This window comes from Salmo trutta, chromosome 2 (genome assembly GCF_901001165.1).
Source record: "Salmo trutta chromosome 2, fSalTru1.1, whole genome shotgun sequence".
Lineage (NCBI taxonomy): Eukaryota > Metazoa > Chordata > Actinopteri > Salmoniformes > Salmonidae > Salmo > Salmo trutta.
Window position 1 is genome coordinate 15817420 of NC_042958.1, and position 72089 is coordinate 15889508.

The following is a 72089-nucleotide window of genomic DNA, read 5'->3' on the forward strand; positions in this document are numbered from 1 at the left end:
TGCTCATGGATTATTTAATATGGTATTACCATGACGAGGAGTCGTAATTGTAAATAGTTGCACATACATGTGGCACCAGCTAATAGAGTAAACACCTCGCATCTACATCTTTGCTAGGCATTTGTGTCGTTGATAACCAAGAGAACAAAGGAAACTTCTCCACATGTCCCCCATTCCAGGGCCCCGTTGTAGCGCGGCCTATCATTGGCCAGCTCCCTGATACAATCCGACCCATCGCAATGCACCGTAGTGAGAATCTTGAATATCGGCCGCGGTGATTGGCCCATATGTTTGGCGCTCGTTGAAGCTGCAGTGGCCCGAGTGGGCGGCGAATGTGAGTGAAAGAGACGGAGAGAGACGTTTGAATAGTTGCTGAGGCGGAAATATCGAAATGTAGAAACTGTTCAGTAAAACAGTATATTTTACAAGACGTTATTTCCATTGGGAAATACATATCAGAAAGAAGCGTAGCGAGCCGGTGTTGTTCGCTAGCTAGCTAGAGGACGCGCGAGGTGAATTGACTCCCCCTTTCTCTCGCTGCTAACGAGCTAGCCAACAAAACATAGTAACGTTAGTAATCCAATCCCGATCAACGAAAGATTCTCGCTTGGTGCGTGTCGGATAGATCCCGAGTCACTTCATTGAATGAGGACTGACCCCCCTCTGCAGGTAGGAAATGCTGTCAAAATATACAATTCTTCTTTCCTCGGAAATAAAAAATTAGCTACATATGTAACGTTAGCTAGCTATCTCTGTCTTGGTCGCTGGTTAGCTTGCTAGCTAACAGGTTAGCTAGGTATGGAAGGTTAATGTTAGAGTTGACACATTTATTCACTTGTTTGATCTGGCAGTTATCTATGTAAATTATGCCAATAAGTTAGCCAGCCAATGAATGTGGCAAGATGACAGTTGTGTAGCGTTACTTCACTTTGTAAATTAACTGGAGTGTTTGTCTGCGGAGAAGGCGCGGAAGGGTTTTCCTTTCACTTCAAATCGTACCAGGTTTACACGTTGACTCCCAATATTGAACTTTATTGAACTGTGTAGAGGTGTCATTAAACCTTTTAGCATTAGTTAGCTAGCTAAATCGAATTATTTGGCAGGATGGTTTGAAATTGACATTTTAGCTAGCTAACATCTGAATTGGGAAATGTGCATGATACTAGCTACCTCGAGAACCGCTAGCTAGTGTTCGCTACAATTCTATCAGAAAAAGTGTCACATTTGACATGACAGCAATTTATTTGGCGACGGCAATGACATCAAAGCGGAGTGATCAGAATTAGGTTCCAATGTGTGTCACTCGAGGCAGTTGAGAGCGAAAGGTGAAAGCCTTCCCGACTCTGATATACTTGTTTTTCACATTTCCAATAGGGGCGCTATTCAGCCACTTGCCACCACATACCAGTAATATGGCACTAGTCTTGAACAGAATAGAACTCGCCAGTTTGTAGTCCCAAAACCGGAAATGATTTACCTCTGGTTCGTTTAGACATTTCTATGGGGAAGGAATAGTTTTTTTTGAATAAACGCCGATAATAAGGTCTGACGTTAACACAGGCTTATGATATCTTATACGTTTTGTTCTATAATGGTAATATCAATCAGTTACCTTTATGAAGTCTTTTTATTTGCGTTATATTTTTTAAGTATTACATAAATGCTTCAAAATTCGCAAAGTGATGTTAGCTGATGAAGATTGTCTCATAGAACAAAACGTATAAGATCTCCTAACCTGTGTTTACCACAGACGCAGGCCTTATTTTGGGCGTTTATCCAAAAACCTTGTTTTAAAAAAAATAGCTGAAAGACTTTGTTCAACGAACCATGGAGGAGTTAGTACCTACAAAAAGAGACGCCATTACTATTGCTCTCTATTACCGTTTAATTATAAGATTGTTAATTGTCCCCTCCATCTTTGAGTATTGAGCCCTTCAGTCTACCATATGAACATGTTTACATTTACATTTTTTACATTTTAGTCATTTAGCAGACGCTCTTATCCAGAGCGACTTACAGTAGTGAATGCATACATTTCAATTCATTTCATACATTTTTTTTTTCTCGTACTGGCCCCCCGTGGGAATCGAACCCACAACCCTGGCGTTGCAAACACCATGCTCTACCAACTGAGCCACAGGGAGGCTATTTGTATTGAACTGTTGAACACAAAGATTTGACAAATCATTTTCAGTGATGTGTAATTCTACAGTAAGTCATCCTCCTTTCCTCTATGCGTGGTGAAGCCCTAAACATGAGCATCCAGTGTGGTGACTGGTGTGATAAGATAACAGATATTTATGGCAGCACTGGATACTGTATTTCCTCAAGGAAGGGGTTCCATTGAGTTAGACCCACCCAAGCAGGACAGAGTAAGAAAATAATACATTCTAGTTCCTCAAGCCAGAGCTATAGGCAGTGTTCTTTCTAGCAGTATGTGATCAGTAAGTTGTTTTGACCAATCACAGACAATGCAATGTATTTATTATGTTTAGTCTGCAGGGTTTTTCTGGGTGAAAGTGGGGGTGGGGCCATGGGCTTGGCCAATGGTGCAGTCACTGACCTAAAATGTTAGAGGCCCTCCTGTTGGCCACAGTGACAAAATGTAGCTGTTTTAAAGCTCATGTCCTGCAATTCTACACATTTTGCAATGAGGCTAAGAGAAAAATGTGCAGTTTAAAGCTAATTTCGTGCCATGGGGCTGAGATAACATGTTGCCGTTTTAAAGCTGATTTCCTTCAATTCTACACATTTCACCATGGCTTATGCTATCTGAGTGACTCAAACATTGTAACAAATCAATGGGTGCCCCATGCCATGACATACTCCTGAATGCAGAATTTTTGGAATTTGACTGACTAGTGTTTATTTTGGTGATTGTTAGTTCTCAAATATTATCTTAGAAAAGATAATGACTTATATATTTTTTATATGTACTTTATATCTGGTTTTAGTCATTTTACACAATTTTTTTCCCATCCCCCAAATTATAAAATATATAATTGTACTGTTTGGACATAAGAGGCTGGAAAAAACACTATGCAGAAAAAAACCAGAGTGTGTAATGTAATCTATTTTGTATACAGCAGTACTGTGTTGGTAAGACAATTTTCCCTTGGGGACATTAAAGTTCATCCTATTCTAGACAGCAGTCACGTAGCAGACGCACAACTCTAATTTGATTTCTGTTGCCAATGACTTCGAACTAGGGCCCTCTCCAGCATCCGTTTCTCCAGGCCTTATCGAGCAGAGAGACGCAGATGTTATTATGGAGGCTTCAATACTGTGTTTAGTTGGGACTGAGCATGTGTAATGGAAGCCAGCAAAGACTGATTTGTGATTTATGTTTTACCCCAAGTAAATGGACAATGAGTTTGAAACATGCAACCAGAAATTAGTTTGGGGGTGTTTCCCCTTATTTGCATGACTATGAACTGGCCTGGCATGACTGTCTCAGTGCAGCTGTAGAAAGGGAGTAGAGGTGGGAATAGAAACTGAAACAGCCGTTGACTCTGAAGAGACTGTGGGTGCGCCCTTATCAACATGTTCAATAACCAGCTATGCGGTCCAAAGCTCACTTGTGTGTTTTCATGTCAACTCTTAGCCGTTAGTCCAGAACCATAGCTCTTTGCCTTTACTCTTGTACTGTGCATGGTTCCAAAGCTGTGTGTGTTCCAGGTTGATCATGGTGCTGACAGGGAAGCGGTCTGAGAAGGGACCAGTGTGTTGGAGGAGAAGGGTGAAGTCTGAGTACATGAGGCTACGCCAACTCAAACGCTTCAGACGGGCTGATGAGGTCAAGGTACATATACACAAACAAACATTATATATCTCTCTCTCTCTCGTCATTCACACACACACACACACACACACACACACACACACACACACACACACACACAGGTTTCTGACAGTGTCTCTCCCTCCCAGAGTATGTTTAACTCTAACCGTCAGAGGATCTTGGAGCGGACAGACATCCTGAACGCTGAGTGGAAGACAAGAAGGATCCAGCCCGTTCACATCATGACATCTGTTAGCTCCTTACGAGGGACCAGAGAGGTCAGCGCGTGTTTCACACACAACACACACCTATCCAGAGATATTGAATATCTACGTTACCAGTTTACTGTTCTTCACCATTTAGGACTTTTAGGCTTGTCTGAGTCTTCTAGTGTGTGTGGTCTTGTCTCCTACAGTGTACGGTGGACAGTGGTTTCTCTGAGTTCTCCAAACAGGTGATACCTCTGAAGACGCTCAACGCTGTAGCCTCTGTCCCTGTCATGTACTCCTGGTCCCCGCTACAGCAGAACTTCATGGTAAACACACACACTGCTACAGCAGAACTTCATGGTAAACACACACACTGCTACAGCAGAACTCCATGGTAAACACACACACACTGCTACAGCAGAACTTCATGGTAAATACACACACACACACTGCTACAGCAGAACTCCATGGTAAACACACACACACACACACACACACACACACACACACACACTGCTACAGCAGAACTCCATGGTAAACACACACACTGCTACAGCAGAACTCCATGGTAAACACACACACTGCTACAGCAGAACTCCATGGTAAACGCACACACACACACACACACACACTGCTACAGCAGAACTCCATGGTAAACACACACACACACACACACACACACACACACACACTGCTACAGCAGAACTCCATGGTAAACACACACACACACACTGCTACAGCAGAACTCCATGGTAAACACACACACACACACTGCTACAGCAGAACTCCATGGTAAACACACACACACTGCTACAGCAGAACTTCATGGTACACACACACTGCTACAGCAGAACTCCATGGTAAACACACACACACTGCTACAGCAGAACTCCATGGTAAACACACACACACTGCTACAGCAGAACTCCATGGTAAACACGCACACACACTGCTATAGCTGAACTTCATGGTAAACACGCACACACACTGCTACAGCTGAACTTCATGGTAAACACGCACACACACTGCTACAGCTGAACTTCATGGTAAACACACACATACTGCTACAGCTGAACTTCATGGTAAACACGCACACACACTGCTACAGCTGAACTTCATGGTAAACACGCACACACTGCTACAGCTGAACTTCATGGTAAACACGCACACACACTGCTACAGCTGAACTTCGTGGTAAACACGCACACACACTGCTACAGCTGAACTTCATGGTAAACACACACATACTGCTACAGCTGAACTTCATGGTAAACACACACACACTGCTACAGCTGAACTTCATGGTAAACACACACACACACTGCTACAGCTGAACTTCATTGTAAACACACACACACACTGCTACAGCTGAACTTCATGGTAAACACACACACACTGCTACAGCTGAACTTCATGGTAAACACGCACACACACACACTGCTACAGCTGAACTTCATGGTAAACACGCACACTGCGCAATACTAAGCTTGTTCTGACACGTGCACTAGAACCGCAGTTATCCAACCCGATTCCGTAGTCTAGTTCCGACTTGATGATAGTGACGTCACAGACTATAATGGAGTTGTCCTGACACACCTGGTCTGCCTTGTAGGTAGAAGACGAAACGGTTCTCCACAACATCCCCTACATGGGAGACGAGATTCTAGATCAAGACGGAACCTTCATTGAAGAACTCATCAAGAACTACGATGGCAAAGTTCACGGAGACAGGGGTAAGACATGCACGTGCGTGCATGCGCACAAATATTTGATATCAAATCTTGTGTTTTTGGATGTGTGGTGTGTATTCATGTTAAATGACTGTGTTTCCAGAGTGCGGCTTCATCAACGATGAGATCTTTGTGGAGCTGGTGGGTGCCCTGACCCAGTACAGTGACAACGATGATGAGGATGATGATGAAGAAGAGCAGGAGTTTAAGCTTGAGAAGATGGAGCTCTGTGAGGGGAAGGACCACCTGGCCGAGGACCCCCGAAAGGAACCCCTGATCAACACTGACAGTAAGACAGACGGCCACTGCTATCATCCAACCGAGAATAGATATGGGCCCTATCCCAAAACCATTCCCTTAAACCTTTATCTCTCAGATCTCTCCCCTAGTTCCCTTCCCTAGGTCCTTGACCTTTCAGATCTTTATCTCTCCTTACGCTCTTCTGTGTGGGCTGACGCAGTGACTGTTGGCAGAAATTGTGTGTGTAACCCCTTTGTCCTCTGCTTGCAGGCCAAGGCAGCAGTGACAGCTCTAAGAAGTTTCCGTCTGATAAGATCTTTGAAGCCATCTCCTCAATGTTCCCTGATAAGGGCTCAACAGAGGAACTTCGAGAAAAGTAACTACCCCTCTGTGTGTGTCTGTGATGATAGCTTTTGGAGTATATTAATTGTCATGCAAATGGACACAGTTATTGTAATGATTGTGATTTTTATTTCTGAGCTTGTACTGTACATAATGCATATTTGCAAATGAGGTTTATCATACCTAATGAATACAACACAGCTTTGATGGCACCCTGTCTCTCAAACTAATGTTTGGAGGTTTTGGAAATGAACCTTCTCTCAACTGTGCCGTTCTGGTTGTTAAACCATTACCAACTTTACCCTCTTGATGTAAAAAATAAATACTGCTATTGGGTAAACTATATCTACTTGAAAATATAGTTGAATTCCCCCCATAAAATGAATCTATGAAAATTATTATGACACTTTCTTTTAGCTCAGTTATTGTCCATAATTGTTGGTTACACGATAATACGGTTATTGTGTCAGTAGTGCATATTCCCGTCCTGCCTCAGATCTAATGGTGTGTGTGAGTGATCAGGTACAAGGAGCTGACAGAGCCCCAGTTGCCCGGTGCGTTGCCTCCAGAGTGTACTCCTAACATGGACGGCCCCAACGCTCGCTCCGTTCAGAGGGAACAGAGTCTACACTCCTTCCACACACTCTTCTGCCGACGCTGCTTCAAATACGACTGCTTCCTGCACCGTGAGTGTACGGACACACACTCTCTCTCACCACATTTGGACTGTTATGCACCAACACTCTGACTTCACTATGACCACTCATCTCTCTCGTCTCTCTCTCTCCAGCCTTCCATGCGACTCCTAACACCTATAAGCGTAAGAACATGGAGAATCTGGTGGACAGTAAACCCTGTGGTGACGAGTGCTACATGTACCTGGTGCAGGCAAGTACACTCAGACGTACACTCAGACACACACTCAGACACCTTCAGTTCTGACTGTTGTTCTTTGGTGGTTGTCTAGGATGGTTTGGTGAGGGAGTATCCTGACGGCATGGCACCCGAGAGGTCCAAGACCCCTTCCAAACGCCCAGTGAGTCGTCGCCGGGGACGACCCAGCGGCAACAGCCGGCCCAGTACACCAACAGTCTCCACGGATACCAAAGACACGGACAGCGAGCGGGAGGGGAAAGACGACGATAACGACAAAGAAGAAGATGATGATGATGATGACGATGATGACAAGAAGGACGAGACCACCAGCAGTTCAGGTACATACACACGTGCGCCAGCCAAACACCATACCCAGTCCTATGCACGCATCCACAGACTAACCATTGCCTTTTGTGTAATCCAGAGGGTAACTCACGGTGCCAGACTCCAGTGAAGTTGAAGCTGACGTGTGATCCTCAGGTTGTTGATTGGAGCGGAGCCGAAGCTTCACTCTTTAGGGTTCTCATCGGAACCTACTACGACAACTACTGCGCTATAGCACGGCTCATAGGAACCAAGACCTGCAGACAGGTCTGTTTCTATCACCACAGCACCTATGCATTTCTCTAGCTTTCTCTCCCATGACTTCCTCTTTACTTGGCAGGTTTTATGGAAAGACATTTTGTATATTGTCTGGTAATGGGTGTGTCTCTAGGTATATGAGTTCAGAGTGAAGGAGTCTAGTATCATCGCTCGCGCTCCGGCTGAGGACGAAGACACGCCCCCTCGGAAGAAGAAGAGGAAACACAGGTACGCCATGCCCAAATATGGACAGACTACTTTAGGGTGCAGTAATGGGCTTACTTCAGGGTGCAGTAATGGGCTTGACTGCAGGACATAATCAGAAGCTCTGGTTGTTAGCTTCCATGGAAAAGACTACTCACAATCTCCTTTTTTAGGTTGTGGGCCACTCACTGCAGGAAGATCCAACTGAAGAAAGGTGACGATTGTCTCTAGAACTCTCCTGACATTACAGCCTCGCTCAATCTTAGAATGTGATTGAATGTGTTCTTTTGATCATTGTGATTAATTTATCAGTTTTTATCTTTGTTGTGTGACAGTGCTGACCTGTGCTTGACCCCTCCCCCTGTAGATGGTTCATCCAACCACGTGTATAACTACCAGCCATGTGACCACCCCCGCCAGCCCTGTGACTCCTCCTGTCCCTGTGTCACTGCTCAGAACTTCTGTGAGAAGTTCTGCCAGTGCAGCTCAGAGTGTGAGGAAATGTTTTAATACTTTATTTGGATCCATAATTACAGTGCAAACCAGTCCACACTCTCGAACCGTCTCTCTCTCTCTGTGTGTGTGTGTGTGTGTGTGTGTGTGTGTGTGTGTGTGTGTAGGTCAGAACCGTTTCCCAGGCTGCAGGTGTAAGGCCCAGTGTAATACTAAACAGTGTCCGTGTTACCTGGCCGTCAGAGAGTGTGACCCTGACCTGTGTCTGACCTGCGGAGCCGCTGAACACTGGGACAGCAAGAACGTCTCCTGTAAAAACTGCTCCATACAGAGGGGAGCCAAGAAGGTAACACACACACACACACACACACACACACACACACACACACACACACTTGATATCAGTAGCTCACTCTTGTGGTTCCCCCCCCCTCTCAGCACCTGCTCCTAGCTCCGTCTGACGTAGCAGGCTGGGGCATCTTCATCAAAGAGCCAGTTCAGAAGAATGAGTTCATCTCTGAGTACTGTGGGGAGGTGAGACTCGGCCCTGTGTCTTTCAGGGTGATGGTTTTGTTTGACTTGTGTGTAATGTACAAGCCTGTGGAAAATAATTGTTTTGTTCTCCGTGTTGATTGTTTTTCTCTCCACTCCTTGTAGATAATCTCCCAAGATGAGGCGGATCGCAGAGGAAAGGTCTACGACAAATACATGTGTAGCTTCCTCTTCAACCTCAACAACGGTAACACACGCATACAAAAGTATTGAAATACTGTTTTTGATAAGCTAAGTGGGAGGGAAAGCTAATTCTTTCTCTCTCTCCACCCCAGACTTTGTAGTGGATGCTACTAGGAAAGGAAACAAGATTCGTTTCGCCAACCATTCCGTCCACCCCAACTGCTATGCAAAAGGTCAGACAATGCCATAATCCCTTTCATTAGTTGATTTTGGGTGACTGTTTCCAGAGAGGATCAGACCGAGGTGTGCTACGGTACTGTTTAAACCACCAGATGTATAGTATGTCAGCTGATCCCGTCTGTTGTGTATAACCTAATATACCAGCAGATGGGACCAACAGACGTTACACTCTGATGTAGAGTTTCACTGATAAGACCTCTGTGTTGTGCTAACAGTCTTTCTCCTCCTCTCTCTGCAGTGATGATGGTGAATGGGGACCACAGGATAGGGATCTTCGCTAAGAGAACCATCCAGACTGGAGAAGAGCTCTTCTTTGACTACCGGTCAGTATATAAGGGTTGCTAACCAGCCTGTCTGCAGACATTTCAATCTGAATACCCCGTGAGGAGGGTGTCTAAAACTTGCTCCTTGTTTGGTCTCATTGACACACTTTGTGGTTGATTTGACATCTGTAGCTAACTTGTCTTATCTCTCTCAGGTACAGTCAAGCTGATGCTCTGAAGTACGTCGGCATCGAGCGGGAATCAGAGATGCCATGATCCCCTTTTCTACCTCTAGATCAAAGGCCTTACACACGCACGCACACTCTTCTCTTCAGGAAACACAAACGGCTCATTGTCGGAATCCTGGGATGCTTCAAGAATTCTTGGAAGTTTTGACCTTTTTTTTCCCCACTTTCAATAGTTTTTCTACCAACAAATCTTCCTGTTCTGAGTTATGTAGGACTCATTGCTATGGTCACTAGAATGGTCTTTCCTCCAATTACAGCTAACAAACACAAACAGGTCTTAATAAATCCACTGCGGGGATCTCTTTAGCTCTGTTACGCTTTTTATACTTGATCCAAATCCATGGACACATTGACTCAACCATAACAAGTGGTTGTTGAACATTTTACTTAGCCCCTGACCACCAGCTAGACTAAATGCAGGTTAAAAACATCTGTGACTGACTTTATCCCCCTCCCCTAGCCAGTGTCCAAACCTTAGTCTCAGACCCCACAGACGCACTCTTGAATGCCGGAACGTTGTTTTGAGACTATATAGCCTGATATGAGGTGACAGTGTACGATGCATGTTGACCAGCAGCACTACCTGTTTTTTTTTTTTTTCTCTGACTTCTGGTTTATTCCTAAAACTATATTCTGTCTTTCATTTCTTCAAGTTTTGAACATTTGATGACCTTTGACCACCTGAGGCATGCTTTGATACAATCTCTATTCTAGATGGTGCTAACTAAGACGGTGTGATGTTTTCTCACATTTTAAACCTTGATGTTTTGTAAACGGCCCCAGGTATCCACTTCTGCTGTGCCTTGAATCTCGTCGTTAGAACACTGAATAGTCACTTGATTAGAGCCCTTAAGTGTTGATTTATTGATAAAGATGTATCCTCAATCTGGTTAATGCATGATGACGAACGCTTCCATGTTTGTAGTCCCGGGAAGACCTCACTGCTACTATAATCTAGTGATGCCTGGTGCTTGTGAATACTGCAGACTTGAACCAATACAACCAGCCTTGAATAATGTTAAGTAATGTTCACGTCTTCACCTGCAGTGGGACGAACTGCTCCGATTTTATCTCCTGTTTTTACAACTGTAACTTTGTCAACTTTTACCAGCAACTGAGAGAGCTCTGTAAAGACCTACAGACAGATCTAGATGACTGACGGTTGTGTTTAGATGGAAGTCAGGAGCCTATCTCCTTTGTTTTAAGTAGTTTGTTGCTCATGTTAGTACAGGGGTGGGGAACTCTGGTTCTTGGGAGATCCAATGTCACAGCTCACACCAGGTCTAAATCGGTCTGACTGGAAAACCAGCAGATACAGCAGCTCCTGAGGACTAGTATCTCACCCATCTGTTAGGATGTATACTTCCTGAGTTGTAGAGCCAGCTGGCGTGCAGTGGGATTGAACATTACAGAATGTTCATCGAAATATAGGCCTACTACATAGAACAATGGTGCTTCTGTCATATGGAATAGGGAAACTGCTCTATACAAATTATATATTGAATGTTGTCTAACGTTTCCTCCAGTTGTCTAGCCGGGACCACTACTGTCTGATTTCCAAGGTGCTGATTTTTACTGTCTTTACAGGGAGTATTGTTCAAAGTGATCCAGAATAAAAGAAAATGAAGGTGTCAAATTGTTTTTTGAACCACTGACAACCAAAGCCTTCTCATATGCATTTTAAAACCACTTCAGTAATGAGTAATTTTGCACAAACAATTATTTTCAAAGAGTTGTTAAACGAGCGGTATAGACTATACAGTGCTATAATTAAGCAATAAGCCACGAGGGAGTGTGGTACATAGGCCATATACCACAAACTCCCGACGTGCCTCATTGCTATTATAAACTGGTTACCAATGTAATTAGAGCAGTAAAAATAAATGTTTTGTCATACCTGTGGTATACGGCTGCCAGCCAATCAGCATTGAGAGCTCGAACCACCCAGTTTATAATAAATTCACACCACATCTTGGTGTAAGTAACAACCCAGCCAGTGACAAGACCACTAGAGAAACCTTGACTTTATTTAGCACACATTTGTAAAATTAACCATACTATACAAATGGTTTCCTCATTGCAGTAACGATACAGGGGTTACAGGTCCAATACCCTATGAAACCTTAACCCCTTACCAGGGATTTTACAAGACCCAGTGGGGGAAGAGGCTGGGTTTGGGATGGGGCACCAGTTCAGTGGATCCAACACTTTAGCAGTGCTGATTCAGTGCTCTACGCGATAGAACTTAAAAGGTAGTTTGAGGCAATATGTAGCGTTTACCGTGAATGCAGTCTCCGCTGAACTTCAGCGATACAGATTGAATAGAGCCCTCCGACTCAGATCTAAATTGCAGGGGCGTCTCCATTTTATCCAGACAACTGATTTCCTTCATCCGGACCGGTGCTAAAACCAGTCATCTCTCTACTCTGGCTATATGGAGGTAGCGTACTGGTCCAGTGCTTCAGCCAACTCCTCCTAGTGCATGTGTTGTCATGTTTGTCTGGGATGATAACGATAGTTGGCTGCTACAACACCTGAGTATCCTACGAAGAACGCTAGATCTACTCTGGGTTTTCTAAAACAAACCAGCTCAGGCTTTATCCGTACACTACAACGGTCAAAATGTCTAACTCTGGCAGGCTTGTAACTGCGCGTGCATGTCGCACGGCCAACTCATGAGACAAATCAATCCATGGGCGACTCAGTTTAACATTTTAATTTGTGCCGAAATCAAAATGCATCTTGCAGACTGCGGTGTGAGATGCTGTCTTTATTTGTAATTAATGCCTGCTTTGGTGTGCTTATCAATGCACAAGCTCCCCCCTCTCTTATACACACACTTGTTTGTATTAAGTCATACAAAAGTTACATTGCGTTAAGTTTAAAATGCATTCTGACATTACTAAAATATGTAATGTGATTTTAACATAACATTTGATTCGTCAAATATCAGTCATCTTTCTGAAATGAAGGGGTTGATGAGGGAATCTGATTTCATTGGTCCTCATCTCAAGGCCCAGTCATTTCACTCAAGGTAAGTGGAGTTAGCAATGAGTTAGCCTGCCTCAGCAGGGTAGTTCTGAAGGATTCATTGCCATATAAATGTACCTGGCTAAAAGGTGAGCCACTTTCGTATGACCGCTTATCTTGAGTTGAACTCAGTTGACCAAAGTTACCTCGCTAATTTCTCAAACCTGCTTCGTAGGATATCAATCAGACCAGGCTAGCAGGGAGGCAGTTGCATGCAGTAACTATGGACACAGCTCTCTGGTTGGACTTCGCACTATGCCATGGGGTGAGGGTTTGGGGGGGGGTGATCATATTTGCATATCAAAACAAGATCGTGTGTCCATGTGTATATGTCCCACTGAGAGCACACACGTCTGCCAGTCAGAAGAACCACACTTTATTACTCGGACATAAAAAAAAAAAGACAAAAATAAGAGGGAAGGGGCGGGTTAAGCCAGGTAGCTGTACGTGTCTTTCTCTCCATCCACTCTCTCCAGATACTCCTTCTCTATCAGGATGTCTATACACTTCTACAGAGGAGAGACAAGGGTAGCAGAGAAAAAAGGGGGCAGAGAGGGAAGGGGGTGAAAAAGATGTACTTAAAGACAAAAATATTACAGTTGTTGCAACAGGTAGGAGTGTGTGTTACCTTAATGACAGGGACTCTGGGACAGGTAAGAGTGTGTGTTACCTTAATGACAGGGACTCTGGGACAGGTAAGAGTGTGTGTTACCTTAATGACAGGGACCCTGGGACAGGTAAGAGTGTGTGTTACCTTAATGACGGACTCTGGGACAGGTAAGAGTGTGTGTTACCTTAATGACAGGGACTCTGGGACAGGTAAGAGTGTGTGTTACCTTAATGACAGGGACTCTGGGACAGGTAAGAGTGTGTGTTACCTTAATGACAGGGACTCTGGGACAGGTAAGAGTGTGTGTTACCTTAATGACAGGGACTCTGGGACAGGTAAGAGTGTGTGTTACCTTAATGACAGGGACTCTGGGACAGGTAAGAGTGTGTGTTACCTTAATGACAGGGACTCTGGGACAGGTAAGAGTGTGTGTTACCTTAATGACAGGGACTCTGGGACAGGTAGGAGTGTGTGTTACCTTAATGACAGGGACTCTGGGACAGGTTAGAGTGTGTGTTACCTTAACGACAGGGACTCTGGGACAGGTAAGAGTGTGTGTTACCTTAATGACAGGGACTCTGGGACAGGTAAGAGTGTGTGTTACCTTAATGACAGGGACTCTGGGACAGGTAGGAGTGTGTGTTACCTTAATGACAGGGACTCTGGGTTTGAAGCGGGACGAGAGCTGGTTTAGGACTTCAGCCAGGAGCTGCTGGTGTTTCAGAACCTTCCTCATCTTCATTATCCTCACTATGGCAGCCTACACAGTTCATAATACTTAGTGATACACGCTGAAAGAGAAATTCAGTACATGAGTTTCAACAAGCATGTATTTGCGGTCGGGAACACACCTGTATGAGGAGCTTGCGGTCCTCCTCTATGTTCTTGTGTGTGGTCTCCTGCTCCTGTTTCTGTTCAGTCTTCATTGGAACGTTAATGTTCACACGCAGCTTCTTACTGGTGACATGAACAACCATTTCTTTTTTTAAGGATTAAATCTATGCTTAGACAGAAAACGCACAAGAACCAGACAACACAAAAGGAGAAACAGAGAGCGGACTTACTTCTTGTATCCCAGGAAGAGTTTGATCAGGGTTTCTGGTTTGAACTCCACCTCGTCTATGTTAGCGTTCTCATCCTCCAGGACCTGACACACAGACCGCATTACAGTGCATCAAAGCTGGGACCGAGACTGAAAAACTGCTTCTCTCTCTCTCTCTCAACACTGTTAAACAGCCATCACTAACAGAGAGGCTGCTGCCAACAGACTCAAATCACTGGCCACTTTAATAATGGTATCACTAGTCACTTTAATAATGTTGACATATCCTACGCCGCACGTACATATTGTTATTCCATCCCCTTATACACAAATGTAAGGTAGTCATTCTAAATTTGTTAGATATTACTGCACTGTCGGAACGAGAAGCACAAGCATTTCACTACACTTGCATTAACATCTGCTAACCATGTGTATGTGACCAACAAAATTTGATTTGAGTCACTACTTTCCATCAGCGTGTAGGATTTTATACTCCAGAGCCCTCTAGTGAACGGACTAGCATTACACAACACATTCTACTTGACTTGCACTTACCAGCAATTTGGATTTCAACAAGATCTGCAACACTTGAACCAGAATGTCCTAAAAACAACAAAATGGTAAAAACAATATTCACAGCCAGTGAAATACAAATGTGCTAATCTCATCAGGGGTAATTTAAAAGCATTTATTCACATTTAATACATCTCTATTTAGAGCACAGTATGAGCATAACTCACGGTTTTGATCTGTGTGCTGTCAGTGAGTTGTTGTACAGAGTACAGGTCCTCTGTGTTGTACTGCAGCAGGATAGCCATCTGGAAGGTAGAGGCCTGCAGAGTGTACCTGGAACATACATTGAATTAAATCTGTGATGACGTACATTTCCAGATTCTAGTGAGAAGTGACCTTGTACCAACTTTGTACCTGTTTTTAAAGCAGTTGGTGACCAGCTCTCCTTTAGACAGGTGGTAGAGCCAGGTGAGTTTCCGACCGCTGTGTCTGCTGCCGTAGAATGCGGTGAACCGCTGGTAGCTACGCTCCAGCTGGAGGACGAGAGGTTGATGCATTATGTCTCCTCTCCCCTACGTATTTGGTCAGTGAAGCTAAAACTTTTAATTGGTTTCTATATACTCTATCATTTGGATATGAGATCAAGTGTTTCATATGAGGTGACGGTACAGAATGTCACATTTTATTTATGGACATTTCTTTTTTATACATACGTTTTACCGTTTTGAAATGAAAGCACTTTATGCATCTAGTTCATCCATTTGAAGGGGTCATAAGCATTTGGAGTGAGAAAGCTAGAGGCATAAATATCATACCCCCCAAAAACATTTACTTCCCTTTTATTGGTTATGGTGAGAGGTTAGCATGTTTTAAGGACATGATCTTTGTGCATTTCTAACTTTCTCACTCATCATTATTCACGATTCATTCATGATTATCCATAATCATGGTAGCATCCATATTAATTTAGAAGTGTTCAGAAACATTCTATTCTTATTTACAATAAAAGTGATTGTGCTAGGACTATGGGAGCAAATACCAAACTTTAGACTAAATGTAATACAAGTGAATTTGTCCAAATAAATTCAGCAAAAAAAGAAAAGGTCCCTTTTTCAGGACCCTGTCTTTCAAAGATAATTCGTAAAAATCCAAATAACTTCACAGATCTTCATTGTAAAGGGTTTAAACACTGTTTCCCATGCTTGTTCAATGAACCATAAACAATTCATTAACATGCACCTCGGACAGTCGTTAAGACACTAACAGCTTACAGACGGTAGACAATTAAGGTCACAGTTATGAAAACTTAGGAAACTAAGAGGCCTTTCTACTGACTCTGAAAAACACCAAAAGAAAGATGCCCAGGGTCCCTGCTCATCTGTGTGAACGTGCCTTAGGCATGCTGCAAGGAGGCATGAGGACTGCAGATGTGGCCAGGGCAATAAATTGCAATGTCTGTACTGTGAGACGCCTAAGACAGCGCTACAGGGAGACAGGACGGACAGCTGATCATCCTCCCAGTGGCAGACCACGTGTAACAACACCTGCACAGGATCAGTACATCCGAACATCACACCTGCGGGACAGGTACAGGATGGCAACAACTGACCGAGTTACACCAGGAACGCACAATCCCGCCAACAGTGCTCAGACTGTCAGCAATAGGCTGAGAGAGGCTGGACTGAGTGTTTGTAAGCCTGTTGTAAGGCAGGTCCTCACCAAACATCACCGGCAACAACGTCGTCTATGGGCACAAACCCACCGTCGCTGGACCAGACAGGACTGGCAAAAAGTGCTCTTCACTGACGAGTCGCGGTTTTGTCTCACCAGGGGTGATGGTCGGATTCGCGTTTATCGTCGAAGGAATGAGCGTTACACCAAGGCCTGTACTCTGGAGCAGGATCGATTTGGAGGTGGAGGGTCCGTCTCGGTCTGGGGCGGTGTGTCACAGCATCATCGGACTGAGCTTGTTGTCATTGCAGGCAATCTCAACGCTGTGGGTTACAGGGAAGACATCCTCCTCCCTCATGTGGTACCCTTCCTGCAGGCTCATCCTGACATGACAATGACACCAGCCATAGTGCTCGTTCTGTGCATGATTTCCTGCAAGACATGAATGTCAGTGTTCTGCCATGGCCAGCGAAGAGCCCGGATCTCAACCCCATTGAGCACGTCTGAGACCTGTTGGATCGGAGGGTGAGGACTAGGGCCATTCCCCAAAGAAATGTCCGGGAACTTGCAGGTGCCTTGGTGGAAGAGTGGGGTAACATCTCACAGCAAGAACTGGCAAATCCGGTGCAGTTCATAAGGAGGAGATGCACTGCAGTACTTAATGCAGCTGGTGGCCACACCAGATACTGACTGTTACTTACTGACACATTTAATTTCTGTTAGTCACGTCTGTGTAACTTGTTCAGTTCATGTCTCAGTTGTTGAATCTTATGTTCATAGAAATATTTACACATGTTAAGTTTGCTGAAAATAAACAGTTGACAGTGAGAGGACGTTTCTTTTTTTTGCTGAGTTGACTGATGTCACCTTCAAATGGTGGGACTAGATACATGACGTCCTTTTATTTCTAAAACAGATAAGTATGGAAATACCCTCAGAATAAAAGACGACATTCTGTACTATCGCCTCATAAAACATTTGATCTCAAATCCAAAATGCTGGAGTATAGAGCCAAATTAAAAGTTAACGTCACTGTCCAAATAAATGTGTTGGGGAGTGTATTTTCTGTTGTATTAAGTTGTGTTGGAGTTACAGGAGTGATGTGTGTATCGTTACAAGGTTGAATTGGTATTGAGTTGAGCCTCACCTCGGAGGGCAGAGCGAAGGTGCATGATTGCTGGAACGGCCAGGACCCGGAACTCAACACCTGGATACTGAAGTCCACTGTAACACACCTCATTATTTAGCATTGGAAACACATTTACAACAAATACCAGTAAACAGAAGTATTAGGTTTATTAGACAAACCAACAGGTGCTTACAGTCGAGAGGTTCAGAGTTGGTCAGGTGTTTCTTGAACTGTTCGTTGAGGTCTTTGCTGACTCCGATGTCCTGGAACATCCTCTGTAGTTTAGATGTGTACTCAAAGCCACACGCTTGCTAAGGGAGAGAGAGTCACAATACTTTCAAAATTACATATTTTCTTTTACATTCCTTGGGGTGATCGGTCTGTGTGAGATTGGATAAATGCTTGTATGTATGTATGTATGTATAGTATCACAAAGGTGAGTACACCCCTCACATTTTTGTAAATATTTGAGTATATCTTTTCATGTGACAACACTGAAGAAATGACACTTTGCTACAATGTAAAGTAGTGAGTGTACAGCTTGTGTAACAGTGTAAATTTGCTGTCCCCTCAAAATAACACAACACAGCCATTAATGTCTAAACCGCTGGCAACAAAAGGTGAGTACACCCCTAAGTGAAAATATCCAAATTGGGCCCAAAGTGTCAATATTTTGTGTGGCCACCATCATTTTCCAGCACTGCCTTAACCCTCTTGGGCATGGAGTTCACCAGAGCTTCACAGGTTGCCACTGGAGTCCTCTTCCACTCCTCCATGACGACATCACGGAGCTGGTGGATGTTAAGAGACCTTGCACTCCTCCACCTTCCGTTTGAGGATGCCCCACAGATGCTCAATAGGGTTTAGGTCTGGAGACATACTTGGCCAGTCCATCCCCTTTACCCTCAGCTTCTTTAGCAAGGCAGTGGTCGTCTTGGAGGTGTGTTTGGGGTCGTTATCATGTTGGAATACTGCCCTGCGGCCCAGTCTCCGAAGGGAGGGGATCATGCTCTGCTTCAGTATGTCACAGTACATGTTGGCATTCATCTTTAGAAGAGGCTTCCTTCTGGGACGACAGCCATGCAGACCAATTTGATGCAGTGTGCGGCGTATGGTCTGAGCACTGACAGGCTGACCCCCCACCCCTTCAACCTTTGCAGCAATGCTGGCAGCACTCATACGTCTATTTCCCAAAGACAACCTCTGGATATGACGCTGAGCACGTGCACTCAACTTCCTTGGTCGACCATGGCGAGGCCTGTTCTGAGTGGAACCTGTCCTGTTAAACCGCTGTATGGTCTTGGCCACCGTGCTGCAGCTCAGTTTCTTGGCAATCTTTATGTAGAGCAACAATTCTTTTTTTCAGATCCTCAGAGAGTTCTTTGCCATGAGGTGCCATGTTGAACTTCCAGTGACCAGTCAGTATGAGGGAGTGTGAGAGCGATGACACCAAATTTAACACACCTGCTCCCCATTCACACCTGAGACCTTGTAACACTAACGAGTCACATGACACCGGGGAGGGAAAATGGCTAATTGGGCCCAATTTGGACATTTTCACTTAGGGGTGTACTCACTATTGTTGCCAGCAGTTTAGACATTAATGGCTTGTGTTGTGTTATTTTGAGGGGACAGCAAATTTACACTGTTATACAAGCTGTACACTCACTACTTTACTTTGTAGCAATGTGTCATTTCTTCAGTGTTGTCACATGAAAAGATATACACAAATATTTACAAAAATGTGAGGGGTGTACTCACTTCTGTGAGATACTGTATATGGTACAGACCTTGAGTTTGGAGATCATGCTAGCCTCTGCGTCATCGCTAGCACTGTTCTGGTGGACGAGGCGTTTAGCCAGCATCTTAGCATAGAACTTCTGGAACACATCCTTGTCCTCTATGTACTTAAACACCACCATCTGAGGGATGATCAACATATGAAAGGTTTATTGAGATATGAGGTTGAGACAGTTGGTAACTCAAATTAGTTCTGAAGAGAAAGTCAAAAGGTTTATGAACGAAGAGTAGGTCCTCACCACTTGGTTGAGTGTGTCCTCCAACTCTGCCTCTTCTGGGTTCTTAGAACTTGAGAACAACAGAACACAGTGAATGTTTAGTTATGTCAGAGAGACAATAGCCCCAGCGCCATACAGTAGATTACCCACCTCTTCTTGAGCAGAGAGTCACAGTATCTAGCCAGTAGTTCAGGTGATTTACTGGAGGACTGGGCCATCTTAGTGACCGTGTTGTTGTTGATGAAACGACCACACGCCTGGAGAGAGAACGCGCTACAACATAAGTTCTGGGTATTTATATAGGAATCCGTACTGTTTTTTTTTCAAGGACAAAAAAGTTGTTTATTAAAAGCTAGAGTGCACCTTGTCTAGAGCAGCTACGAAGCCAGCGTCATTGTTGAAGGCAGACATGACCAGAGCGTTGTACTTCTTATGGACGTTCAGTGTGGTCTGGACATACACCTTAGGGTCCTAGGAGGGACAAACACATACATATATACTAGAGGTCGACCGATTATGATTTTACAAAGCCGATACCGATTATTGGAGGACCAAAAAAGCCGATACCGATTAAAATCGGCAGATTTTAATTTATTTGTAATAATGACAATTACAACAATACTGAACGAACACTTATTTTAACTTAATATAATACATCAATAAAATCAATTTAGCCTCAAATAAATAATGAAACATGTTCAATTTGGTTTAAATAATGCAAAAACAAAAGTGTTGGAGAAGAAAGTAAAAGTGCAATATGTGCCATGTAAAAAAGCTAACGTTTAAGTTCCTTGCTCAGAACATGAGAACATATGAAAGCTGGTGGTTCCTTTTAACATGAGTCTTCAATATTCCCAGGTAAGAAGTTTTAGGTTGTAGTTATTCTAGGAATTATAGGACTATTTCTCTCTATACGATTTGTATTTCATGTACCTTTGACTATTGGATGTTCTTATAGGCACTTTAGTATTGCCAGTGTAACAGTATAGCTTCTGTCACTCTCCTCGCTCCTACCTGGGCTCGAACCAGGAACACATCGACAACAGCCACCCTCGAAGCAGCGTTACCCATGCAGAGCAAGGGGAACAACCACTCCCAAGTCTCAGAGCGAGTGACGTTTGAAACACTATTAGCACGCACCCGCTAACTAGCTAGCCATTTCACATCTGTTACACCAGCCTAATATTGGGAGTTGACAGGCTTGAAGTCATAAACAGCGCAATGCATTGTGAAGGGCTGCTGGCAAACGCAAAAAAGTGCTGTTTGAATGAACGCTTACGAGCCTGCTGCTGCCTACCATCGCTCAGTCAGACTGTTCTATCAAATCATAGACTTAATTATAACATAATAGCACACAGAAATACGAGCCGTAGGTCATTAATATGGTCGAATCCGGAAACTATCATCTTGAAAACAAAACGTTTTTCCTGTCAGTGAAATACGGAACCGATCCGTATTTTATCTAACGGGTGGCATCCCTAAGTCTAAATATTCCTGTTACATTGCACAACCTTCAATGTTATGTCATAATTACGTAAAATTCTGGCAAATTAGTTCGCAACGAGCCAGGCGGCCCAAACTGTTGCATATACCCTGACTCTGCGTGCAATGAATGCAAAATGACCCAATTTCACCTGGTTAATATTGCCTGCTAACCTGGATTTCTTTTAGCTAAATATGCAGGTTTAAAAATATATACTTCTGTGTATTGATTTTAAGAAAGGCATTGATGTTTATGGTTAGGTACAGTCGTGCAACGACTGTGCTTTTTTGGCAAATGCGCTTTTGTTAAATCATCCCGTTTGGCGAAGTCGGCTGTCTTTGTTAGGAAGAAATAGTCTTCACAGTTCGCAACGAGCCAGGCGGCCCAAACTGCTGCATATACCATGACTCTGTTTGCAAGAGAAGTGACACATTTTCCCTAGTTAAAAGAAATTCATGTTAGCAGGCAATATTAACTAAATATGCAGGTTTAAAAATATATACTTGTGTATTGATTTTAAGAAAGGCATTGATGTTTATGGTTGGAGCAACGTGTACCTAAGCGATTATATGCAACGCAGGACAGGCTAGATAAACTAGTAATATCATCAACCATGTGTAGTTAACTAGTGATTATGATTGATTGATTGTTTTCTTTAAGATAAGTTTAATGCTAGCTAGCAACTTATCTTGGCTTCTTACTGCATTCGCGTAACAGGCAGGCTCCTCGTGGAGTGCAATGTAAAGCAGGTGGTTAGAGCGTTGGACTAGTTAACCGTAAGGTTGCAAGATTGAATCCCCGAGCTGACAAGGTAAAAATCTGTTGTTCTGCCCCTGAACAAGGCAGTTAACCCACCGTTCCTAGGCCGTCATTGAAAATAAGTACGTGTTCTTAACTGACTTGCCTAGTTAAATAAAGGTAAAAAATAATATTATACTGCATTCACGTAACAGGCAGGCTCCTCGTGGAGTGCAATGTAAAGCAATGTAGGGCAAATCGGCGTCCAAAAATACAGATTTCCGATTGTTATGAAAACTTGAAATCGGCCATTCCGATTAATCGGTCGACCTCTAATATATATACACGTGTGTGTGTGTGTGTACACATACGTTGAGAGCGGCCTCTCCACATTTCTCTATAGCTGCCAGGCCCTGGTTGTGGATGTGCGTTTCTAGGAGTTTCTTTAGCTCTCCCAGGCCATCCGTTATACGAGACACCAAGTTATACATCCGACCTAGATCTGAGAGAGGGAGGAAAAGAGAAATTAAGAGAATGAGGTAGAGGAGAGAATGAGACTGAGTACACACAACTTTTGTGTAAAAACACAGGCACTCATAACAGCAAGGCATATATAACTCCTTATGCTTATTCTCTATTGTATTTTCCATTTCCTGGGTTGAGCAGCTGAAAACCCCCCTACACCATTTCCTACCTTGGTTCTTGTCAGCATCCAGTAGATTCTGGAACTCTGTGTGGAAGATCTCCAGGTGTTTCTCTATGAGCACCTGTTCACACCGCCTAGCCAGCTCATCCTGAGTGGACTCATGGAGGTACACCTGCACACGTCTCTGTTCCTCTAGCAGACGGGCCTCGGCCTACACACACAGAGACACAAGGTTAACTTCCTGGTGCTTTCATGGAGCTACACCTACACCCGTCACTGCTGCTACCCCCACCCTCTTTTTCCCCCCCTCCATCCTCACCTTCTTCATGTACTCAGTAACAGGGTTCTGTTGGAGGAACTCGGTGCTCTCTCGTGTGTAGAAGCGTTCGGTGTCCGTGAGGAACTGGCACTCAAAGTATTCTTTATACACCGACAGCGTAGGACCCTTAGCAAACGCATCCTCCTCATTCAGCCCCAGCTCCACTATACGAGACAACACACACACACACACGTCTGAGACTTCTGAATTCTTCTATAGAGAGAATTCTGCGATGTGCTGGAATGTGATATTTCATAAACGCGTGTCTAAGTGAAAACTTGAAGTGGATTGGTTTGAGGTGTGTTGTACCGTAGGACTGCACCACACCACTGATAAGTCTGGTGTTGATGGTTTCTCCATTCCTCTCCTTCTCGATGAGCTTCAGGACCGCATTCGTTACCTGAGAGCGAGCGGTGTAAAGTCAATGAATGTATGAATTACATTGTTCACCGTCTTAGAATAAGATGGCAGCTCTTTCCATCGCTACACCAGTTACACATAGAACGACACAGTGAAACACACTGAACTGACGTGGTTGGTGATTCTATTTACCGTGCGTGTGTTGTGTCAGTCAGATGTGACATCATCATACCCACCTGTTTGTTTAGGGGTCTGAATAGACACTCCCTCCACGTTACCAAAGCCAACTACAGAAGAGAGGGCAGGAGGGATAAATGGAGGAGAGAGGATAAACTAATGTCATAATTCACTCATCTTTTACAGTTGAAAATTGACACACACAAAGACACCCCCTCCCTCCCTCTCACCGAGTAGATCTCGTAGATGCCCTTGCGTCCCTCATCACATTCACGTCTGACCCAGTGCCTGTTGAGGTAAGCACAGATCCCATTCAGCACCTTACTAGAGAACCGGTAGTCCTCCCACTGCTGTGTGTAGAACTTCAACACACACTCATCCATCAGGTCCTCACCATCCTGGGAGAGAGAGAGCGAGTAGAGGAGGGAGATGGAAGATGCATTGGTCACCAAACAAAATAAGGTACAGTTCAAGAGAAAGAGTAAACAATGATAAGTGGAATTGGCACCATATTTTCCTTGTATCCAACCACACATTAAAGCTGTGAAAGGTCATCAAAGTGCCAGTGGGTCAGGAGAGGATGGAATCCCCATGTCACTGTACCACTCACCATGAGCAGACTGGTGAGGTAGTTCTTGAGGAACTCCTTGAGTCTCTTGTAGAGTTCCAGGCCTACGAACTGGGCCCCCCCAGGAGTACTGCTCTTCTTGGAGGGCTTGTTGGGGACGGCAGATCCCCGGCCTTGACTGGACTGGTGCACGCTGGTACAGTAGTTATACACATGGCTGACAGGCAGGGGAGTTAAGACAGAAACACTGTGGTGGTATCAGGTCTATTGCAGCAGGACTCTGACCTCTCTACATGTGATGTGACCTAGCCCATCAGTAAGTATTGCACCACTAGGACACACCCATGAACACAACACCATAATGACACTGCACTATACACTGCATACTGCTGTGAGCTTCCACTTTGGGAAATAGGACATATAAACCTTAAACACCCTTCAAAAGGGAAATCACAGCAGCCTTACCAACTTAATAACCCTTTAAATTCCACCACCTCCCCTGGCCTTCACCCCCCTTAGCGTGTGGGATACGTGTAGAGCTCCATGTAGCGTGACTTCGCCATGCTCTGCCGTGTGTACACCTGGTGGATGCCAGCCCTCAGGTCGTCCCAGATCTGGTCCAGCCCGATCTGCTTCAGCCCATGTGGGTTCTGGCCCCTGTTGGACGACATCGTCACGTCCCTCCTGCTCTCCTCAGCTCCTTCTTCTCTCCTCTGCTCCCACTCCTGTTGTTTCTCTCCTCTCAAGTGTTGTCTCAGAGTGTGCCGTCCATGGGAGGCTGGTGAGTGCGTGTCAGTAAGTTTGGCTCTGTCGTCAGTTGCTCCTCCTCACAGCCTTATGCAGCAACACCTCACCACAAGACCTGGAGGAATGAGAGAAACCAGTGGTTACTAACAGTGGTTGCTGTTCTTTCTAGCAGCTGAACTATGAACTACGTGATTACAGCTAGCTAATGACAGATTAGTCCACTTTAGGGCCAGGCTACTTCCTTCCCAGTCCTCTGGCAGGCAGACTGGCCTCGAATAATGTGACAGAAACAGCAGTACATTCAACATGAGAGGAGCTCTCCACAGTCCAAAGACATTGATTACAGTCAGATACGTCGCTATGTAATATAAACCCTGATTGGCCAGGAGACCAGGAAATGGCAACATCAACAATGTCCCTCTCCAATTTACAAAGATATGAAGAGAGAGAAGGGAAGTGAGGCTCATTGTTGTTGACAGCCAGGCAGAGGGTCTATATATAGCAGAGGACAGCCAGCCTTGTCTCCATCTCTGGTCATTTACCGTCATTTAGGCCCAAGGCTGAGGATGTTTGTTTGTGTTGCAACCTTAACACTATTTACTTCCTGACACTGTTGACAAGCAGTTTGTGTGCGTTTGTGCTCATGACCAGCACTAGATTGGTGGATAGGCCTAGTTCTCCCATGTTATATTTAGACACACCAGTAGCAGTGGTCACTTGTTTACGGTGTGTGTGTGTAAGTATCTGTGTGTGTACACATGATGGCAGGAGTCCTTTAATAAAGAGAGAAGGGGGGGGGGGGGTGAGTGAGTAACTTACAGGATGTCCATGCTGTGAACATGGAGGCCATGACAGTGATTTCCTCACAGTTAGTTGTGAAACCTGAAACTCTGGCACATCAACGTCATCATGTTCCTCTACTGCAAATTTCATGACCCCATCATGTGTTGTTTCTAGGAAAGACCACAGAGGGGTATACTACAAAAGGAGGTTCAATAAGTTAGCCAGCTAACTTTGATAAACAACCAAAATACCTATTGCTTTTTTGTTTCATTAAGAAAGCTAAACTCAGATATCTGTTTTTGGTTGTTGAGTCAGAGACCATGCCCATTTCAACTGTATCTATAAAAAATTAAATACTAAGTTGTTTCAGAACATTTAGACAAGTTAGCTGGCTAACTCATTGAACCGTTATTGTAGTTTACACCTCAGGGCTGATTGCTAATAGAAACTAACATCTGTGCTAGACTAGCGTGTCAACACATGACAAGAACAGTAATGTAACCTTACTAATGGTGTCAGCTAATGGTGATCCAAATAAGGTTCACCAACCCTACAACTGCTTACACTAACAGTAAGGCTAATGTTTTAATATCTAGCTAATCCAATTGGGCCTTTCTGCAGGAAATTATACATTAACAACACAAACGTGAGAAACCATAATGGCACAATGAGTCAGGGGAGAGAGCCGTGGTCGTGGGAAAGCAGTCCGGTAAATCTCATTAGGCTACCTCAGTCATTGTGTTCTGGCCAGAGTCACTGAACCTTACTAGGGCCCGGGACGATACCAGTATCGCGATACTCGTTAGTATCGTGGCAAGGAAACAAAACAAAGCAGATTTAACTTCTATAGGAAACATCCCTAATGTTGGTAACAAACATCATTATGTATTATAGCACACAATATTTTACATACAGCAGGTTTTTAAAGGACCAAAGAGGTTGTGCTGCTTCATGTTTTCATTTTTGCCATGGAAAAAAAGATTGTGATACCGATATCTTCCTGGCCCTACCTAATAGCCTACATATACATTAACACACACCAACAATGTAATAAATAGAAACACAGAGCTAAACCACCTCGCTAGCCTTCGACCCAATCAGGTCTTCTCAACGAGAGAAGATTAACCTACTTCCTTATTGACTACAGGTTTAACAAACCCAATGCCTCGAGGTCCCGTGTGGCTGAGTTGGTAGACCATGGCGCTTGTAACGCCAGGGTTGTGGGTTTGACTACCGCAGGGGGACCAGTATGAAAATGTATGCACTCACTACTGTAAATCGCTCTTGATAAGAGCGTCTGCTAAATGATACATTAAAAAAAAAAAAAAAAAAAAGGTAAACCTCAGGTGTAGTCTGCCACAAGCAAAACAAATGTATGAATAAATGTTTCATTGCCACATACACCAGATAGGTGCAGTCAAATGAGTTGTTTTATAGGTTCAGCCATAATAGTTCAGCACCCCTGGAGCAAATTAGGGTCAAGTGCCTTGCTCATGGGCACATTTTCACCTTGTCGGCTCGGGTATTCGAAGCAGCAACCTTTTGGTTACTGGCCCAATGCTCTAACCGTGAAAGAGGGATTCATTCACAGAACAGAGATACTGTGTATCAGATAACGCAAAAGCTGTGCCTCGGGAACATGCAATCCTGTAGTCAAATCACAGCATATTGGGAACCATTTAATTGCTTTCTAGCTTGGAGTGGAGGGTGTGTTTTGGGGCAATAAGGCAGGCTATTTCATTAGTGTATGCAGCTTTTGATTCTCACTCAGCTCAGCATTTGAAAGGCTAGTGCGCACACACACACCAGGATTGATTTTATAGTCACAGCTCTCAGCAGTCAGCACGCCTCTCACATGTTAAACAGACACAGGTCATCTAAGGTAAAGGCAGGGAGGGGGTGTTCAGCCTTGCACACACACACACACGTCTATCGTCCAGGTTTCCTCAGGCTGTATCAAACAGGTCGCTTTGCTGACTGATTCAGAGGAACAGAACGGGCAGCAGGTAGCTTAGTGGTTAGAGCGTTGGGCCAGTAACCGAAAGGTTGCTGGATCGAATCCCAGAGCTGACAAGGCAAACATCTGTCGTTCTGCCCCTAAACAAGGCAGTTAACCCACTGTTCCCCGGTAGGCCGTCATTATAAATAAGAATGCGTTCTTAACTGACTTGCCTAGTTAAATAAATAAAGGTAAAAAAAGTGAGATGTCAAGCTGCTCTGCTCTATTTCCTACAAGTCCTGCCTCAGAGGAAGTCAGGGAAGCACAGAGCCTGAAGAGGTTGTCTCCTACTAACCATCATGGGGTAGTTAGTGAATGGTGGGGAAGCCATTACTGGGGTGGTGATTGTGAGGCAGACAGGGTCAGATTTCGGTCCCACTGAAACCAAACACTAACTAGGCCTACATGACCTGAAAGACGCCTGTTCCATTGACACACTGTCTTTCCCTCACTTACATTACACCCAGTTTACCACTCTGCCTTGACAGAGCAGAAATAATTGTTTGTTGTGATACTCAAACCAAATGAGTGTAGTTTAGTGACAGAGTCCGAAGAGGGTAACGACTTCATTACTTTGGTTGGACAGAGTATTTATGGCTAAATAAATAACGTTAGTTTTAATTTGCTCAATGTACATTAGCGGGCAATCTCTTCAATGTTACAGAGGCCAAAAAGCAGCTTGCCTTCGACCTCATCTGTATTGTCATAACTAAATATAGACCAATACCCTCCAAACGACAGACTGGTTTGCCAACAGCATTTAGCCAGACTAGTGAGTGTCATGAACTGTTCTTGTTGGCCAGCCAACTAACTTAACATTATCTCGCTAACGTTATCTAATAGCAAAACATTTGAGCACATACCGTAACACGGTGACTTTTTGAAGCTTGCTAGTTATTATTGGTATAAGTTACTTGTTCGCTAAATCAACATAGAAGCCAACACATTCATGGGCTAGTTAAAGCAACATCACCATTACTAGGTCAGGATAACAAGGCAGCTAACGTATCTAACGTTAGCTGACGCAGCTAAGTTAGCCGAAAGAACGACAGCCGTTAGCTAGCTAGGTTAGTTTTCTAAACAGCGTAGCTGCCATTGTTGAACCCGATAGCTAGCCGTCGGTCTAATTCATGTTTGAGTATTTTGATAAGGTTATGACGAGCCAGACAATATTCTTAACTAAATATGAGGTTAAAACCATAATTTCCGATAAATTAAAATGGCACCCTGTTCAATGAGTCAGGATTATTCGCCAAAACATCTCCTGCTTGCGCGGCTACCCACAACGAGCTGCTGCCTCGCTAGCTAGAGGATAGCTAACTAACTAGCTCAAATAAAAGCTTCATGGCACTTAGACAATAGAATAATAAGCTATTCTTACCATTTCTGAACCGTTTATTTGCCCCAGCAATAGAGAAATACAGGTTCAGGAATCTAGCTATCGGCGCCTCCTTTACTCGGTTCTTGACTGAGATGGATTTCCTTCGTTTCGCAGTTGTCTCAAGATGATGTAGCAGCGCTAAGATCTTCCAGTGAAATGGAATGATGATGATGATGACACGGTGAGTGGGTTACCACCGCGTCAACGTCAAAATTGTCTATATCGTAAAAATGTATAAAAACAAAAATACGATTTTTGGTCTTAATTTAATGTTCGGGTTGGGCATAAGGTTAGTAATGTGGTTAGGTTTAAATTGGTAGAAATAGGCGGGGTTTATTACATTGTGACTGTGGTAACTGGTGACAACTAAAATGGCAAAATCCAAACACATGCGCATCAGACAAATATAAAATAAATTAAATTGTGGATATTTGTTTGAAGAAGAAACACAACCAACCAATGATTCACTTGACATTACTTTTATTTAATTGACACAACCGGATTTATTACAATTACGCTAGTTTATAAACTAAGCCAAGAAATCAAATGGTAAACAAATAGGCTTTATATACCAGAACTCAATTATGTTAAATACTGTAGAGCCACTCAACACCACAAACATACAGTATTTAAGCATTTTAAGCACTCCACTTAACCAGCTGTGCTTTTTCACTGTTACAGAGGCTCCAACTGTGCTGTTCCACTACAGAGGTCTTCATTGGTAAGATTGTCATTAGGGTATTTATTCTTCCATTGTTTAGATGTGTAAAGACTCTCAATGAAAGTCTGTTTGAAGATGTGTTGTTGTTAACAGGCCATGGTCAGATAATGACAGCGCCTGATCCTCTGGGATTTATGTGCCACTGTGAGGTCAGTGGACGACCCTAGTGGGGACTGTGCTACATGTTTATCTTCAGAATGATATACAATAATCAGATGAGGCGAGTGGGAGGGGCTGTAGGAGGACGGGCTCATTGGAATGGCTTAAATGGAACAGTATCCAACACAACAAACTAATGGAAGTGTCTTGTTTTGTACGCTTTGTACAAATAATAAAACGCAGAACTACAGGATGTTTCTTAACATAACTCTTTATTAACTAGCTACAACTACACGTTCGCCTATCTCCAACCACAATCAACTGCCATGACCTAACCGTCTGGGTGGTCTTAACCAATCACCGCACAGTAGGATACGGCGGTAAAATGCACCCAATTATAATTCGGTATGTATTCACATATGGATATTACATCCCCCTTCTTTTAAAACAAAATACAAATGTTTTACATATTCTAAGCTTTTCTTTTGAATACATGCTCTGTAGTTTGAACAAAAGGTAAGTAACCATTTATATTGCATAATACACCAAATGAATCAACATAGACTCTGAAACAATGATCCAACATACTGTTACTTTTCAAACAAGGGATTCTCAGCAACTCAGCTTTCACTGTAGAAATGACATCTTAACATTTCAAACAAATACAATACCAAAGCATTTCAAGTGAACTTTCAATAACAAGTTTACAGTCTGGAACTCTTTTAGGGCAGCGATCCGCCTACACCCTTTGACATTTCACAGGTCGAGGACAGCTCTGGGCTTGACCTCTCTTCCTGACCTTGTGCGATATGATGCTGAGCATGCTTCTGTGTCAGTCAACAGCTCTTGTGGTGTTGCAGGTAAGTGTGGTGTATGTTGTGCTGTGTGTGTGTTTAGTCCATCACGTTCTCTTTCAGGGGAACAGTTCATCTCATCAGTGTGTTGTTCTTTTGTGTTCAGTAAGTGACGACGATTGCGGCGGTACACCGCTCCTTCTGCGGTGCGGACGTGATATGAACGTTCAGTGTCAGCTGGCTGGATGACGACTGCTGGTTTCCAGAGGCCATGCTCCTGGATTCTAACTGACTCTCTGTCGATCAGTGGTGGCAGTGGTCTAGCTGACCTGTCGTAGTATCGCTTTTGTTGTTGTTGTCTCTGTGCACGTTTTTCACGCATTTCCTTGTAGCTGACGACCTCAGGTTGCAGCTGCTGGTTGGTGCTGGGAAGGGTTGAGCGAAGTCTGCGGCTCATCAACAGCTAGGCTGGTGATTTGAAGTTGTCAACTGGAGTGTTGCGGTATTCAAGGAGACTGAGGTAGGGGTCTCTCTTGTCTGCTTTTGCTTTGTCCATGAGTGATTTAGCAATCTGCACAGATTTTTCAGCAAGGCCATTACTTTGAGGGTAATGTGGGCTTGTGTTGACATGTGTGAACTCCCATGCTTTTGTGAAGGATTCAAACTCATTTAATTTGTAACAGGGCCCATTGTCAGATATTAAAGTCTCAACAATGCCATGCCTGGCAAAGGCGGCTTTCAGCTTGTGTATCACAGCTGCAGATGTGGTGCTGTGAAGCTTGTCGAGTTCGAAGTATCTGCTGTAGTAGTCCACTGTTACGATGTAGTCCTCGTTGTTCCAGGTGAACAGATCGGTTGCCACGACCTGCCAGGGTCGGTCTGGGATACAGTGAGGTAACATTGTCTCTTTGGTGTTTGAGGGGCGTCTTTCAAGACAGATGGTGCATCTACCAACAATGTCCTCTATTTGTTTGCACATTCCAGGCCAAAACAAAATGTCCCGTGCTCTCTGTTTGCACTTTTCCATGCCCATGTGTCCAGCATGGATCTTTGTCAAAATCTCTTCTCTGAGACTGGTAGGAATAATAATTTTCTCTCCTTTGAAAATGATTCCGTTGATCTGTGATAGAATTCTGGAACCATCGTGATGAACTGAGACGCTCTGAGGGCATTTTCTCCTCTCCTCAGGCCATCCATCCTGTATGACTTTCCTCAGCTGTGTGAGTTGTGAGTCCTTGTCTGTTTCTGCTTGGATCTCCTTCAGTTTCGTGTCACTAACTGGTAAGTTGCTGTACACAGTGTGCACTTGCATGTCCATGCCCTCACTGAGGCTGCTGTCCTTGTAGGTAAGAAACTTCCTGGAGAGTGTGTCTGCGACAGGGATGTCTTTGCCTGGACGGTGAGTGATTGTGAAGTCGTATTTTTGTAGTTGAAGGATCATTCTCTGTAGCCTTGGCGGGGGTGCAGCTAGTGGTTTCCTCATGATTGACTTAAGGGGCTTGTGGTCGGATTCCACAATGACTTGTCGTCCATATACGTACTGATGGAAACGTTTACATCCAAACAGAATGGCATAGAGCTCCTTTTCGATTTGAGCGTAGTTGATTTCACAGTCTGTGAGAGATTTGGAAGCGTAGCCGATGGGCTTTCCTTCTTGCAGTAGCACTGCACCTAGTCCATACTTCGACGCGTCCACTTGGAGTCTGAGCTCTTTGTTGGGGTCGTAGTAGGCAAGGATTGGTCCTGGTTCTCTCATGATCAAGTCTTTCACATTCTGGAAAGCAATGTCGTGTTGCTTGTCCCAAAGAAACTCACTGGACTGCTTTAGCAGTTGACGCAGGGGTGCATTAGCATTGGAGAGGCTGGGTGCGAACTTGGATAAGTAGTTGACCATGCCAAGCACTGTTTCCAGCTCTGCACGGTTTTTTGGTGGCTCCATTTCTTTTATGGCTGAGATCTTCTGTGGATCTGGCTTGATTCCATTCGCTGTGAGAAGATGTCCGAAGTAGCTGACCTCTGTAGCACCGACTGTGCTCTTCTCTGGGTTGAGCCGGACTCCTCTCTCGCGGGATCTTTGCAGCATCGCGCGGAGGTTTCGGTCGTGCTCCTCTTTGGTTCAACCATAGACAAGGATGTCATCCACAATTGCCACAACTCCGTCAAGGCCTTCGTACACTTCGTCAATCTTTCGCTGAAACTCGTCTTGGGCTGAGATAATCCCAAAAGGCAGGCGACGGAACCTGTAGCGTCCAAACGGTGTGTTGAATGTTGTGAGCTTAGATGACTCTTCTGTGAGCTTGATAGCCCAGTAGCCTGATCTAGCGTCCATGACACTGAAGTAGTGTGCTCCCGCTAGCTTGTGTGTGATACCATCTAGCGTCGGTAAAGGGTAATGGGGCCGTTTGATAGCCTTGTTCAAGTCTCTTGGGTCGAGGCATACTCGGAGCTTGCCTGTGCGTGGTTTCTCCACCACCACTAACGTGTTTACCCAGTCAGTCGGTTCTGTAACCTTGGTGACTATGTCAGATTGCTCCATGCTCTCCAACTCTTTCTTCAGACGGGCACGGAGAGCAAGGGGAATCTTTCTCGGTGGGTAGACCACAGGGGTTGCGTCTGGGTCAAGGTGAATGGTACATTCTCCTGGGAATAATCCTATTCCTGTAAAGACATCAGCAAACTCCTCCAGTACATTTTCTGTCTCTACTGGTGCTGTTACTGATAAAACTAGCTTGATGAGGTCCATGTCTAAACATGCTTTAAGACCTAGCACTGCAGGTGCTCTAGTGTCAACAACGTAAAAGTCCAACATCATGTCATTTTCCTTGTATTTGCATTTGAAAGTGCATGTGCCTTTTACTGGGAGCTGTTCGCCACCATAACCAGTCAGTCTGCGAAGGGTGGGCTGTAGCTCGCACTCAGATGTCAAGCTGCGGTACTTATTCAGAGGAATAATGTTTACTTGTGCACCAGTGTCTAGTTTGAACTTTAGCTTTGTGCCTTGTGTTCCTATCTCAATGTCAGCCAAGGCTTGCTCTGTGTCTGATATGACTTTTTTGTGTCACTGAATCAATAAACAGTTCATCATCATTTGACTCTTTGATTGACATTTCATCTTCACTCACTGTGTGTACTGTTTTTCCACAGTAAGCTCTGCACACTTTTGCAAAGTGATTCCATTTACCACATTTAGTACACTGTTTGCCTTTAGCTGGGCAATTTCCTTGTTCGCCATGCACTTTGTATCCACAATATCCACATGTTTTGGGGCGTTTTGAGTCTGTGTCGCTCTGTTTTGGAGTTATGTCTCTCTCAGTTCTGAAACGCGCTCTCTGGGCACCGGAGGTGTGCTTTGATGTCTGCCTGACTGCGTGCACTGTTTGTTCACGTGATGCGCTCGTGCTGCCGCGCGAAATGGTTTTCATCTGAGCCTGTGCTAGCTCGTGAGATCTGGCTATGTCGATAGCTTTGTCCAGCGTTAGCTCAGACCCAACATTCAAAAGTTTCTCTCTCACTCGCGGTGAGTGTATTCCAAATACAATACGGCCCCTGACCATCTCATCCTTGTTTGCATAATCATTGTTTCACAAGCAGACGCAGCTCAGTCACAAACGGTTCAAAAGACTCGCTAGCTCCCTGTACTTTCTCATGGAATTTGTACCTGGCGAAAATTGTATTGGTCTTCGGCACCACATATGCTTCAAAACGATCGTAGTATGTTTTCAGTACCTTTGATTCAGCCTCGGTAAGTGTCCACGTGTTGTAAATATCTCTCCCTTTTTCACAGATCCAGAGGAGCAGGTAGCTGCATTTTTCCTCTTCTCCTCTTGCCTTCAGAGGACCCGTGAACATTAGCTCCACATGCTGTTTGTACTTACGCCATGCATCGGGTAAGTTTGTAGACTCCAAGTCCATTCGAGGTGAAGGAACTCCAGAAAAATCCATCTTTTAAGACCATTTACTCTGACACCATGTCTTGTTTTCTACGCTTTGTACAAATAATAAAACGCAGAACTACAGGATGTTTCTTAACATAACTTTTTTATTAACTAGCTACAACTACATGTTCGCCTATCTCCAACCACAATCACCGCACAGTAGGATACGGCGGTAAAATGAATCCAATTATAATTCGGTATGTATTCACATATGAATATTACAGGAAGCCATATGTTTGACCCCCTTCCATTAATTTCATTCCAGCCATTACAATGAGCCTGTCTCGTGTAGCTCAGTTGGTAGAGCATGGCGCATTCAGTGCCAGGGTTGTGGGTAGGATTCCCACCGAGGACCAGTACAAAAACAGTATGAAAATGTATGCTCTGGGTAAGAGTGTCTGCTAAATGACTAAAATGTAAATGTAAGCTCCTCTTCTGACAATAAAATATATCTACTCAATTATTTCCTTCCTCTGATGTTTCTAGAGACAATATCTCTCTCATCGTCACTCAATGCATAGGTTTACCTCCGCTGTATTCCTACCCTACCATACCACACATCCTACCAGCCTTGGTCTGTACATTATGCCTTGAATCTATTCTACCGTGCCCAGAAACGTGCACCTTTTACTCTCTGTTCCGAACGTACCCGACGACCAGTTCTTATAGCCTTTAGCCATATCCTTATCCTACTCCTCCTCTGTTCCTCTGGTGATGTAGAGGTTAACCCAGGCCCTGCAGCCCCCAGCATCACTCCCATTCCCCAGGCGCTCTCATTTGTTGACTTCTGTAACCGTAAAAGCCTTGGTTTCATGCATGTTGACATTAGAAGCCTCCTCCCTAAGTTTGTTTTATTCACTGCTTTAGCACACTCTGCCAACCCGGATGTCCTAGCCGTGTCTGAATCCTGGCTTAGGAAGACCACCAAAACCCCTGAAATTTCCATCCCTAACTATAACATTTTCTGACAAAGGGGACGGAGTCAGCATGCAGAGTTCTGTCTTACTATCCAGGTCTGTGCCCAAACAATTTGAACTTCTCTTTTAAAAATCTCTCACCGTTGCCGCTTGCTATAGACCACCTTCTGCCCCCAGCTGTGCCCTGGACACCAAATGTGAATTGATTGCCCCCCATCTATCTTCAGAGCTCGAGCTGTTAGGTGACCTAAAGTGGAACATGCTTTACACCCCGGCCACACTACAATCTAAGCTTGATGCCATCAATCTCACACAAATTATCAATGAATCTACCAGGTACAACCCCAAATCCATAAACAGGGGCACCCTCATAGATATAATCCTAACCAACCTGCCCTCCAAATACACTTCTGCTGTCTTCAACCAGGATCTCAGCGATCACTGCCTCATTCCCTGCGTCCGTAATGGGTCTGCGGTCAAACGACCACCCCTCATCACTGTCAAACGCTCCCTAAAACACTTCAGCGAGCAGGCCTTTCTAATCGATCTGGCCCGGGTATCCTGGAAGGATATTGACCTAATTCCGTCAGTAGAGGATGCCTGGTTATTCTTAAAAAATGCTTTCCTCACCATCTTAAATAAGCATGCCAAATTCAAAAAATGTAGAACCAGGAACAGATATAGCCCTTGGTTCACTCCAGACCTGACTGCCCTTGACCAGCACAAAAACATCCTGTGGAGTATTGCATTAGCATCGAATAGCCCCTGCGATATGCAACTTTTCAGGGAAGTTAGGAACCAATATACACAGGCAGTTAGGAAAGCAAAGGCTAGCTTTTTCAAACAGAAATTTGCATCCTGTAGCACAAACTCCAAAAAATTCTGGGACACTAAAGTCCATGGAGAATAAGAGCACCTCCTCCCAGCTGCCCACTGCACTGAGGCTAGGAAACACTGTCACTACCGATAAATCCGCGACAATTGGACATTTCAAGAAGCATTTTTCTACAGCTGGCCATGCTTTCCACCTGGCTACCCCTACCCTGGTCAACAGCCCTGCACCCCCCACAGCAACTTGCCCAAGCCTCCCCCATTTCTCCTTCACCCAAATCCAGATAGCAGATGTTCTGAAAGAGCTGCAAAATCTGGACCCCTACAAATCAGCCAGGCTAGACAATCTGGACCCTCTCTTTCTAAAATTATCCACCGAAATTGTTGCAACCCCTATTACTAGCCTGTTCAACCTCTCGTATCGTCTGAGATCCCCAAAGATTGGAAAGCTTCCGCGGTCATCCCCCTCTTCAAAGGGGGAGACACTCTAGACCCAAACTGCTACAGACCTATATCTATCCTACCCTGCCTTTCTAAGGTCTTCGAAAGCCAAGTTAACAAACAGTACACCGTACATTTCGAATCCCACTGTACCTTCTCCGCTATGCAATCTGGTTTCCGAGCTGTTCATGGGTGCACCTCAGCCACGCTCAAGGTCCTAAACAATATCATATCCGCCATCGATAAGAGACAATACTGTGCAGCTGTATTCATCGACCTGGCCAAGGCTTTCGACTCTGTCAATCACCACATTCTTATCAGCAGCCTCAACAGCCTTGGTTTCTCAAATGACTGCCTTGCCTGGTTCACCAACTACTTCTCAGACAGAGTTCAGTGTGTCAAATCGGAGGGCCTGTTGTCAGGACCTCTGGCAGTCTCTATGGGGGTGCCACAGCGTTTAATCCTCGGGCTGACTCTTTTCTCTGTATACATCAATGATGTTGCTCTTGCTGCTGGTGATTCTCTGATCCACCTCTACGCAGACGACACCATTCTGTATAATTCTGGCCCTTCTTTGGACACTGTGTTAACAAACCTCCAGACGAGCTTCAATGCCATACAACTCTCCTTCAACTGCTCTTACATGCAAGTAAAACTAAATGCATGCTCTTCAACCGATCGCTGCCCACACCTGCCCGCCCGTCCAGCATCACTACTCTGGACGGTTCTGACTTAGAATATGTGGACAACTACAAATACCTAGGTGTCTGGTTAGACTGTAAACTCTCCTTCCAGACTCACACTAAGCATCTCCAATCCAAAGTTATATCTAGAATCGTCTTCCTATTTCGCAACAAAGCATCCTTCACTCATGCTGCCAAACATACCCTCGTAAAACTGACTATCCTACCGATCCTTGACTTCGGCGATGTCCTTTACAAAATAGCCCCCAACACTCTACTCAGCAAATTGGATGCAGTCTATCACAGTGCCATCTGTTTTGTCACCAAAGCCCCATAGACTACCCACCACTACGACCTGTATGCTCTCGTTGGCTGGCCCTCGCTTCATATTTGTCACCAAACCCACTGGCTCCTGGTCATCTATAAGTCTTTGGTAGGTAAAGCCCCGCCTTATCTCAGCTCAATGGTCACCATAGCAGCACCCACCCGTAGCACGCGCTCCAGCAGGTATATTTCACTGGTCACCCCCAAAGCCAATTCCTCCTTCAGCCGCCTTTCCTTCCAGTTCTCTGCTGCCAATGAATGGAACGAACTGCAAAAATCACTGAAGCTGGAGACTTCCCCTCACTAACTTTAAGCACAGCTGTCAGAGCAGCTCAGAGATCACTGCACCTGTACATAGCCCATCTGTAAATATCCCATCCAACTACCTCATCCCCATACTGTTATTTATTTATTTTGCTCCTTTGCACCCCAGTATCTCTACTTGCACACTCATCTTCTGCACATCTATCACTCCAGTGTTTATTTGCTATATTGTAATTATTTCGCCACTATGGCCTATTTATTGCCTTACCTCCCTTATCCTACCTCATTTGCACACACTGTATATATACTTTTTCTATTGTATTATTGACTGTACGTTTGTTTATCCCATGTGTAACTGTGTTGTTGTTTGTCGCACTGCTTTGCTTTATCTTGGCCAGGTCGCAGTTGTAAATGAGAACTTGTTCTAAACTAGCCTACCTGGATAAATAAAGGTGAAATAAAACAAATAAAAAAGACTCTGTAATCACTCCCATGTCCCATTCTGGAAATATTGCACAGAAAAAGTAATTTGTTGACACAGCTTTTAAATGGAGTATCAAGTCAAGCATTTCATTAACTGCAAAACCACTCATGTCATCTACAGATTGAAATGTCCACAGTGCAAGGTTTTCTACATTGGACAGATAAAGAGACGCCTTCAAGGCCACTTAGCGGACACAAGTACACCATTCGGGTAGGCTATGAAGTCTACCCTATGGCAAGGCACTACAAGTCCTTACACCATGGCCTCTCTACAAGTTATCGGGGTTGATCATGTTTCGGCCTCAATTAGAAAAGGGGACCGTCTTAAACAGCTAAACCAAAGGGAAAGTTTTTTTACAAACTACAGGTCACTAAGTACCCTGGTTTAAATGAAGATATGGATTTCTCACGTTTCCTGTAGGGTCGTGAGAGGTCCATTTGCTGTCATCTAGTGGACATTTTGCTCTAATGCCCTCAGCTATGTTTAGACTGCTGTGGTCCATGTTTGCTGTGTTCTAGTGTACTATAAAATAGATGGCTCTCCTATTCTTAGCACTTTGCCCAGTCATATTCAAGGTTAGAACTACCTTTCTATGGGTTCTGATGCTTCTAGCCTTGAGCTGCATTTTTGATAACATATCTACAGTATTTCACTTTTGAATGTGTATAGTATTGCTTACTAGGTGATGTCCAATGAATTCTGTAACCAATTTAACCACATGTTCAAAAGAGGACTATTATCATATCTTTGTACTCCCTGACGGCCATGCAGCCGAAACACGTCGGAGTTTTTAAACTTTGTTTCCATTGAGCATGCCATACAAATGAAGGCATTTTAATTCATTTATATGAAGAGAGCCTTGGTCCTCCTTTCCCATTCTGTATTGTTGAAACTTGTGTTTCACTGCTGTTTAGCCATAGTCTTTTATTTAACCTTCATTTTGATCATGCTGAGAACAAGGTTTTTCATAACAGCCCTGTAATTACAAAAATATACACATCAATACACTATGAAAACCAGAGAGATACATAACACAATCATAAAAAACAAACAGTCTTCAGTAAAAGGCCAACAATCAGCCATCTGAATTTCCCTAGCCTAGAGGCACCAAAACATCACATTTTAGAGAGTTTCTGAGATTATTCCTCAAGTAATGGGCAACAAAACTAAAATCAGTATTATCTGTATGCCTATACAAAACAATTATCTGTAGGCTTATACAAAACAATTATCTGTAGGCTTATACAAAATAAATATCTGTAGGCTTATACAAAACAATTATCTGTATGCTTATACAAAACAATTATCTGTAGACTTATACAAAACAATTATCTGTATGCTTATACAAAACAATTATCTGTAGACTTATACAAAACAATTATCTGTATGCTTATACAAAATAAATATCTGTAGGCTTATACAAAACAATTATCTGTAGGCTTATACAAAACAATTATCTGTAGGCTTATACAAAACAATTATCTGTAGGCTTATACAAAAACAATTATCTGTAGGCTTATACAAAACAATTATCTGTAGGCTTATACAAAACAATTATTTGTAGGCTTATACAAAACAATTATTTGTAGTACAAAACAATCTGTTGGTCTATACAAAACAATAATCTCTACAACAATCATATAACACAATCATTTCATTAGTTATATTCTTTTCAGAATTGATTATGGAAACACAGTGATTGTAGGCCTACTTGTACTTGCAATCAACAGATTACAGCTCATACAAAACAGTTCCACAAGGATTTTAACAAAAACTAAAAAAGTCCTCCCGCATCATCCCCATCAAATCAAATCAAAATCAAATCAAATTTATTTATATAGCCCTTCGTACATCAGCTGAAATCTCAAAGTGCTGTACAGAAACCCAGCCTAAAACCCCAAACAGCAAGCAATGCATGTGAAAGAAGCACGGTGGCTGGGAAAAACTCCCTAGGAAAAACTCCTGAGAAAGGCCAAAAACCTAGGAAGAAACCTAGAGAGGAACCAGGCTATGAGGGGTGGCCAGTCCTCTTCTGGCTGTGCCGGGTGGATATTATAACAGAACATGGTCAAGATGTTAAAATGTTCGTAAATGACCAGCATGGTCAAATAATAATAATCATAGTAATTGTCGAGGGTGCAACAAGCACGTCCGGTGAACAGGTCAGGGTTCCGTAGCCGCAGGCAGAACAGTTGAAACTGGAGCAGCAGCATGGCCAGGTGGACTGGGGACAGCAAGGAGTCATCATGCCAGGTAGTCCTAGGGCTCAGGTCCTCCGAGAGAAAGAAAGAAAGAGAGAATTAGAGAGAGCATATTTACATTCACACAGGACACCGGATAAGACAAGAGAATACTCCAGATGTAACAGACTGACCCTAGCCCCCCGACACATAAACTACTGCAGCATAAATACTGGAGGCTGAGACAGGAGGGATCAGAAGACACTGTGGCCCCATCCGATGATACCCCCGGACAGGGCCATCCTGGCTGATCTCCACTGGTCACCCACCACTCAAAGAACAGGCCTAATAATACATGGCCGTGCAAGGAGCAGTTTTTTAAAATTATTGAACATTGCTGACTAATTCAAAATAAAAATACCTAAGCATTGTGGAGTGTTTAACCTCAGCTGTATTTGGCTGTGAGTAAATATCATTGCAGGGCTATTCCACTGTTAAAAAGGCCTCGTCTGCCAAGATGCTTAGACACTGGTGTTTGCTGTAATCCCCAATTAATGGAAAGACTCGATCAGTGAAAGTGTGTGTGAATGTGTGTATGTGTGTGTTGTTAACAGGGTCAGAGAAGGACAGCATTCCTTTGTCCCAGTCCAGCTGCACTCTGATCCTCTGCTACGGTCAGGTCAATGGATGGTCCTGGTGGCAACTGTGCTGTTTATTTTGCATCAAACTGCTTCAATGACCAGTACCCACTCTTAACTACTCCCTTCGTTCGGACACCCTCCTGTATCACACCCAGCGACCATAACTGTCCCCAACCTCAATGTCCCAGCTGTGTGTGCCTGAGTGAAAGCCCTCAGAGCCCAGGAGCCATTTGTAGCTATCAAACCTCTCTGGTTTGTCAGGAAGCTGCTGTGTCTCACTGACTTTGACACTGGTCAGATCCTCAGACAGGATGAGATCTGGGTGGGCAGTGTCTAGAATCACAGGAGCTTAACAGAGAGAACAGATCACTGTATTGAAATTATAAGTGATCGGCGTGGCTAAACTCAAACATGTATGACATCAGACAGGGAAACTCGGTAAACGTCTGTAAAGTGACTATAGAAAATATACACCCCCTTGCACAATTTAAACATTTTGTTGCCCTACAGACTGACAACCATCAGGAAAAAACTGTTTAAAGCGTCTAACCATGTTTTGCTTGTTTTATGAATAGTAAATACAAATAATCTTTATTGAATTTAAATCGATGTTTTGGAGTCTGTTGAAGCTCTCTCCTGTAAGAAGGCCTCACATATGTCCTTTAGAGCCAGGTTAAGGAAAAGCTCTGTTGAAGAGTTTCTCTTGCATTCGGGACATTCCTTTTCTTCCTTCTCTCCCCAGTGTTTCTGCAGACAGGATTTACAGAAGCTGTGGCTACACAATAAAGTAGGACTGGATCCTTGAAGATGTCATGCCACAATGGACAGGAGATATGTGCAACCATTTGGAAGCCATTTTCTCTCATAGTCACATTCCTTTCTCTGGAATGGCTTCTGGAGGCAACAGTTCACTTCCAATACTCACCCTTGTTTGGTTAGCAGGGCCTGAAAGTTACAGTTTAGGTGGAATATTTAATGGTTCAATTTGAACTTACTTTTTGTAGAAGTCCTGTTTTATGTCCTAAGAGAGCTGAGAGGGTTGTACATTACCGTGAGCAGGTGAGTATCATGGACTTGGTGTATGAGGGGTGGATCTTTTAAGTTTTATGGGATTGTACAGTATATTACCATGAGCAGGTGAATGTCAGGTGAGGGGCTGATGGATGCGGCTATGGAACCCTGACCTGTTCACCAGACGTGCTACCTTGTCCCTGTCATGTCCTGACCATAGTAAGATGTTATTTTCTATGGTAGAGTAGGTCAGGGTGTGACAGGGGGTGTTTTTCTATGTTTTGTATTTCTGTGTTCATGTTCTAGTTTTGTATTTCTATGTTGGTTTTGTTTGGGATGATCGTTAATTAGAGGCAGCTGGTCCTCGATGTCTCTAATTGGAGATCATACTTAAGTAGTTTTTTTTCTTCCACCTGGTGTTGTGGGATCTTGTTTTTGTATTGCTCAGTGAAGCTTGTAGAATGTGACATTTGCGTTTCTTTGTTTATTGTTTTGTATAGTGTTCTGAGTTAAAATAAATATTTATCATGAGCACTCAACACTCTGCACCTTGGTCTACTCCTTATGACGATCGTCACAGTCCCGGACCTGCTGTTTTCGACTCTCTCTCTACCGCACCTGCTGTCTCTAACTCTGAATGCTCGGCAATGAAAAGCCAACTGACATTTACTCATGAAGTGCTGACCTGTTGCACCCTCTACAACCACTGTGATTATTATTATTTGACCCTGCTGGTCATCTACGAACGTTTGAACATCTTGGCCATGTACCGTTATAATCTCAACCCGGCATAGCCAGAAGAGGACTGGCCACCCCTCAGAGCCTGGTTCCTCTCCAGGATTATTCCTAGGTTCCTGCCTTTCTAGGGAATTTTTCCTAGCCACCGTACTTCTACATCTGCATTGCTTGCTGTTTGGGGTTTTAGGCTGGGTTTCACTGTAGCACTTTGTGACATCAGCTGATGTAAAAAGGGCTTTATAAATACATTTGATTGATAGATTGATGAGGGGTGGTGTCACGTCCTGACCAATATAAGTTATTTTCTATGGTAGAGTGGTCAGTGCGCCTCCAAAGCCAGTCCCACGCATCAGGCCTCCAGTGCGCCTGCCCAGTCCAGTACGTCCTGTTCCTGCTCCCCGCACTCGCCCTGAGGTGCGTGTTACTAGTCTGGCGCCTCCTATGCCAGCCCCACGCATCAGGCCTCCAGTGCGCATCCATAACCCGGTACAGCCAGTGCCTGCTGTGAGCATTCAGCCCTTAGTGTGTCTCCCCAGTCCGGTGAGACCGATTCCTGCTCCTTGCACTCTCCCTCCAGTGCGCGTCCATAACCCGGTACAGCAGGCACTAAACTGACTCAAAATCAGCATCTCTAGGGGCAACTTCACCCTACTCCCTCATCAACACTCTGTAACCCATCCCACCGACCAATAGATCGACAGAACCTAGGACCTGGGTCAGTTGTTGTAAATCAGACACCTCTCACCTCTGAATGGCGCTATTCTATTCTTCATGGTTCTTTGTCTCGGATTACCCTATACTAATGACGTGTTCAAAACAACTAGGAATTCGGAAATCTCAGACTTCAGTGCATTTAAGACAACTGGGAACTCGGGGGGGAGGAAAAAAACTAGCTCCAACTGGGAAAAATAGTTTTGAATGGTCATCCAACTCGGAATTACTCTGGTATCTTTCTAGAGCTCTGACTTTCTGACCCGAAGATCACTAATTTCAATATTTGACCTTGTTTTTTGCAGAGTTCCCAGTTGTCTTGAAAGCACCAATAATTTAACATAGCCTGAGTGGCGTTTCTTTCTTTTTGACCCTGACGTGAAAAGAATCTACCTGTCAGAGGAGGTTCTCTTCTGCAGTGTTGAACCAATTCAGTAAATGTGGAGGAGTTGTCTCAATGTCCAAAATTGGAAGTTGCGTCACAGGCTCCCTTTCCATTTCCCCTGAACACTGGTTGCATCTGGCGCCGCTGAAGGTGCCCTGGACCAAACGTGACCCCAGTTTGCCTAATTAGAAGACTCCAATGACTCAGCTTCCCAAATAATTGTACAATTAATTTACAGAAACATGTTGGGGTAGTGCACTGTGACAAGGTTGATCAAGAAAAAGTTTCACACTCATACAGCTCAATTACCTTAAACATGCAAAATATTTCACTGTAAAAGATAACCATTTATATACATTATAGTACTAAGTATAATTGAGTTGATTTTGAAGATGTATTTTTTAAATTTTATTAAGACAATTGGTTTTCCCCTAAAATCCACTAACACGCTCAACAGTACCATCTTGTTCCCGGGATAAAGCCTTGACATACTGTACCATAATCACATCACCACCAGGACTGTCCCACTACAGCCAGACTAACTATTTTGTCCCTTTACAGAGACCATGTTCAGATCCCTGTTAGTGAGCATTTCTCCTTTGCCAAGATAATCCATTCACCTGACAGGTGTGGCATATCAACAAGTTGATTAAACAACATGATCATTACACAGGTGCACCTTGAGCTGGGGACAATAAAAGGCCACTCTAAAATGTGCAGTTCTTTCACACAACACAATGCCACAGATGTCTCAAGTTTTGAGAGAGTGTGTAATTGGCATGCTGACTGCTGGAATTTCCACCAGGGCTGTTGCCAGATAATTACATTTACATTTAATTTGTACATTTCTTTTTCATAAGCCACCTCCAACTTCATTTTAGAGAATTTGACAGTATGTCCAACCAGCCTCACTGAAGACCACGGGTAACCACACCAGCCCAGGACCTCCACATCTGGCTTCTTCACCTGCGGGATAATCGGAGACCAGCCACCCGGACAACTGATGAAACTGTGGAACAAGCTGTCAGAAACCGTCTTAGGGAAGCTCATCTGCGTGCATACGTCCTTACCATGGTCTTGACCTGACTGCAGTTCGGCGTCGTAACCAACTTCTGTGGGCAAATGTTCACCTTCGATGGCCACTGGCACACTGGAGAAGTGTACTGTTCAAAGACGAATCCCGGTTTCAACTGTACAGAGCAGATAGATGGCAGACAGAGTGTGTGGCGTCGTGTGGGCGAGCGGTTTGCTGATGTCAACATTGTGAACAGAATGCCCCATGGTGGCGGTGGGGTTATGGTATGGGCAGGCATAAGCTACGGACAAAAAACATAATTGCATTTTATTGATGGCAATTTGAATGCATAGGGATACTGTGATAAGATCCTGAGGCCCATTGTCATAGCATTCATCCGCCGCCATCACCTCATGTTTTAGCATGATAATGCACTGCCCCATGTCTTAAGGATCTGTACACAATTCCTGGAAGCTGAAAATGTCCCAGTTCTTCCATGGCCTGCATACTCACCAGACATGTCACCCATTGAGCATGTGTGGGATGCCTGGATCAAAGTGTATGACAGCGTGTTCCATTTCCCGCCAATATCCAGCAACTTCGAACACAGACATTGAAGAGGAGTGTGACAACATTCCACAGGCCACAATCAACAGCCTGATCAACTCTATGTGAAGGAAATGTGTCGCGCTGCATGAGGCAAATGGTCACAACAGATACTGACTGGTTTTCTGATCCACACCACTACCTTTTTTTAAAGGTACAGTATCTGTGACCAGCAAATGCTTATCTGTATCTTAATTGACGGATTTCCTTATTTCAACTGTAATTCAGTAAAATCTTTGAAATTGTTGCACGTTCCATTTATATTTTTGTTCAGTGTACATTAGAACTGTGGATGATTTCTAGTTCGTGGTGTTTTTTGGAAGCCAAGAAGAACATGTCAAGTTAATAATAGTTGTGTACAACTGTCATTGATACTGCTTAATTGTACTGCACAGTTGATGGTCAAGTCAAATAAAATGTTATTTGTCACATGCGCTGAATACAACAGGTGTAGACCTTCCAGTGAAATGCTTACTTAGCCCTTAACCAACAATGCAGTTAAGAAAAAAACTGGCTGAGCTTCTGAAAAGCTTTTTTAATCATTATTTTTGTGTGCTGGGTCTGGTTCTGGAGACAGTGAGAAACTAAGTTATGTTAATTGAAGTGTCACAGTTTACCCACAAAATACTGTGAGCCGAATACATACAATTCTCTGTTCTCTTATTACTAGTCATCCTCACAGTAATGTGCTTGACTGATTAGTCACAGGTTTGTTTAACTTTATTAAAGACCTCCAGTTTTTCCTGTAAGGGCTTCAAGAAAGTCTGTAGTTCCTCCTGGAATGAGAGGATGTTTTATTGAAGAGAAAAATTCCTTCCTTTTTTCATTAGAGTTTATCTACATGGAAGAAAGGTGAATAGACTGCTCTCCTCTGTGTTTAAGTCAGGTTATGTGAGTGTACAGTAGGTGCGTCACGTGTGTGTGGTTAGATCCGGATAGATCTGTTTTACAGGAATGAGGAAATTATTCTCCACTGAGAAAAGTAGTTGAAAAATATCAGCGGTACACTGCTCTTAAGGATAAACGCAAGTAAACAAAGTTTACACTTTTTTTGCCCAACAGTTTAACCACCCTTTGCAGAAAAATGCATTGAAAGTATAAGGTGCGTTACTTCGTTCATAGACGCTAACTACTTTAGCGCCTATTGATGAAGGTGTCTTCTGACCGGGGGGTTTGTTAAGAGCCCCTTGTAACGATGATGCTGTGAGTCGAGAAGCAGGTGCAGGATAAACGTTTAATAAAACAACAAACATGAAACGAGACAACACAATAGTGGTGTTTATACATGAACAATACTGACTGAGGAAGTACCCAAGGGAGTGACAGATATAGGGGAGGTATTCAGGAAGGTAATGGAGTCCAGGTGGGTATAATGATGATCTGCAGGTGCGCGTAATGATGGGCCGGTCCGGGCGGAGCAGGTGGAAATCACGGATGATGTTGGGATCCAGAATGTCCTCCACCAACACTGCTCCTCTGGGCCATACCCCTCCCAGTCCACCAGGTACTGGAGCCGACCTCCACGACGTCGGGAGTCCAGTAGGGATCTGACAGCATATGCCGGACTCCCCTTGATGTCCAAGGGGGGGATGGAGGAGTGTCGTGGGGGACAGCATCAGCTAGGGGACCAGGAACCACTGGCCTGAGAAGGGAGACATGACAAGGTGAGATGTGGTAGTTACTGGGAAACTGTAACCTATACGTCAACTCGTTGACCCTCCGGAGAACCTTGAATGGCCCCACAAACCGGTGGCTCAGTTTCTTGCAGGGCAGGTGGAGTTAGAGGTTCCTGGTAGAAAGCCAGACACAATCCCCAGTGTGGAACACAGGGGTCACCCTGCGGTGACGGTCTGCCGGCTCCTTCTGACGGTGGACGGCACATTGGAGTCTCATGTGAGCATCGCTCCACACTTCTGTGCGCCGGAACCACTCATCAACCACAGGAGCTTCAGTCTGGCCCGGGGTCCACGGAACCATGGCCGGCTGAAAACCCAGAACACACTGGAAGGGGGTCAGCCCAGTGGAGGAGTGACGTAGCGAGTTTTGGGCGTACTCTACCCATGAAAGGAAATGTGCCCACTCTCCCTGCCGGTCCTGACTTCTCAGGAACCTCTCCAGCTCCTGGTTCATCCTCTCCACCTGGAAAATAAAGGAAAGCCGCACACTCTAAGAGCTCAGATGCAAAAATTTTCCGCATGAGGGCGGTATTGAAGCCATGGAACATTTTCTTCTGCAACGTGACCCTAATGAGCTACCTTCCAGTGCCTGCATTGTAACGTTGGCTGAAATAGTACTCACACACAACTACTTTATGTTTCTAAATGATTTCTTTATTCAGACGAAGGGTACTGCTATGGGATCTCCCATGGCTCCTAACTATGCTAATTTGTATGTGGGTTACATAGAGAAACAATCCATTTTTAACCCTCTCAAAAATGTTTTCTTGCCTAACATCATTATTTGGAAACGGTATATTGACGATATTTTTGTTCTATGGAGGGGTGATGCAGAACTGCTCCAGTCGTTTTATGCTTTTCTTAACTCCTGTTCTGAACATTTGAGATTTACTATGCAATCTGATACACGTCAAATCAGTTTTCTTGATCTTCTGATCTTGTGTGAAGATAATGTTTTATACACTGATCTTTACAGGAAACCTACTGATCGTAACAGTTTGTTGAGGGCTGACAGTTGTCACCCACTTCCCTTGAAAAATAGTTTGCCCTACAGCCAATTCTGTCGAATCAAAAGAATTTGCATTAATCAATCAGATTTCGACAGAAATATGGCTGAGACTCAGGATAAGTTCAAGGAGAGGGGGTACAACAATGATCAGATTAATATTGCCATTGAGAAAATTCAAAACAAAACGAGACATGACCTTTTTCAAGGTCAGTCTCGCAAAAAGACGCATTCATGCGTTCTTACTACCCGCTATTCAAAGTGCTCTGAACAAATTAAAGGAATCGTTCACAAACATTGGCACATTCTGAAATATGATGATAGTCTTGGTAATGTGTTTTCTGATCTTCCCCTGGTCGTATTCTCGCGGGGCAGAAATCTCAGAGACCAATTGGTACACTCTGATTTACCACCCCAAGATATTCCTGAACAACGCCTATTTGCGCCCATACTGGATCGAAATTACAAGTGTAATGGCTGTGCTCAATGCAATGGCACTTACAAATGTAGATCCTTCAAACACCCCCAAACAGGGAAATCTATCCCAATTAAAGGTGTTATTACGTGTTCCACTAAGGCAGTTATTTACCTTATAACTTGTCCCTGTGGTAAAAATTATGTGGGTAAAACAAAGCGTGAATTAAAAGTACGTATCTCAGAGCACAGTAGCACCATTAGGTGCAAAAACCTGACTTACCCAGTTGCGGCCCACTTTTTGGAGGCAGGCCATTCGATTTCGTCTCTGCGTTATATTGGCATCGAACATGTCACCCTCCCGAGGAGAGGGGGTGACCTTGATAATTTATTGTTAAAAACGAGAGGCTGCCTGGATCTTTAATTTAAAGACACTTGCTCCCTTCGGTCTCAACATAGACTTTGATCTGAAGCCATTCTTGTGATTATTGTGATTTTGCCATTGTAATTGTTTGTTAGATACTTTTTAGACTACAAATGCTATGATCATATGTTATCCATTTGTTTGTCTTTTTGTATGTTCCTTGTATACCATTTTTTAAATATTTCAGTTAACCAATGATATTAGGCCATACTTGGCCATGATTACAAACACCTGTGTGTCTCTTGACACTATATAAATGACTCATCTCTCAGTGTTTGTGATGATACCCTGATGAAGACAGCTTAGCTGTCGAAACGTTGGTTATTAAAATTTTTGCATCTGAGCTCTTAGAGTGTGCGGCTTTCCTTTATTTTCTAGTGTTCTGCTCCGCTAGCCAGCACCTCGCCTTTATAGGTGTGCGTTTCTTTTTTCTAGATCATCCTCTCCACCTGCCTGTTGGACTGAGGCCGGTACCCGGGAAGTGAGGCTGACCGTGACCCCGAGCTTCTCCATAAAGGCTTTCCATACCTGTGATGTGAATTGGGGGCCATGGTCGGAGACGATGTCCTCCAGAAAGCCATAATGCCTAACCTAATGAAGACCTGCTGGAAGAGTGCCTCAGCGACCTGGAGAGCAGTAGGGAGACCAGAAAGAGGGATTAAATGACAGGAAGCTTCCCTGCTGGAGCATTCTGGGGGGATTTGGTTTGGGCATATACGGAACAGGAGTTGACATAGTGAGTGACATCCTGCGCCAAGGTGGGCCACCAGTATTTATCAGATATGGATTGAGTAGTGCGAGAAATACCTGGATGTCCAGCAACGATAGCTGTGTGTGCACAGGTAAACAGCCGGGCCTTTTCCCTTTAGGAACGTAGATGCGCTCGGGAGGACAGTTAGTGAGTGTGGGCTCCCTCTCCAGAGCTTGGCAGATGTCCACATCTACATCCCAGACCACAGGAGCTACGACTCGGGAGGATGGGATTATAGGCGCATTATAGGCGGATTCAGCCTCCTCGCTGTCCGTATGTACTCCAGGTTCCGATGGTTGGTGAGAATGACGAATGGTTCCTTGGTGTCCTCCAGCCAGTGTCTCCACTCCTCTAATGCCAACTTCACCGTCAGGAGCTCACGATCACCGGCGTCATAATTCCTCTCTGCAGGGGACAGTTTCTCATAGTAAAACACACATGGGTACAACTTCGGTGGATTACCCTGTCGTTGAGACAGAATTGCCCCCACGCCTACCTCTGAAGCGTCCACCTCCACCACAAAGGATATTGTGGGATCTGGGTGTTTGAGCAATGGAGCGGAGGTGAAATGTCCCTTGAGTAGACAGAAGGCATCGTCGGCTGTTGGGCTCCAAAAAACCTACGGGGCCCTCCCTTAAGGAGAGAGGTGAGAGGAGCGGAAGTTCCTGATGAAACAGAGGTAGAAATTAGCAAAACCCAAATACTGTTGTAACCACTTTATGGTGGTAGGGACTGGCCATGACCTGACCGCATCTACCTTCTTGTCGTCCATTTTCACTCCCTGTGGGCTGATTTAGTAGCCTAAGAAGGAGACTACCCTTTGATGAAATTGGCACTTCTCAGCCTCAATGAACAGGTGGTTAGCCAGGAGGTGTTCCAGGACTGCTCGAACATGAGTGATGTGATCCTCCAGGGTAGCCGAGTAGATCAAGATCTCATCGATATACACGGCCATGTGGCATCCGAGCAACGAATGTCTGGAACACTGGAACACTGACGAAGCATTGGCTAAGCCAAATGGCATCACCAAGTACTCGTAGTGACCAGACATCGTGCTAAACTCAGTCTTCCATTCATTCCCCTCCTGGATGCAGATGAGATTGTAAGCACTCCGCAGGTACAGTTTGGTAAAGAACTGGGCCCCGCGGAGCTGTTCGATGGCTGCCGGCACAAAAAGGGAGAGATTACTTCGTGGTAATCTCATTGAGTCCTCTGTAGTCAATGCATGGACGTAACTCTCCATCCTTCTTGGCCAAGAAGAAGAAACCAGCCGATGCAGGAGAAGTGGACGTGCGGATGAACCCTTGTTGGAGCGCCTCTTGGATGTAATCCTCCACGGCCTGGGTCTCAGCCACCAACAGAGGCTAGATGCGCTTGCGCGAAGGTGCTGAACCTGCAAGCAGGTCGATGACACAGTCCCAGGGGCGGTGAGGAGGAAGACAGGTGGCGTGGGTCTCGGAGAATACCTCCCGCAGGTCCTGGTATACCTCCAGGATGTTGCGCTGAAGGGCAGCCACAGGACTCTCAACCGATGTGGAACCACAGGGGACGGGGAAGCAGGTCTTTCGGCATTCGAGTGACCAGTCTGTGATTCTCATCCTCAACCATGAGATGGTAGGGTTATGGCGTTGAAGCCACGGGAGGCTGAGGATGATCTTGTGAACTGGTACATTGGTAATGAAGAAGCGGAAGTTCTCCTGATGAATGGACTCCACTGTGAGGGTGAGTGGTTGGGTGATGTGGGTGATGGTTCCGGATCCTAATGGCCAACTATCAAGGGCTTGTGTCACACCCTGATCTGTTTCACCTATCTTGTGATTGTCTCCACCCCCTCCAGGTGTCGCTTATTATCCCTGGTGTATATATCCCTGTGTTTCCTGTCTCTCTGTGCCAGTTCGTCTATATGCTTTTCAAGTCAACCAGCGTTTCCCCCATACTCCTGCATCTATTCTCTTTTGCTAGTCCTCCCGGTTTTTGACCCTTGCCTGTTTTCTGGACTCCATACCCGCCTGCCTGACCATTCTGCCTGCCCTGACCTCGAGCCTGCTTCCACTCTGTACCTCCTGGACTCTGACCTGGTTTTGACCTTTTGCCTGTCCACGACCATTCTCTTGCCTACCCCTTTTGGATTCAAGACTCAAATCATCTGCCTCCTGTGTCTGCATCTGGGTCTCGCCTTGTGCCTTTATAGCTTGATCCGGGAAAGGAGAGGATTATGGTTAGAGGGGAGGAGCGGGAGACGTGACACCCCTTAACATCAGCACGCATCGCTTGCTGTATTGCATTGGAAAGATAAGGAACGTGTCTTTCATATCAGTGAAAAATAATAATACAAAAGGGTCAATTACTACACACCTTTATAGGGTTACGATTAATGTTTCCACACGGGCATATCTCGATGTTACAGCGCTTGTTTAGAAGACCTAGCCGCCACCTGTGCTAATAAGCTGTCTAGCTTGCGTCGAACACCTGTGTGTAAGCTGACAGTAGTTTGTTAAGTGGAGGCACACATTGTATGGATCTGTGCAAAAGCTGCTACAAGGGTGGCTATAATTTGTGGAACGTTCCAACAGGAATCTGTTCCAAAAACTTTGTAAAGTACAAGGTCATCAACAAACAACGCATACAAAGTAGGATGATCAATTCACCTAGGTAACTAGCTGCCAAATAGGCATCAACTCACCACGTAGCTTATTCTTAATGTTTGTCCATAGGCTACCAGAGTGAGCACAGACATTTTTCGAAGTGAAACACTTAATTAAATATCCCACTCCCTACCCTATATCTATTCTGCCGCTATTGTGGTGGAAATATACCACTTTTACTAGAACCTGTGAATTCAATACACACTGTACACAGAGTAGGAAAGCCGAGCCCTTCCATGGAAGGACTCCATTACATACGTAACCGAGCCGAGCCACTCCATGAAAAATACTAAATTCTCATATTACAGAGTCTTGCCTTTATAGGATTCTGTCTTTGCATAACATATAGAGTCCCCTCCCTCTATATGTAAATAGCTTTCCTTGACCTTTCGCCATTATTATCTTTCCATCTCAGTTCTTGCTTGTTAACGGCCACATCTGACAGCTGTATAGGTTATAATGGTAGCAGGTCCTGGTCCTATACATATACTGGTCCCATATGTCATTTCCTTATATAGCCATTCTGTCTTAGCTCTCCAACTGGGCAGCCTAGATGCTGTCCTGCTAATATTGGAGTCCTGCACTAGATGACATCATTTCTGCATGCCAATGTAATTATTGGCTTGATGTTTTCTCAGCATAGCAACTGCACCTAGTTACATTGAATAATCTCCCACACTATACAACTTTGTATGCGCTGTTTGTTGGCAACCTTGTTATTTATTAAGTTTTTGGAACAGATTCCTGTTGGAACGTTCCACAAATTATACCCACCCCTGCTACAGTAAGTGTATATTTTTTTTTGAAAGATTATTTCTTGTTGACATGAAAGATAAGGGGCATATCAGCATAAGTTTCGAAAACCGCTTTGAAAGTGATGATTATTGACATTTCTAAACGTTGAGTTAAAACACAGCTTTGGAATTGTAGTTTGCATGGAACCAAATGTGGGGGAATTTAATGGCTGAAAACCCTTATTTTCTGTATGTAAGGTTTTCGAGGGCTAAGGGAGCGCTAGTTTACCTACCTAGTATTTACCACTACATCTCTGAAAAATACACTGGTTTCACACACACAAATACAACAACAAATTGATACTATACTGTATCTGACATGTTTTCGTATATTAAATGCAGATCTTTATGCAACTGTACCTTTTGATACTGTGCAGTTTCATCCATGTGGCAGCAGTTGTTTTTGTGTTTTCTGGAGGCCTGGCACACCACACAGATGGGCTGTTTATCCTCTAGACAGAAGAGCTTGAGTTTCTCCCTGTGGAGACTGCAGAGCTCCTCAAACTCCCCTGAATCTCTGACTCCTCTCCAGTAAGAAAGACTCACACATGTTCTTTAAGACCCAGTTACAGGGAGGATTGCCTTTCGAATTGCTTCTCTCCCTGCACACTGGACATTCCCGATGTCGCCTCTGTTTCCAGTATTACTGCAGACAAGTTTTACAGACACTGTGCCTACACAACAGGACAACATGGCAAGTAGGACAGGAGAGATCCTCCTCTGGGAGATCTGCGATCTTTTATTCTTTCGATTATATACAAGGATTCAGCACCCAATCTAAATGTATATAAGATGGAGTCGAGCAAGTTGTTAATCTTTTCAACAGCTGATCTGGTAGCCATGCTATGTCCTAGTCACATCAGTGTCTAGTCAACACTAAAAAAAAGTACTTCCGGGGGCGGAGCTAGCACGTTGGAGTGAGGTTGTGTTTGAGAGAGGCTACCGCAACTTTTTACAAAACAAACTTAACCTACTTTACCGCACTTTTTGCACCATAAGTCTCTATTTAATACAATAGCGTTCATTTTTATGTCAACACATCGAGTAATAGGTGACTAAAGGACAAGAAATCGTCATCGGAGGCCTCCTCCCCACCAAACAGCGAGACAGCCATGGCGGAAGGCACATGTAATAACGTGACACTTTCAGAACTTACCCTGGCTCTGGGAGAACTACGTGTTGCTATAGCTGAGGATTTCAAGGCTGCCATTGCTGAACTGGACACCAAAATTGAGAGCACAAATCAAATGGTTGCTTCGCAGGGCCAGAGTATTGTGGACTTTGAGAAGGCTTCTAAATTCAACGCTGGTAGGATCGACGAGTTAGAGAAGCTATGTACATCCTTGCAGGAGAGTGTGCAGAGGCTTTCCGTGAAAGTGGTTGACTTAAAGGGCCGGTCCAGATGTTATAACCTTCACATTGCAGGTCTGACAGAGGGGGTTGAGGCTGTCTCTCGCCCCACCGACTTCTTCACCAAGCTACTGAGAGATACAACGGGATCGAAAGTTTTGGCTTCAGAGCTGCAGCTGGACCGTGCACATCGCACACTCATCACCGTGCCTGGACCGGGCCAACGTCCTCGCCCAGTAATCATCTGTTGTCACAGTTTCAAGACCAAGGATCTTATCCTGCGTGACACTCGAATGAGGGGTAACCTGTTGTCTTGTTTCGCACAATTTGTACAAAATAATAAAATGCAGTACGACAGGATATTTCTTAACTTAGCTCTTTAGCTAGCTATAACTGGCATGTTCACGTGTCTCATACCATGATCAACTGACCATGACCTCACCACCTGGGTGGTCATAACCAATCATAGCGCAGTATGATACGGCGGTAAAATGCATCCAATTACAATTCAGTATGTTTACACATATGAATATTACATCCCCCTTCTTTTAAAACAAAAATGTTTTACATATTCTAAGTGTTTCTTTTGAATACATGTTCTGTAGTTTGAACTCAAGGTAAGTAACCATTTATACTGCATACTGCACCAACTGAATCAACATAAGACTCTGAATCAATGATTCAGCATACTGTTACTTTTAGAACAAAAGATTCTCAGCAACTCAGCTTTCACTGTAGCAATGACATGTTCACGTTTCAAACAAATATAATACCAAAGCATTTCAAGTCAACTTTTCAATAACAAGTTTACAGTCTGGAACTCTTTTAGTGCAGCAATCCGCCTACACCCTTTGACATTTCACAGGTCTAGGACAGCTCTGGGCTTGACCTCTCTTCCTGACCTTGTGCGATATGATGCTGAGCATGCTTCTGTGTCAGTCATCAGTTCTTGTGGTGTTGCAGGTAAGTATGGTGTGTGTTGTGCAATGTGTGTGTTTAGTCCATCACGTTCTCTTTCAGGGGAACGGTTCTTCTCGTCAGTGTGTTGTTCTTTTGTGTTCAGTAGGTGACGACGATTGCGGCGGTACACCGCTCCTTCTGCGGTGCAGACGTGATATGAACGTTCAGTGTCAGCTGGCTGGATGACGACTGCTGGCTTCCAGAGGCCATGCTCCTGGATTCTAACTGACTCTCCGTCGATCAGTGGTGGCAGTGGTCTAGCTGACCCGTCGTAGTATCGCTTTCGTTGTTGTCTCTGTTCATGTTTTTCATGCATTTCCTTGTAGCTGACGACCTCAGGTCGCAGCTGCTGGTTGGTGCTGGGAAGGATTGAGCGAAGTTTGCGGCTCATCAACAGTTGGGCTGGTGATATTTGACTTTTCTGTGTCACTGAATCAATAAACAGTTCATCAGCATTTGACTCTTTGATTGACATTTCATCTTCACTCACTGTGTGTACTGTTTTTCCATGGTAAGCTCTGCACACTTTTGCAAAGTGATTCCATTTTCCACATTTAGTACACTGTTTGCCTTTAGCTGGGCAATTTCCCTGTTCGCCATACACTTTGTATCCACAATATCCACATGTTTTGGGGCGTTTTGAGTCTGTGTCGCTCTGTTTTGGAGTTATGTCTCTCTCAGTTCTGAAGCGCGCTCTCTGGGCACTGGAGGTGTGCTTTGATGTCTGCCTGATTGTGTGCACTGCTTGTCCAGTGATGTTCTCATGCTGCTGCCCTAAATGTTTTTTCTCTGAACCTGTGCAAGCTCGTGACATCTGGCTATGTCAATAGCTTAGTCCAGTGCTAGCTCAGACCCAACATTCAAAAGTTTCTCTCTCACTCACCGTGAGTGTATTCCAAATACAATACGGCCCCTGACCATCTCATCCTTGTTTGCATAATCATTGTTTCACAAGCAGACGAAGCTCAGTCACAAACGGTTCAAAAGACTCGCTAGCTCCCTGTACTTTCTCATGGAATTTGTACCTGGCGAAAATTGTATTGGTCTTCGGCACAACATATGCTTCAAAACGATCGTAGTATGTTTTCAGTACCTTTGATTCAGCCTCGGTAAGTGTCCACGTGTTGTAAATATCTCTCACTTTTTCACAGATCCAGAGGAGCAGGTAGCTACACTTTTCCTCTTCTCTTTCCTTCAGAGGACCCGTGAACATTAGCTCCAAATGCTTTTTGAACTTATGCCATGTATCGGGTAAGTTTGTAGACTTCCAGTCCATTTGAGGTGAAGGAACTACAGCAAAATCAATCTTTTAGTCCTTTCACTCTGACACCATGTCTTGTTTTGCACGCTCTGTACAAAATAATAAAATGCAGTACGACAGGATATTTCTTAACTTAGCTCTTTAGCTAGCTATAACTGGCATGTTCACGTGTCTCATACCATGATCAACTGACCATGACCTCACCACCTGGGTGGTCATAACCAATCATAGCGCAGAATGATACGGCGGTAAAATGCATCCAATTACAATTCAGTATGTGTACACATATGAATATTACACCCGTTACATAAAAGATATCCATTCCATGTCTATGATGATTACGTGCCCGATGTGGCAAAGTGTGCCCGCTACAGGGATGTCATGACCAAACTCTACAAACTCCATCTTCACCCAGCTTTTCTCTTCCTTGCCAGACTCAGAATTTCACCTCCTTCTGGTGAGAAGATTTGGCTCTCCTCAGTTTTGAACGCAGATAAGTTTATCTGGGAATACACACCAGTCCCCAGTATAGGGTTAGAGCACTTTTTTCTTGTGTGTTAGGGTCTGCTCATGGACTCGAATCCATACTGTGCTATAGCGGGGGAAATCTTATCAAACTGTTTCCGCAAGGGCTGCCGATTGAAGTTTCATTGTTGTTCCCAGACATGTCCGGACCTTCATTTCACTCTCATGACTGACCTGTCGTTGGATTTTTGTGTTTAGAGCGATGCCTGTTTTATTGGCTTGCCAGGTTTGATCATTAACACTTTCGGATTAATGTCCTTATATTCCCCCAATTTTTGTTTCGTTTCGTTATTCATTTATTTCTCTGGGGGGGGGGGGGGGGGCCATGCCAGACCTCAAGATCTTGGTTGGAGGTCCGGGTATGCATGTGTTTATGTAAAGTTGCAGTCGGAAGTTTACATACACCGTAGCCAAATACATTTAAACTCAGTTTATCACAATTCCTGACATTTAATCCTAGTAAATTCCCTGTTTTAGGACTTTTAATGACTCCAACCTACAGTTGAAGTGGGAAGTTTACATACACTTAGGTTGGAGTCATTAAAACTCATTTTTCAACCACTCAACAAATTTCTTGTTAACAAACTATAGTTTTGGCAAGTCGGTTAGGACATCTACTTTGTGCGTGACAAGTAATTTTTCCAACAATTGTTTACAACCAGATTATTTTACTTAGAAATCACTGTATCACAATTCCAGTTGGTCAGACGTTTACATACACTAAGTTAACTTTCCCTTTAAACAGCTTGGAAAATTCCAGAAAATGATATCATGGCTTTAGAAGCTTCTGTTAGGCTAATTGACATCATTTGAGTCAATTAGAGGTGTACCTGAGGATGTATTTCAAGGCCTACCTTCAAACTCAGTGCCTCTTTGCTTGACATCATGGGAAAATCATCCTTGGGAGCAATTTCCAAACGCCTGAAGGTACCACATTCATCTGTACAAACAATAGTACCCAAATATAAACACCATGGGACCACGCAGCCGTCACACCGCTCAGGAAGGAGACGTGTTCTGTCTCCTAGAGATGAACGTACTTTGGTGCGAAAAGTGCAAATCAATCCCAGAACAACAGCAAAGGACCTTGTGAAGGTGCTGGAGGAAACAGGTACAAACGTATCTGTATCCACAGTAAAACAAGTCCTATATCGACACAACCTGAAAGGCCGCTCAGCAAGGAAGAAGCCACTGCTCCAAAACCGCCATAAAAAAGCCGGACTACGATTTGCAACTGCACATGGGGAAAAATATCGTACTTTTTGGAGAAATGTCCTCTGGTCTGATTAAAAAAAATATAGAGCTGTTTGGCCATAATGACCATCGTTATGTTTGGAGGAAAAAGGGGGAGGCTTGCAAGCCGAAGAACACCATCCCAACCGTGAAGCACGGGGGTGGCAGCATCATGTTGTGAGGGTGCTTTGCTGCAGGAGGGACTGGTGCACTTCACAAAATAGATGGCATCATGAGGCAGGAAAATGATGTGGATATATTGAAGCAACATCTCAAGACAGGAAGTTAAAGCTTGGTCACAAATGGGTCTTCCAAATGTACAATGACCACAAGCATACTTCCAAAGTTGTAGCAAAATGACTTAAGGACAACAAAGTCAACTTATTGGAGTGGCCATCACAAAGCCCTGACCTCAATCCTATAGAAAAGTTGTGTGCAAAACTGAAAAAGCGTGTGCGAGCAAGGAGGCCTACAAACCTGATTCAGTTGCACAAGCTCTGTTAGGAGGAATGGGACAAAATTCACCCAACTTATTGTGGGAAGCTTGTGGAAGGCTACCCAAAACTTTTGACCCAAGTTAAACAATTTAAAGGCAATGCTACCAAATACACTCAATTAGTATGTAAACTTCTGACCCACTGGGAATGTGATGAATGAAATAAAAGCTGAAATAAATAATTCTCTCTACTATTATTCTGACATTTCACATTCTTAAAATAAAGTGGTGATCCTAACTGACCTAAGACAGGGAGTTTTTTCTTCCTAAAATGGCGCTGGAAGAAATGGCAGCAGTTTTACGGGCGCCCAACCAATTGTGCTATTATGTGGTTTTTTTGCGTTATTTGTAACTTATTTTGTACATAATGTTTCTGCAACCGTATCTTACGGCAGAAAAGAGCTTCTGGATATCAGGACAGCAATCACTCACCTCGGATTAGACAAAGATTTTTTCAACAACAAGTAAGACTCACATGATATTCTCCAAACACCCGGCAGGGCCGACATCCCAGTTATTTGCAAGAGGAAGCGACGCAGGTACAGAGGACGAAGAGCCGGATGCCTTGTCAGGACCCGCAGAAGGCGAGTAGGAAAGCTGCCGTTACCGTCAATATTACTCGCCAACGTGCAATCATTGGACAATAAATTAGACAAGGTACGATCACGAATATCCTACCAACGGGACATCAAAAACTGTAATATCCTATGTTTCACGGAATCGTGGCTGAATGACGACATGGATATTCAGCTAGTGGGATATACGCTGCACCGGCAGGATAGAACAGCACACTCCGGTAAGACAAGGGGGGCGGTCTGTGCACATTTGTAAACAACAGTTGGTGCACGAAGTCTAAGGAAGTCTCTAGATCTTGCTCGCCTGAAGTAGAGTAAATGGTGATAAATTTCAGGCCACACTACTTGCCTAGAGAGTTCTCAGCTATACTTTTCGTGGCTGTTTATTTACCACCACAAACAGATGCTGACACTAAGACCGCACTCAGTCAGCTGTATAAGGAAATAAGCAAACAGGAAACCACTCACCCAGAGGCGGCCCTCCTAGTGGCCGGAGGCTTTAATGCAGGGAAACTTAAATCAGTTCTACCAAATCTCTATCAACATGTTAAATGTGCAACCAGAGGGAAACAAATTCTAGATCACTTGTACTCCACACACAGAGACGCGTACAAAGCTCTCACTCGCCTTCCATTTGGTAAATACGACCACAACTCTATCCTCCTGATTCCTCCTTACAAGCAAAAATTAAAGCAGGAAGCACCAGTGACCCGGTCTATAAAAAAGTGGTCAGATAAAGCAGATGCTAAACTACAGGACTGTTTTTCTATCACAGACTGGAACATGTTCCGGGATTCTTCCAATGACATTGAGGAATACACCACATCAGTCACTGGCTTTATCAATAAGGGCATCGAGGACGTCGTCCCCACAGTAACTGTATGTACATACCCCAACCAGAAGCCATGGATTACAGGCAACATTCGCACTGAGCTAAAGGGTAAAGTCGCCACTTTCAAGGTGCGGGACTCTAACCCGGAAGCATACAAGAAATTGCGCAATGCCCTGCGACAAACCATCAAACAGGCAAAGCGTCAATACAGGGCTAAGATTGAATCATACTACACCGGCTCCGACGCTCATCGGATGTGGCAGGGCTTGCAAACTATTACAGACTACAAAGGGAAGCACAGCCACGAGCTGCCCAGTGACACGAGCCTACCAGACGAGCTAAATCACTTCTATGCCCTCTTCGAGGCAAGCAACACAGAGGCATGCATGAGAGCATCAGCTGTTCCGGACGACTGTGTGATCACGCTCTCCGTAGCCGACGTGAGTAAGACCTTTAAACAGGTCAACATACACAAGGCTGCGGGGCCAGACGGATTACCAGGACGTGTGCTCCGGGCATGTGCTGACCAACTGGCAGGTGTCTTCACTGACATTTTCAACATGTCCCTGATTGAGTCTGTAATACCAACATGTTTCAATCAGACCACCATAGTCCCTGTGCCCAAGAACACAAAGGAAACCTGCCTAAATGACTACAGACTCGTAGCACTCATGTCCGTAGCCATGAAGTGCTTTGAAAGGCTGGTAATGGCTCACATCAACACCATTTTCCCAGAAACCCTAGACCCACTCCGCCCAAACAGATCCACAGATGATGCAATCTCTATTGCACTCCACACTGCCCTTTCCCACCTGGACAAAAGGAACACCTATGTGAGAATGCTATTCATTGACTACAGCTCAGCGTTCAACACCATAGTACCCTCAAAGCTCATCACTAAGCTAAGGAACCTGGGACTAAACTGCTCCCTCTGCAACTGGATCGTAGACTTCCTGACGGGCCGACCCCAGGTTGTGAGGGTAGGTAGCAACACATCTGCCACGCTGATCCTCAACACTGGAGCTCCCCAGGGGTGCGTGCTCAGTCCCCTCCTGTACTCCCTGTTCACCCACGACTGCATGGCCAGGCACGACTCCAGCACCATCATTAAGTTTGCAGACGACACAACGGTGGTAGGCCTGATCACCGACAACGACGAGAGCCTATAGGGAGGAGGTCAGAGACCTGGCCGGGTGATGCCAGAATAACAACCTACCCCTCAACGTAACCAAGACTAAGGAGATGATTGTGGACTACAGGAAAAGGAGCACCGAGCACGCCCCCATTCCCATCGACGGGGCTGTAGTGGAGCAGGTTGAGAGCTTCAAGTTCCTTGGTGTCCACATCAACAACAAACTAGAATGGTCCAAACACACCAAGACCGTTGTGAAAAGGGCACAACAAAGCCTATTCCCCCTCAGGAAACTAAAAAGATTTGGCATGGGTCCTGAGATCCTCAAAAGGTTCTACAGCTGCAACATCGAGAGCATCCTGACTGGTTGCATCACTGCCTGGTACGGCAATTGCTCGTCCTCTGACCGCAAGGCACTTCACAGGGTAGTGCGTACGGCCCAGTACATCACTGGGGCAAAGCTGCCTGCCACCCAGGACCTCTATACCAGGCAGTGTCAGAGGAAGACCCTAAAAATTGTCAAAGACCCCAGCTACCCCAGTCATAGACTGTTCTCTCTACTACCGCATGGCAAGTGCCAAGTCTAGGACAAAAAGGCTTCTCAACAGTTTTTACCCCCAAGCTATAAGACTCCTGAACAGGTGGTTACCTGGACTATTTGCATTGTGTGCCCCCCCGACCCCTCTTTTACGCTGCTGTTACTCTCTGTTTATCATATATGCATAGTCACTATAACTATACATTCATGTACATACTACCTCAATTGGCCCAACCAACCAGTGCTCCCGCACATTGGCTAACCGGGCTATCTGCATTGTGTCCCACCACCGGCCAATCCCTCTTTTTACGCTACTGCTACTCTCTGTTTATCATATATGCATAGTCACTTTAACCATACCTACATGTACATGCTACCTCAATAAGCCTGACTAACCGTATATATGTCTATAGCATTGCTACTGTTATTTTCAAATGTATTTTTACTGTTGTTTTCTTTCTTTACTTACCTACACACACACACACACACACACACACACACACACACACACACACACACACACACACACACACATACACACACACAAACACCTTTTTTTCGCACTATTGGTTAGAGCCTGTAAGTAAGCATTTCACTGTAAGGTCTACACCTGTTGTATTCGGCGCATGTGACAAATAAACTATGATTTGATTTTACTAGAATTAAATGTCAGGAATTGTGAAAAACTGAGTTTAAATGTATTTGGCTAAGGTGTATGTAATCTTCCGACTTCAACTGTAAATATATGTATATATAATTTGTACATTGCCTTCGGAAAGTATTCCGACCTTTTGACTTTTTTCACATTTTGTTAGGTTACAGCCTTACTCAAAAATGTATTTAAAAAAATGATCAGCAATCTACACACAATACCCCATAACGACGAAGCAAAAACAGGTTTTTAGAAATTTTAGCAAATAAAAAACTGAAATATCACATTTACATAAGTATTCAGACCCTTTACTCAATACTTTGTTGAAGCACCTTTGGCAGCGATTACAGCCTTGAGTCTTCTTGGGTATGATGCTACAAGCTTGGCACACCTTGGCACACCTTGAACTCGGGTTCAAGTGACTCAAGGACATTCAGAGACTTGTCCCAAAGCTACTCCCGCATTGTCTTAGCTGTGTGCTTAGGGTCGTTGTCCTGTTGGAAGGTGAACCTTCAGCTCCAGTCCGAGGTCCTGAGTGCTCTGGAGCAGGTTTTCATCAAGGATCTCTCTGTACATTGCTCCGTTCATCTTTCCCTCAATCCTGACTACTCTCCCAGTCCTTGCCACTGAAAAACATCCCCACAACATGATGCTGCGGGTGTGTGCCTTTCCAAATCATGTCCAATCAATTGAATTTACCACAGGTGGACTCCAATCAAGTTGCAGAAACATCTGAAGGATGATCAATGGAAACAGGATGCACTTGAGCTCAATTTCGTGTCTCATAGCAAAGAGTCTGAATACTTATGTAAAGAAGTTATTTCAGTTTTTTTATTTTAATACATTTGCAAAATGTCTAAACCTGTTTTCACTTTGCCATTATGGGCTATTGTGTGTAGATGGCTGAAGATAAATCTGCAATGTAACAAAATGTGGATAAAGTCAAGAGGTCTGAATACTTTCCGAAGGCACTGTAAGTATGTGTATAGATATGCATATGTTTAACGCCCTGGCCATAGAGAGGGTTTTTTGTTCTCCATTTTTGGTTAGGCCAGGGTGTGACATGGGTGGGCGTTCTAGGTTTCTTTTTCTATGTTGGTGGTTTTCTTTGTTTCGGCCGTGTATGGCTCTCAATCAGGAACAGGTGTAGATCGTTGTTGCTGATTGAGAGTCATACATAGGCAGCCTGTTTTTCCTTTGGGGTTTGTGGGTGAATGTTTTCTGTCTAGGTTTGTTAATCCTGACAGGACTGTTTGGCTGTCATTCCTTGTCGTGTTTTCTTTTTGTATAGTGTTCATTCGTTTATTAAAATCCTTAATATGAACACATCCTCCGCTGCACCTTGGTCTCAATCTGATGACGGCCGTTACAATATGTGTGTGTGTGTGTGTGTCTGTATATTATTATTATGTATATATGTGTGTACTGTATGTGCGTGTGTATACGTATCTATATATTTATTATCCTTGTTGTTGGTGTTAGGGGTGTGTACGGGAGGCGAAGTCAGGTGCAGGAGAGCAGAGTGTAGTAAAACAGGCGCACTTTAATTCCGGTCCAAAAATGACAGCACATAAAAACAATAACGTGCCAAAAACACGGAACATAGCAAAAGTATAGCGCCTGACAATATCCACATAACAATAAACAATTACACACAAAGACATGGAGGGGAACAGAGGACTAAATACTTGCAGTGATTATGGAATGACAACCAGGTGTGTAATGGAACAAGACAAAGCCAATGGACATATGAGAAATGGAGCGGCGATGGCTAGAAAGCCAGTGACGTCGATCGCCGAACGCCGCCCGAGCAAGGAGAGGAGCCGACTTTGGTGGAAGTCGTGACAGTTGGTGTGTGTGTGTGTGTAACTCAGTGGAGGCCGCTGGGGGGGCTTGGTGATGGTAGGGGCGGAGGAGATGGGGTGGCATCAGACACCTGGAAATCATGTTGGTGTTTGTGCCAATTTGGAGACGTTACTTTATAGTAACAATCCTATTATAATGTACATCTGCAATGATGTGATTAAGTGGTATAACTTGCACATGTACAATGGTACCGCATTTCCACCTCAGGGGTGGAGATGGAGAGTGACAGCATTTCAACCGTGCGTAATTGGCCGACTCCCTCCATGGTAAAGGAGGTGTAGCGTTTCCTAGGGTTTGCCAATTACTACCGGAGGTTTATCCGGGGTTTTGGTCAGGTAGCGGCTCCCATTACCTGACTGCTGAAGGGGGGACCGGTTCGTTTGCAGTGGTCGGCTGAGGCGGACAGGGCTTTTGGTCACCTGAAGGCTCTGTTTACCTCAGCTCCCGTACTGGCCCATCCGGATCCCTCTTTGGCATTCATGGTGGAGGTGGACGTATCCGAGGCTGGGATAGGAGCCGTGCCCTCTCAGCGCTCGGGTACGCCACCAAAGCTCCGCCCCTGTGCTTTCTTCTCGAGGAAGCTCAGTCCAGCGGAGCGGAACTATGATGTGGGGGACTGGGAACTGTTGGCTGTCGTCAAGGCCTTGAAGGCGTGGCGACATTGGCTTGAGGGGCTAAACACCCTTTTCTCATCTGGACTGACCACCGCGATCTGGAGTACATCCGGGCGGCGAGGAGACTGAACCCTCGCCAGGCAAGGTGGGCCATGTTTTTCACCCGTTTTAGTTTCACCCTTTCTTACAGACCAGGTTCCCAGAACTTGAAGGCAGACACACTGTCCCGGCAGTATGACACAGAGGAGCGGCCCATGGATCCTACCCCCATACTCCTTGCCACCTGCCTGGTGGCGCCGGTAGTGTGGGAGCTGGACGCGGACATTGAGCAGGCATTGCGTGCAGAGCCCGCTACCCTCCAGTGTCCCGCTGGGTGTCTGTACGTTCCATCTGCTGTTCGTGACCGGCTGATCTATTGGGCCCACATGTCACCCTCCTCTGGTCATCCAGGCATTGGTTGGACGGTGCGCTGTCTGAGTGGGAAGTACTGGTGGCCCACTTTGGCTAAGGACGTGAGGGTTTATGTTTCCTCCTGTTCGGTGTGCACCCAGTGTAAGGCTCCTAGGCACCTACCCAGAGGTAAGCTACACCCCTTACGCGTTCCACAAGGCCATGGTCGCACCTGTCGATCGATTTCCTGACCGATCTCCCTCCATCACAGGGAAACACTACGATCCTGGTTGTTGTGGATTGTTTCTCTAAGTCCTGCCATCTCCTTCCTCTGCCCGGTCTCCCTACGGCCCTACAGACTGCGGAGGCCTTGTTTACGCACGTCTTCCGGCACTACGGGTTGCCTGAGGATATAGTGTCTGATCGGGGTTCCCAGTTCACTTCGAGGGTCTGGAAGGCGTTCATGGAACGTCTGGGGGTCTCGATCAGCCTTACCTCGGGTTTTCACCCCGAGAGTAATTGGCAGGTGGAGAGAGTGAACCAGGATGTGGGTAGGTTTCTGCGGTCTTATTGCCAGGACCGGCTGGGGGAATGGGCGGCGTTCGTGCCCTGGGCCGAGATGGCTCAGAACTCGCTTCGCCACTCCTCCACTAACCTCTCCCCCTTCCAGTGCATACTGGGTTATCAGCCGGTTCTAGCGCCTTGGCATCAGAGTCAGACGGAGGCTCCTGCGGTGGACGACTGGTTCCGGCGCGCGGAGGAGACATGGAACGCCGTCCATGTTCACCTTCAGCGCGCCATGCTGCGCCAGAAAGCCAGCGCAGACCGTCACCGCAGTGAGGCCCCGGTGTTCACGCCAGGGGACCGGGTCTGGCTCTTGACCCCGAAACCTGCCCCTCCGCCTGCCCTGCCGGAAGCTGGATCCGCGGTTTGTGGGGCCATTTAAAGTCCTGAGGAGACTGAACGAGGTGAGTTACAGGTTACAGCTTCCCCCCGATTACCGTATTAACCCCTCACTCCATGTGTCTCTCCTCTGGCCGGTGGTGGCTGGTCCTCTCCAGGAGTCTGAGGTGCGGGAGGTTCCTCCGCCCCCTCTGGACATTGAGGGGGCCCCGGCGTACTCGGTTTGCTCCATACTGGATTCAAGGCGTCGGGCGAGGGGCCTTCAGTACCTCGTGGACTGGGAGGGTTACGGTCCAGAGGAGAGATGCTGGGTTCCGGTGGAGGACGTGTTGGACCCTTCAATGCTGCGGGAGCTCCACCGTCTCTGTCCGGATCGCCCTGCGCCTCGCCCTCAGGGTCATCCCTGAGGCCGGTGTCAGCGCGCTGCTGGAGCCACGCGTCAAGGGGGGGTACTGTCACGACTTCCGCCGAAGTCGGTTCCTTTCCTTGTTCGGGCGGCGCTCGGCGGTCGACGTCACCGGTCTTCTAGCCATCGCCGCTCCACCTTTAATTTTCCATTTGTTTTGTCTTGTTTTCCCGCACACCTGGTTTACATTCCCTCATCAATCTACGTGTATATTATCCTCTGGTCCCCCCATGTCTGTGTGTGTAATTGTTTGTTACATTTATTGTGTGACACGTCAGGCTGGGTTTTTCCGGGTATTGTTCCAACCTGTGGTATTGTATTGTTGTTCTTTATTGATTGTGACCAGTGCGCTATTTCACTTTTGCCTTTGGCTGGAGTGTTGTGACGCTGTTGCGTCCGATTTTTGCTTCTGCCAATTAAAGTGTGCCTGTTCACTCATCTCTGCTCTCCTGCACCTGACTCTAGTTGACCAGTTGCACACACGTTCTGACTAGGCCATCAGACTGTTAAACAGCCATCCCTATCATTGAGTGGCTGCTGCCAACATACTGACTCAATCTCTAGCCACTTTAATAATAACAAATTGGATGTAATAAATGTATCACTAGTCACTTTAAACTATGCCACTTTATGTAATGTTTACATACCCTACACTACTCATCTCAAATGTATATACTATACTCTATACCATCTACTGCATCTTGCCTATGCAGTTCGGCCATCGCTCATCCATATATATTTTTATGTACATATTCTTATTAATTCCTTTACACTTGTGTGTATAAGGTAGTTGTTGTGAAATTGTTAGATTGTTAGATATTACTGCATGGTCGGAACTAGAAGCACAAGCATTTCGCTACACTCACATTAACATCTGCTAACCATGTGTATGTGACAAATAAAATTTGATTTGATTTGATTTGAAAAATTAGTGCAAGAAATGTCTTGTAGCATGTGGAGGGGCGTGGCCACCAAGTGCACTCCCAGTTAAGGGGAGTGATGAGCTCTACAGCAGAGTCTCACAACTCAATCGCTGGTTGAAAACTGTTTTCTGCCCCTCCCAAAATATAGAATTTGTAGATAATTGACCCTCTTTCTGGGACTCACCCACAAACAGGACCAAGCCTGGCCTGTTGAGGAGTGACGGACTCCATCTTAGCTGGAGGGGTGCTCTCATCTTATCTACGAACATAGACAGGGCTTTAACTCCCCTTGCACCACAATGAGATAGGGTGCAGGCCAGGCAGCAGGCTGTTAGCCAGCCTGCCAACTTAGTGGAGTCTGCCACTAGCACAGTCAGTGTAGTCAGCTCAGTTATCCCCATTGAGACGGTTGGGAAAAACTAAACATGGCGGTGTTCGCCTTAGCAATCTCACTGGAATAAAGACCTCCTCCATTCCTGCCATTATTGAAAGAGATTGTGATACCTCACATCTCAAAATAGGGCTACTTAATGTTAGATCCCTCACTTCCAAGGCAGTTATAGTCAATGAACTAATCACTGATCATAATCTTGATGTGATTGACCTGATTGAAACATGGCTTAAGCCTGATGAATTTACTGTGTTAAATGAGGCCTCACCTCCTGGTTACACTAGTGACCATATCCCCCGCGCAGCCCGCGAAGGAGGAGGTGTTGCTAACATTTACGATAGCAAATTTCAATTAACTAAAAAAAAAATATGTTTTTGTCTTTTGAGCTTCTAGTTATGAAATCTATGCAGCCTACTCAATCACTTTTTATATCTACTGTTTACAGGCCTCCTTGGCCATATACAGCATTCCTCACTGAGTTTCCTGAATTCCTACTGGACCTTGTAGTCATGGCAGATAATATTCACATTTTTGGTGACTTTAATATTCACATGGAAAAGTCCACAGACCCACTCCAAAAGGCTTTCGGAGCCATCATCAACTCAGTGGGTTTTGTCCAACATGCCTCCGGACCTACTCACTGCCACAGTCATAGTCTGGACCTAGTTTTGTCCAGTGGAATAAATGTTGTGGATCTTAATGGTTTTCTTCATAATCCTGGACTATCGGACCACCATTTTATTATGTTTGCAATCGCAACAAATAATCTGCTCAGACCCCATCCAAGGATCATCAAAAGTTGTGCTATAAATTCTCAGACAACCTGAAGAATCCTAGATGCCCCTCCAGACTCCCTCCACCTACTTAGTGACCTCAGAGTACAACAATAGGTTAATCACCTAACTGAGGAACTCAATTTAACCTTGTGCAATACCCTAGATGCAGTTGCAAGCTTCCAGAAAATTGGAACGAAAATGGCGCCACACCAAACTGGAAGTCTTCCGGCTAGCTTGGAAAGACAGTACCGTGCAGTATCGAAGAGCCCTCACTGCTGCTCGATCATCCTATTTTTCCAACTTAATTGAGGAAAATAAAAACAATCCAACATTTATTTTTGATACTGTCGCAAAGCTAACTAGAAAGCAACATTCCCTTAGAGAGGATGGCTTTCACTTCAGCAGTGATAAATTCATTAACTTCTTTGAGGAAAAGATCATGACTATTAGAAAGCAAATTACGGACTCCTCTTTAAATCTGCAAATTCCTCCGAAGCTCAGTTGTCCTGAGTCTGCACAACTCTGCCAGGACCTAGGATCAAGGGAGACTCTCAAGTTTTTTTGTACTATATCTCTTTACACGTTGATGAAAATAATCATGGCCTCTAAACCTTCAAGCTGCATACTGGACACTATTCCAACTAAACTACTGAAAGAGCTGCTTCCTGTGCTTGGCCCTCCTATGTTGAACATAATAAACAGCTCTCTATCCACCGGATGTGTACCAAACTCACTAAAAGTGGCAGTAATAAAGCCTCTCTTGAAAAAGCCAAAACATTGACCCATATAATATAAAAAACTATTGGCCTATATCGAATCTCCCATTCCTCTCAAACAAAATTGAAAAAGCTGTTGAAATGCTTCAGTCTGGTTTTAGACACCATCATAGCACTGAGACTGCACTTGTGAAGGTGGTAAATTACGTTTTATTGGTGTCAGACCGAGGCTCTGCATCTGTCCTTGTGCTCCTAGACGTTAGTGCTGCTTTTGATACCATCGATCGCCACATTCTTTTGGAGAGATTGGAAACCCAAATTGGTCTACACGGACAAGTTCTGGCCTGGTTTAGATCATATCTGTCTGAAAGATATCAGTTTGTCTCTGTGGATGGTTTGTCTTCTGACAAATCAACTGTAAATGTTGGTGTTCCTCAAGGCTCCGTTTTAGGACCACTATTGTTTTCACTATATATTTTACCTCTTGGTGATGTCATTCGGAAACATAATGTTAACTTTCACTGCTATGTAGATGACACACAGCTGTACATTTCGATGAAACATGGTGAAGCCCCAAAATTGCCCTCCCTGGAAGCCTGTGTTTCAGACATAAGTGGATGGCGGCAAATGTTCTACTTTTAAACTCGGAGAAAACAGAGATACTTGTTCTAGGTCCCAAGAAACAAAAAGATCTTCTGTTGAATCTGACGATTAATCTTGATGGTTGTACAGTCGTCTCAAATAAAACTGTGAAGGACCTCGGCGTTACTCTGGACCCTGATCTTTCTTTATACGAACATATCAAGGACAGCTTTTTTTCATCTACGTAACATTGCAAAAATCAGAAGCTTTCTGTCCAAAAATGATGCAGAAGAATGAATCCATGCTTTTGTCTCTTCTAGGTTAGACTACTGCAATGCTCTACTTTCCGGCTACCCAGATAAAGCACTAAAAAAACTTCAGTTAGTGCTAAACACAGCTGCTAGAATCTTGACTAGAACCCAGAATTTTGATCATATTACTCCAGTGCTAGCCTTTCTACACTGGCTTCCTGTTAAGGCAAGGGCTGATTTCAAGGTTTTACTGCTAACCTACAAAGCATTAAATGGGCTTGCTCCTACCTATCTTTCCGATTTGGTCCTACTGTACATAGCTACACGTACGCTACGGCCACAAGACGCAGGCCTCCTTACTGTCCCTAGAATTTCTAAGCAAACAACTTGAGGCAGGGCTTTCTCTTATAGAGCTCCATATTTATGGAATGGTCAGCTATCCATGTGAGAGACGCAGACTCGGTCTCAACCTTTAAGTCTTTACTGAAGACTCATCTCGTCAGTAGGTCCTATGATTGAGTGTAGGACCAGGAGTGTGAAGGTGAACAGAAAGGCACTGGAGCAACGAACCGCCCTTGCTGTCTGTGCCTGGCCGGTTCCCCTCTTTCCACTGGGATTCTCTGCCTCTAACCCTATTACTGGGGCTGAGTCACTGGCTTACTGGTGCTCTTCCATGCCGTTCCTAGGAGGGGTGTGTCACTTGAGTGGGTTGAGTCACTGACGTGGTCTTCCTGTCCGGGTTGGTGCCCCCCCTTGGGTTGTGCCGTGGGGGAGATTTTCGTGGGCTATACTCGGCCTTGTCTCAGGATGGTAAGTTGGTGTTTGAAGATATCCCTCTAGTGGTGTGGGGGCTGTGCTTGGCAAAATGGGTGGGGTTATATCCTGCCTGTTTGGCCTTGTCCAGGGGTATCGTCGGATGGGGCCACAGTGTCTCCTGACCCCTCCTGTCTCAGCCTCCAGTATTTATGCTGCAGTAGTTTATGTGTTGGGGGGCTAAGGTCAGTCTGTTATATCTGGAGTATTTCTCTTGTCTTATCCGGTGTCCTGTGTGAATTTAAGTATGCTCTCTCTAATTCTCTCTCTTTCTTCCTTTCTTTCTCACTCTCGGAGGACCTGAGCCCTAGGACCATGCCTCAGGACTACCTGGCCTGATGACTCCTTGCTGTCCCC

General features: G+C 44.7%; 2 protein-coding genes and 1 non-coding gene across 5 annotated transcripts; 1 reads left to right on the forward strand and 2 right to left on the reverse strand.

The window, feature by feature from the left end:
* The first annotated feature begins 290 nt into the window (after positions 1-290).
* On the forward strand, positions 291-11479 carry LOC115152097 (histone-lysine N-methyltransferase EZH2). 3 transcript variants are annotated; one of them, XM_029696618.1, is made up of 20 exons: positions 291-669; positions 3679-3802; positions 3931-4059; positions 4197-4316; positions 5603-5723; positions 5824-6009; positions 6231-6336; positions 6825-6994; positions 7093-7190; positions 7270-7516; positions 7603-7769; positions 7894-7988; positions 8138-8178; positions 8332-8457; positions 8585-8763; positions 8856-8951; positions 9075-9156; positions 9245-9325; positions 9571-9655; positions 9811-11479. In XM_029696618.1, the coding sequence occupies exons 2-20, from the start codon at positions 3686-3688 to the stop codon at positions 9869-9871; spliced, it is 2307 nt and encodes a 768-aa protein (XP_029552478.1). In that variant the 5' UTR covers positions 291-669; positions 3679-3685; the 3' UTR covers positions 9872-11479. The 3 variants fall into 3 exon arrangements, with proteins under 3 accessions (XP_029552478.1, XP_029552486.1, XP_029552494.1); XM_029696626.1 differs by having other exon boundaries at positions 292-669; positions 6825-6988; XM_029696634.1 differs by lacking the exons at positions 291-669; positions 3679-3802; positions 3931-4059; positions 4197-4316 and adding an exon at positions 5219-5222.
* Positions 2072-2146, reverse strand: trnaa-ugc (transfer RNA alanine (anticodon UGC)). Its single transcript has one exon. It is a non-coding gene; the product is annotated as a tRNA-Ala (tRNA).
* Positions 11480-11852: 373 nt separating the features above from the next.
* On the reverse strand, positions 11853-29370 carry cul1b (cullin 1b). Its single transcript, XM_029696606.1, has 22 exons — positions 29058-29370; positions 24679-25009; positions 24190-24364; positions 23810-23977; positions 23639-23689; positions 23352-23442; positions 23043-23206; positions 22772-22934; positions 22449-22579; positions 20220-20327; positions 20007-20113; positions 19878-19926; positions 19629-19760; positions 18032-18149; positions 17857-17933; positions 15453-15571; positions 15266-15371; positions 15081-15128; positions 14548-14630; positions 14335-14440; positions 14130-14243; positions 11853-13382 (listed from the first exon to the last, which is right to left on the reverse strand). Exons 2-22 carry the CDS (start codon positions 24816-24818, stop codon positions 13302-13304), a joined length of 2331 nt encoding a protein of 776 aa, XP_029552466.1. The 5' UTR covers positions 24819-25009; positions 29058-29370; the 3' UTR covers positions 11853-13301.
* Positions 29371-72089: the final 42719 nt, after the last annotated feature.

Bases quoted from the DNA above. Each gene is read 5' to 3' on its own strand.
- LOC115152097 (XM_029696618.1), top strand. From the start codon at position 3,686: ATGGTGCTGACAGGGAAGCGGTCTGAGAAGGGACCAGTGTGTTGGAGG. The intron at 6,010-6,230 runs GTAAGACAGACG...CTCTGCTTGCAG, and splicing joins ACCCCTGATCAACACTGACA to GCCAAGGCAGCAGTGACAGC. The intron at 8,952-9,074 runs GTGAGACTCGGC...CACTCCTTGTAG, and splicing joins TCTCTGAGTACTGTGGGGAG to ATAATCTCCCAAGATGAGGC.
- cul1b (XM_029696606.1), bottom strand. From the start codon at position 24,818: ATGTCGTCCAACAGGGGCCAGAACCCACATGGGCTGAAGCAGATCGGG. The intron at 24,365-24,678 runs GTATCCCACACG...CCTGCCTGTCAG, and splicing joins CGCTACATGGAGCTCTACAC to CCATGTGTATAACTACTGTA. The intron at 14,631-15,080 runs GTAAGTGCAAGT...TCTGTGTGTCAG, and splicing joins TGTTGAAATCCAAATTGCTG to GTCCTGGAGGATGAGAACGC.